Below are 72,089 nucleotides of genomic sequence, written 5' to 3'. Positions count from 1 at the left end.
ATCAGTCTCCTTTTGATGACTCAAACGCGTTATAAATCCGACTTGAAACTAATAATATGTTCTCTTTTCGTACGTTTATACATATATGTATGTTATAAGTTAAACATTTTTCAAAAGATTTCAAAATAACAAATTTTAGCTATTATTATGTTGATTTCGATTTCGATAACGGTTCCGGTCTCAATTTCGATTTCGGTTTTCAGTTCCCGATTCCCGATTCCTATTTCAGTTCCGATTCCAAATTCCTATTTCAGTTCCGATGCCCGATTCCAATTTCAATTCCGATTTAAGTTCCGATTACCGATTATTTATTTATCGAAAAAACAACAGGCCTCAGATGAAGAAATTCATAAAAATAAAGAATAAATATAACAAATTACATGTAAACCCAATTATAGATTTTTACAAAATATATCTAGTACATATAGACAAACAAATCAAAAAGAAAAGAATAAAAACTAAAATATGACTAAATAGGGCAATGCATAATTAAACATAAAGTGATATAATATAATTGGATAAACATGATTATGATTTTAGTACCGATTCCGACAATTATTACTGTTTGTTATAATTATTATACACATAATTTTATTTTAATGCATGTTTTAATTATTTTTCCGAAACCACCCGCTGAAATATCAACGGGCACTACACTAGTATCATAATAATTAGTCACCGGACCCAGAAGGTGCCGCGTATTGTTCAAAGGTTGTAAATGTATTGTTAAAGGTTTGCCGAACCTTTTTTACAAAGGATTTACAACAATGGAACAATGGATAGCACTGTGACTATTCTACCTCTAATAATAATATGTTACAGTGAAAGCATATTTCAAATGAAAATATATTTTCACTAGTGAAAATATATTTTCACCAATTCAAGCAGTGAAAATGTATCAAACAATGAATTTAGCTCTATAAATTTAACCCTAACAACCCAATCTTAAATGAACAGGGCGAACCCCATATTTAACCTAACCAATCCTAACCCTTAAATAATACAAACCCTAACAATCTAATCTCAAAATGAATAAAACCAACCCTGAAAATTTAACTGGTTATGATTTCAACGAAACGTCAGTGAAAATATATTTTCCCTTGAAATATAATTTCAGTGTGACATATACACAAATTGTATTTATGTAGGTCTACATCAAAACAGTCACAAAAAAAATATATCATTGAGTAAAATTACAACATGAAACACTATCAATACAAAAAGTTATGATCTATCACTAATTTAATACCGAGCTCCTACTAAATGACTTTGGTCACATTTCATTAACCCAAATGTGAAATTTATTGCCGTTTTTGGGTCGTTCGTTCTAGACGAGGTTCTTCCTCTTATCAAAGCCACCCGCTGACGAAAGCACAGACATACATATGTACGTACCGGCAAAACACAATTCAATTAAGAGAACGACTTCATTCTACGACCCATTGAACCAATTCTCAACGCCGCTGGACATCTCCGATCATCCCGATAAGCCCGAAGGGGTGCATCCTAATAATGATTATTATATTACCCACCGTCAATTACATACGTATATACTTTGGCAAAGTATAAAAAGTATGTGTGGGTGTATTTTTTATGTGATAGGTCACCCGTGACGTGGCGTGTTTGAACTGCATCGAGTAGTCGTTGTCGTCAACCCTCAAAGTGCCGGAAGCTCTATATGAGTTTGTTATGTGTGTGTCGTGTGCCAGGGAAATGGCTGGCATAAAAGTCAATATTATCGTGCTCGTAAACGTCTATTTAAGAGTTGTTTTAAATGGCTTTTAGACAAGCCTACCTGGCGTTTAAATTAGTTTACAAGTGTACTCCCCAGAATAGCTTTAGGAAAAATAATAAAAATTTCATCGCAATAGATTTTATTATCATATTATAGTAGTGACATACATATAATATCAACCAGTAGCGTGGTCTAGTGGTTAATGTTGAATTATCTCGTACTAGATGTTACGAGTTCGATTCCCGCTAAGTCTCGCTATTGGCCAGACCTTGGTTTGTCAAGGTCGATCGTTTCTTATCAGAATTTGCCAATTTTTTTGATTTTAATTGAAACTATTCCTGTAAAATTGGCGTTTCCTTTCCAATTTTCTGTTGCGAACCTTTAGTTATTGTTATATCTTAGGTTTCGCCATATTGCTCACCATAGATGTCTCTGTGTTTGTTTATCTAATATAAAATTCATATTGTTACATGAAAGTTATTCATCGTTATTTATCGTATAAATACGATAATTGTAATATCTGACGATAGAAGTCAGATATTGTTTAGATTTACATGTATCTATGTAATCATTATGTGGACCAGGAAGGCGCATTTGGGGTTTTCCTGTTAAGCCTTCCTGGTATATTTGTATATATGAATGTAAAAATATGTATGTAAAACAATAAAATAAAATAAAATATTGTAGCATCTTCAATTCGTTGCTATGACCAAAATATTAAAACATCAAGATAAATGGCAAACTCTGATTTTTATGACATATTTATTCAAATCTGACTGGCAGTGTTGCAGAAATACGAATCATAAATTAATTTAATAGTTGGCATCTCTTAGTAGTCACATATGTATGCTATCCATTGAATTATGCTGCTGTGTAATATATGTAATAAATAAAATAACGGTCCCAGGTTCGGCCAGGTTGACCTAAATGTCATTAGATGAAAATTCCGGACGATTTTGTTTTGTTTTTGTCACCCATTTTAATGAATTTTATTTAAATTTTTTGTCAAAAAGCGTAGGAGATTTCGTATCCTTGACACCAAAGGAAAAAGCAATCGTCATGATGTTGTACCAGTGTCTGTCACCTGTGTGACTACTGTATACATATGTGAACTTATTATATTCCAAAATACTGAAATACGTACATATATCAAAACTGGAACATTCAACGACATTTTTTTTGAGAAAATTTATAGGTACACGAGTTCAAGCTTAAGATTTGAAAATTTCTAACAAATAGCTTTATATTCAGCCGTTGTGTTATTTATGTGTATATGTCACAGTGAAATTATATTTCAACTGAATATATATTCACTGACGTTTCATATATGACGTTGATATATTTTCACTGACGTTTCATAACCATAAACAGTTACATTTTCAAGGTTGGTTTTATTCATTTAAGATTAGATTGTTACGGTTGGTATTTTTTAAGGGTTCGGATAGGTTTGGTTAAGTACGTGTTGGCCCTATTCATTTAAGATTGGGTTGTTAGGGTTAAATTTATAGAGCTAAATTCATTGTTTGATACATTTTCACTGCTTGAATTGAAATATATTTCAACTGAAAATACATACATATCAGCTATAAATTGGTAGCAGGTTAAATGGGGAGGTTAAGTTTTCCTGAAAACTTCACTCTACTAGTAAATTGAGTTGGAAAGTCACATTTTTGCTTTGAGCACATTCTTAGAGTTATCATGATACGAAGTGCGGTTGTTCTTGTGCGATATTCATGAACAACCGTCTCGTTCTCCGACGAAAGGGTCTCTTAGACTGTATTCGTTGGGGGGGTGGTGGCCTCATGTTGAGGGCTTTAAGGGTCAAATTCCGTGACCTTTAAAGCGGGATTAGTATCATGATACGATACTCATTACCAGAATTCGTAATACCTAGCAAATATTAATGCATTATTGAATTATAAAGCATTCGTGAATACATCAGAACTGTCAAAATACAAATATTGTATTACAACTGGCACACATTGTTGGAAGTGTATTTGCGATTGTAGAGTTATAATTTACTAGTTGAATTGTATTCGAATATGACTGACCTACATATAACGCCAGTTGGAATATATTACAACTGAAAATACACTTGACTGTAACATATAATATATACGTATTTCCTATGACAATAATTTTCTAAAATGATTGATTATCAATAGAGAGGTCTTTGGTTCAAATCTTAATATTATCCAAACTAAAATTGAATTACATTCATATTTTTTTCTCACAAATTCAACTTGTCTATATTTGTTGATTGTCAAATGCTAAAAACCACTATGGAATATTAGATAATTATATTTTTACACGATTTTATAATTGCATTCATAGGATGATCACTCTCAAAGATACATATATTTTATATATTATTTTACCGGTCGTATTTCTTCCTTTACACAAGGCATATTTTAATATTATTTATTTGTCTTCTTTTTAAGCAGATACATCCGTGATGCAAAAAATAAACTACAAGCACGCAATACTACCATAATTGAATTTGTGCGACGACACACTTTGATCTCGGCCATCTTGTTCCGTTCCGAATCGCATATAATAAATAATACATAAGGGAAATATACAAACAGACTATTTATATTATAATAAGGAACTACATGTACATATTTATATCGCGTCCAAACATGATATTTTGATTAAATAGTTAGTTAAATTTTGTTCCTATTGTCATTTTCAATCAGGGCACATCAGAAACTTTTCAAAACCACGTCCTATATATATATTTTTACTTTTACCAACCTTTTACCTTTTTTGAAATATCAAAACACTAGTAGAAAATGGACAGTTGAAAAATAGTTAGCTGGAATGATTTTTGTAAATGTGTCATTTTTATATTCAGCCACTTAAAATCAATCGAAATCAAGAAAATCTATTGGGAGAAAAATTCAAGCGACTTCCGTAATTGACTCATTAGATTGGATTAATGGGAGCGTGTCTATTTACTTTTTATGCTTCTATGCTCCAAATAAACTTCGCTTATTTTGAATTTCTTGATTCCGAACTTCTTGTTTACATATAAGACTCTTTTAAATCTCCCATTAACGATCAGTGATGATGACTCGCTTTGTATTATTATTATTATAGGCTATTAAGGTCTATTCATACTGGCACAGGACGGGGCGGCAATTGTGCGTAAACAGCAGTACGAAAAGTATTCTTCGGTTCATTATTTATTTATTTATTTATTTATTTTAAACAGACCATTGTGGCATAACAGGAATTCCTAAAGCGCCACAATGGTCAAAAAATATAACACAAAAAAGAAAAAAAACAAAATAACAATTAAACATAAACATAAATACATCTACATACATAAAAAATAGCATTTATAATAACAGATAAAGTAAAAATATCAAATAAAATATAGCATAAGGAATGCCTTGCACCTACAGCCAGTTTCAATAAATATGTAAGAAACAACTACAAATACAAAACATCCCTGTAAGGCCCAAATGGAAGAGAGTTAATCAAAATTTCACTCATAAATCACAATCAATCATGAAAACAATGATGAGCGCAGACTACCAGAAAAATGGGTTAGAGTAATTTCCGACAATTTACGCTCACTAAGGTGGAAAATATCACATTCAGTCTCGGCAGCAACGATTTCATTAAGAAGTCGGATAGCTCTTGGAATAGGAGCCATTCGAAAAAGGACTGTGCGGGCAGGAGGTACAGCCAGCAAATGATGATGTCTACCACGCACATAATAATATAATAATTATAATTATATATAATAATAATTATATAATATTATATATAATATGTACACATTCATATGTTCCATAATAGATGTAACAGGGTTAGCCAAAAAAATCTATTCATACAATACAGCAGTACATGTTTCTATACAGCAATACAGATATTAATAATGCATATATCAGATTCTTTATAAATAATCAATAATAAAAATTTAAAATATACAAAACTCCAAAATCAATTGTATTTTATTCTCTATTTCTTTTCCTTTTCTCGATTTTACAAATTCCATCATGGATAGTCTAAAAATATTTAAAATATAAAAATAATAATATAGTATATACTTCTATTAAAATTTACTTTCAATACCACAGAACGCAAACGCTAACTAGTGACTAAAAGTCGTTTAAATTGATATTTATTCTATTAACAACAATAAATTGAAATTAATTATAATAATATTGTATATAAATTTAAATTCAATATGCTCTACCACACTTAATTTATTCTTATTTATTACTTTACTTTATTATTAATTATTTATTACTATTTATAAACAATTTTTATCCACGGCGGAGGTTATTTGCACGGGGGATTAATGTCCATTGGGTACATGTTCGAATACCAATGTATATGTAAGCCGGTTTTGTCTAGCGCTCAGCCAAAACTTGTCTGAACGTGCGCTGCTGTATAGTATGGATAGAAGCAGTCTTTTATGTGCATTTCTGTGCTGTTGCCTTGCAGTACTGGTTGTTATAATTAGATCTTAAACCGAGTGTACGCATTTGTGCACTTAGCATTGAACAAAGTCGTTGTGACATCTGTACGAAAAATCAGTTGAAAGACTGCGCATGCACATTGTCATCTTTCTAAACATAACACTGTAGAGTTATCAAGTTTATGCTCTAAGGACGCGATATTATCAAACGCATTCATTTTTGTTTGAGAGTCGAAATGCCCCGCCGCATACAAGGGATCGTTTAGCGAGTGGTATCGAACCTTTTATCGGAGGAGTGCACTTTTAACGTCTCCGCCCGTACGTTTTTCGTTATGGCAATTTATGTATTATATATGTGGATAGTTCGTTTACAAAGTGGTGCTGTGCGGTTCGCCTCTTCTCGCTGCATTATTATTTATGCAATGTGCAAGTGGTGCACTCTGCATTTCATATCTTTTGATACGAACACAAGAGTGTCTTTTCTCTGATCCACGAGCTATTTCAGTGGCCGGTCGTACGTCAGACTGAAATTTATTACCGTGGCGTGTATTTCGAGACACGCTGTGTACTCTTGTGTAATACACATGAACGTCAGGTGAAAAATTGGCTACTTCGCGTTCTAAACAACGTTTATGTGAAACGAGGTCTTTGGGAGGACTAGAGAAAATTTTAAACTTTTTCGACAGTGCAGATCACCCTCAATCGAGACTACGGCTAACTGTGTTCATTTCCAAACACATTATTCAAGGTATACAGATATTAATTAAAAACTGCAATTATATGTATCCTTGCAACAATCAACAAAACTTACACAATATTTATAAAATGTAAATATAGAGTGAAAAAAGAAAAATTTATAGGCGTTTAAACAATTAAAATCAGAGAAAGCGAAATGGTGGCAAAAAGGAAAAAACGATCGGAACAATGTGGACAAATGCGTCAATGTGGACAATATACATCACCGAGAAAGATCATGGAGTGTTTTCAAACGTGTCTATTACGATTATTTTTCACCATCGTAATGTCGGACTTCATTTCCCCATATATTGATGACCAAACTGAGAAAAATGGCAAAGTTTGAAAACGATTGGATAAAAACCCAAATTTCGTTAGAGGAAAAAATCTAAAGTGAAGTAAGAAGAGGCTAGCAAAAAGAACATGCGAATACGATACGTGCGATGATTGATTTTCATTTCAATTATAAACTAATATCATATATATATATATATATATATATATATATATATATATATATATATATATATATATATATATATATATATATATATATATATATATATATATATATACATATATATATATATATATATATATATATATATATATATATATATATATATATATATATATATATATATATATATATATATATATATATATATATATATATATATATATATATAATATCATATTCAGTCAAGACAGCAACGATTTCATTGAGAAGTCGGATAGCTCTTGGAATAGGAGCCGTCCGATAAAAGACTGTGCGGGCAGAAGGTACAATCATTAAATGATGATGTCAACCCCTTGATTATATGATTATTGGGTACATAAAGTCTTAACTACGTATTAACGAATAAATAAGAATTTTCTCTTAAATTCAAGGTATTTATAACCAAGCATGCCCAAAAAGAAAGGAGTAGGGTAAAAATATACGTGATATCGATACTTTTTTCTATATAGGAAACGATGAAATGCAATCAGGACGTGAACCCACGACTCCTCTACTAGTATACATTGGCTACATGCATCTCATTCGGAAATGTATCTCATATTTTTAGCGTATTTTAGGCGCCGGTGTGCATCACACACATCGCACACGCCACGCGCCAGGCTTGTATTTTTCTTATTAGATGCAATAGTTTTTAATCCAAAATACATATCCTAATTCAGATATTTTCATATTCAGTAGGTAAAAACTTAGTATAAATACTATAATCGTTTGTCGAAAGTGTATAAGGCAATATAAGGCAAGTACATAATTCTTACCTACATACATATATATAATATAAGTTGTAAGTCTTGATTTTATTCAATCGAAAAATTCGGTCAATTTTGTGTAGCACCTGTATTCAGATACTGATCACAAAATTCAAGTCCAGACGGAGAAATTTATAGCGTGCACATTTTCCGACGGCTAAAACTGAAAGGCTATAACTCTAAAGAAGCATCAAAAACCCGGAGCGAAACGAATTTTATGCGTTTGACAAACAATTGCTTTTATGCGCAACTTCCGGTCGAAGAGTTTGGAACCATATTCCGGACTTAGAAGCGGAAAAGTGGCCGATAAAACGACCAAGGATGACGTGGAGTATACGTCCTGTACCTGCTAGGAAAACGTAAATGCACACAAGTGGTGCACTCTAGCGGGGAAATTCGAATTTTATGCACGAAACGGGAAACGGTCAGCTACTATGCAAAGTAAACGCGAATTTTACAAACAAGTTTACCTGCATAGGTTTAATATATTATACTTTCCTCATTAGTATGCATCTTTAAGATATGGTATCTCCTACATATTTTAATACATCTGGTGTAACTCAGGGGTCTACTTTAGGTCCATTAGTATTTACCATTCCAATATATAGCCTGCCTAGAGTACTATCTAAAGCATTACGTCTCTTATATGCTGATGACGTCAAATTATTATTTTCGGTCAAGGATGAGAGGCAAGTCTTTCTTCTTCAAGCTGATATTGACGCCATCCTGGAGTTCAGTTCTATTTTTAAGTCTAAAACTTAATAATAATTAATGTGTAATTATGAGATATGACCGTGCACATTTGCTCTATTGCCACGAATATTACAATGGATCCGTCATGTAAAAGAGTGTAGAATCTATGTTTGATTTGGGTATCACTTTTGATATTCAACTTACCTTTAATAACCACATCAAGGCAGTCGCTGACGTTTCCTTTCATCGACTCTGACTTATCTTGAGATAGTCCAGCAGCTTGGACTAGTAGTTAGCATATATGCTTTCAAACATAGTGGTCACGGATCGGTTCCCACTGATTGCTGCTCGACTACCCTATCAGAATTTTCAAATTTGTCTTATTTCCATGATGTTTGTAATTGGCCAGGAAGGCGCATTTGAGTTTACCTTTTAAGTTTTCTTGGTATACATATATGTATATAAAGGGTGAGATTTAATTGAAATATGTATAGATAAATAGTATCCATAAGATTTGGAGTTATCTTTCAAATGCGTTCCAATTTTTGAAGTCAAAAATATTTTATGAAATGAATATCTTTGCACATTACATACATGTTTGCGTGACCTTTGATCTTATTGTTTGTTGATTAATTTTTTTAACTAAAATTTTTGAAAATTCACATCCCACTCGAACATATTTAGGCTATTTCATGATTGCATTTCAGGCATTTTCACGAATCGGTTATTAATTGAGGAATTTAATATCGTACGTTTTTAATATTCGCTTTCGCTCGTCGTAAATCAATCAAAGGTACGGGTGCGAAAAACGCGAAACAAGACAACGAAACTGGGAAGCATGAAGGGGAAAATTCAGCGAGACATTTAGATGCAAAGGAGTAGGAGAATTCGCGGAAAAGTTTTAATTGAAAACCGGAAAAGTTTTGAACCCGATGCGACCGAATGTTTTTCCTCAAAAAGCACCTCGCCTCTTTCAGGTGAGTGTGCGAGTACCTTTCGCCGAGGAAAAATCCGCAAGTTTATTGGGTATTTATTGCCGTGAATTATGACCCAATCGACAATGGGACGCGCCCGACGACCATGCGTTTTCATATTAAAATTCCGTATGAAAGAATGCCTTTGAATTATGTATTATGAAAGTTTATGTATGGGCAGCGCTCGGTTTATATTTGCGTTCAAGTATTTCAGAGTGAGGCGGAAAAATCTGACGGTCTACGAAATTAAATTTTTAAATCAAAAGAGCAATATTTTTCATAAAAATGAACATAATCAATTATGAAATATAATGCAACAATAAATATCATTCAAAATATGCAACGAAACTTTTTAATTTTAATTTAAAAACATGTTTGAAAAAAATTGTCTCTTAAAAAATATATACTTTTACTATAACATATTCGTATATCAATTCAGTATTTTTAACATAATTAATAAAAAAGCTTTATGATAATGATATTTTTGGTTATTAGTAATCTTCAGCTAGTGATTAATATAAAAATTGGTTAGTAACTTTATACGAATTGGGTAAGTTAGTTAATATATCATTTCGTCTTCAAATAATAGAACTTTGTATATGATGAAAATAACAAGAAAAAATCATTATTGAATGGTCAATATTAAAATATTGACAGTAAAATATAAAATACTGACTAATCGATTTGCTATAATTGCTGCCCTGTCTACTAATTAAAATGTACTAACCGTTTGTATTATTTTATTGTTACTGACCATTATTGAATGGTCATTATTCAAATACTAACAAATAAATAAACATTTAATGTTAACTTATTGATACCAATTATAATTACTAACCATTTGACTACTTACTAAAATGTACTGACCGTTTGTCTACTAGCTCAAATATATTGACCGTTTTTAATATGTATCGTATTTGCTGTCCGTTAATAATAAAACATTTATCAAAATGACACCATTTATAATGAATATTAATTAATCATTGTATGGAGTTACAGACTATTTACTATAAATTATAATTACTGACCATTTATTATACTAACTGGCTGAAGGCATTTAGTATTAAGTATCATAATTCAATGTGGTTGAAATAATAAATATACATATTATATTATATTATTTAAATATATTACATATTATATATAGAGTATTTTTAAATTTGATTAAACAATACTCTTACCTAGTCGATGTATTATATTCTATATCTTGCATTTGCACACAATTTTTTATTATTGTTTATTTTTTTGGTCTCCGCTTTGAATTTCAGTTCGAGGTTTTAATTAACGAAAATTCGAATCGCAAACACAATTCATCGAAATTGAATTCTGTTTTTAAAATATTTCATTTTTACGACAATCCATTTTCGAATCAAAGACACGGCTATCTGTGCAATAACTTTCAGTAATACATAAATGAAAGAATCGTTCGAAAATGAAATATATCGGAAGTGTTATCGCAAAACACTGGCCATTCATTTGGGCAAGTCGCTTACGACCTTCCGACCACGACTCACGTTCTAGATCGATATGAGACAAGCGAGTTATTCCTGGAGATACCAGAGCCTGGAGTTTCTCTTTCGACTTTTAAACGGCGTCATAATTTTTCAAAAGAGTAAACACAACATAAACACGAAAGTCGAACGCCGACTCGAATGCAGCCAATTTCGGCAGTAAAAATTGCACTTATCGTATAAAAATTTCCAACCAGGGTTTCAAGAGGAGTTTAAACTAAAAATCACAATGAAATTGGTTTTGCTTTTGGAAAACTACCTTTTTGACTATTTAGTGAAATTTCAATAGTCTGAAAAATATGTAAGCTGTGTACTTTATTTACAGGATACTTTATAAGAGCCACGCTCACATTAACACAAAGTCAGATATTCAGATATGCGATAATTCCCGATAATTGCCAACCATTAAAGCAGCCCCATCGGTTTAACAAGCTAGTATATTTTTTGAAATGCAAACGTATATGCGGTTTGATGACAAATAAAACACTTTCGATATTATTTAAATATAAATAAATAATTTTATTTTTGATTGTGTCTCCCCTAGAGCTCGTTATGCCTCCCCAATAGTTGAATTTTGGTTTTTGCCTCCCTTGAGAGGGTATATATAGGATTCCCAAGGGAGCCATGTCGACTCAGGTTGAGAAACACTGGTCTAGACAAGTAGAGACAGGTCCGGACATGTCAAAAGCTATCCGAACGAGTAGATATAGTAACAGCGCAGTCAATTTTTTTTTGCTTTTTTATGTCGCAAATAAATCATCCTATGCTAAACGCGATCTTTCTAATATTAAATGGAAAAATACTTTATTTACTGAACATATGAGTCATAAATAGATTGGCAGTTTGTGGGTCATATTTAAATCGATTATATTAACTATTGAGCATATTTATCAAAGATTTAATTATCTGCAAACTCTATTGGAAAAGTTAGGGAGGGCCGTTTGGAGAGTTATTAAAAATAATTTAAAAAAATCATATATTTGTGGTACGACTTTCACAGAAGGTGGTCGAAAAGGTTGGTAACCGCTTTTTTGCTGTCGTTGCGGATTTTTCTCGTTTAACTTTCGCAACTATCGCAAAAAATCACTCGTTTAATTAATCAACTCTCGAATTCTCTCCTAATTATAACTGTTCGCGAGATACTTTCCAGTGAAATTATGGAAAGTTTTGGAAAATTATGCAGTTGCAACGTCGCTTCGAATCGAAAAAGTTTTTAAAAAGTCATTTAGACGCTGAATTTGCCTTTTTTAAGCTTCTTAAATTAATACAAAATCGAAGCTTCGTTCAAGTTTGAAATGAGTCGCAATTCTACAAAGACAAAAACTTCGTAGACATGATTAATTTACTATACTTTCAGGTATATTAATTTTGTTTAATAAAAACTAGCTTTAACATGGTAACAATTAAAGCTAGCAAATATCGGGAAGAATATGTACATCACCAGTAAGGCACATAAATTGCATCCTGCTCGCATATTATACGTGTGACTTTTATATTGTAGACATATTTTACAGGAATACAGGTTTCTAGATTAAAATTTACTGTAGTGTTGCTCAACATTTTGTCTGTCGAGTGCAGGATTGTATCGCATAAAATACCGCGAAGAGTCCGATGCTTTTCCGCAGTTTCGGTCGAGTTGAATTACACGATTGGGAAAGCTAGAGTGTGCAACAACTTTTCCGACTATCGAATTTATATGCAGGAAAACTGCATCTGGTAGTCCAGGTTATGGGCGACTTTAGTGCCCTTCGTGAATGCTCCCTTTTATTATGCTTTGCAGTAGCTCAGTTCGTACAATTGGAAAATTGAGATCAAATTCGTTTCATTTCAAATCAACATCGAGTGAATCTATGATTGCTTTAACGTTGATTAAGTATTTGAAGATTATTAGATTCACTATATTATGTTTAAAGAATAAAAAAAAAGGTTTAAGTTAAATTATTTTTTTGACTACTTAGTACATACATAGGTTGTGGCGCCGTCTTATAATAATTAGTGATGATTCACAACTATTTCATTGAATTTTTGCCTTAAAAATGTTAGTGAAATTAACGCTCGTTGACTACTGGTTTACTAGCGCTGATCACCTGATCTTGCGTTCGCGCCAAAAAGGTCTTGACGTATGAACAAGCTGTATACAACAGCCAATCAGATTTCGCGACTCATCGACCAATGATATCACTGTTGGGTGAGTATCCGATGGGTATAAATATTAGTCGGCTTTGATTCGTGTGACATTCGGAGCTCGCAAGTCGACAGATCAAGAACAATAAACTACCTCTACCACTAGTGATGCCTCTTTTACTCTGATTTCGGAAACCACTCTTCACGTCCATGCTACAATATTATATTCTAATAATATATATAATATCGATATTCTGTGTGTCTGTCTGTGTATCTGAGATAACGCTCGTCGTACAATAATAGTCTTTTCGTTCGACATACGTACATATGTACGTCACAGTTAAACCAATGATAACAAAACGTACGAATATAATAACAGAAGAAAAAACTTCTATATATACTGTGTGCTACCAATGTTTCTTCTAGGCAAATTAGTCTCTGCGTACTTAGCGCCATCTATTGAAAATTTATTTAATTTATTTATTTTTCTATTGGTATTTTATATTGTTTATATGTAGATAGGTAGGTATTTAGTTTTTACCATTTTTTTATATTAAACAATTAAATATATTTAAAAATTATTTGAAAAAAATTCGACCGCGTGCGGATTGAACACGGGACCGACACATTTCTTTAAATTTTTTCTATTGAATAACTTAATATGCCAACACCCATAAGATGATATTGTTACGTACGCCGCGGATTAAGCGAATAGAATCCCAGAGACTATGTGACCGTTCAAGGGTTATCTGTTAACGGATTAACTAAGTGCTTGCACTTACTTCCAGGATTATAACTGGACTCTAAGTGCATTTAGGCTAAACAATGACCGTTATTAGTCATTTCTCAGAATCGGTACGGGGATACCCAATGTCGTGGGAATACATATCCGAATACGTGACTATACAATAGGTAAACAGATTAGACGTCCTGAGAGATCTATCATTTATAAGGCGGTACGTAGGCTATATCAGGTCATTCTGGACTGAGCACTGCCAGTGCGTGTATCTCCTTAATCATCAGTAAACGCTGTGAAACGACTAAGGCCTTTTACTTGGATCCTCCGCCCACCCCTACGTAACAATATTTTATCGATTACAACACTAGTTATCGATAAATATGTTTTTATATTATATAAAAAAAACTTCTAAATATGACGGGCTGAAAACCAGACTGCATTTCATATATGCTAGTATTTTAGCACTTAGACCAGATTTTTTTAAAAATGTCACTTGTTTTTTGTCTGGTTTTCAGCCCTTCATATATGGTATTGTTATTTTCACATCTGTATAATGTGGTAAATTAGATTTGAAAATTCGTTTACATTAAATTTTAATTTCATTAATGAAGTAATATAGCAAACATCACGTATGATTACATTTCTAATTTAAACAAACTTTGCATTGAAATAAATTTCATTCTACAAAATATATTCTACATTCTATGAAATGTGTATTTACACCCGTCAAAATTCGATTCCGCATTGTATAATATTCTATTTCACGTTCGACAAATAATGTATATTTGCATTTGAATTGAAATTATGTGTTTGTTTTAGAAAATCGTACAATTTATACATAAATGTGTTATAAATAGATCTATCATATGCGGAATGATTGATTGCGATCTAATGCAGTTAGCTACAACTTTCGTATGGTCGAATTGCGGTATAAATTTATATTTTACGACTTATTGAAAGACTTGCTGCGTCTTTCAATGATATAAAAATATGTGTTGATCAAGTGAAAATTGTAATAAAATCGATTTATACCGAGGAGTAGGGCTAACATAATTTCCGGGACCAACATGCAACGTACGAATGGAAAATGTAGGAAAATTTTATGGACAAATTGTGTTGCCTAGACCGGATGTGAAACAAAACACTATAGTGCAATAGCGACACAATAGTGCAATAGTCTTTGACGTTCCAATTTGCAAGACTTTAATGTTGTTAAATAACACAGAGACGATGGGAAGGGTAAGGAGAGTCGTGGAGAGAGAAAGTATGCAATCTATTTTTCTTTCACTGTTATTTTATTGCATTTATTTTAACGAGTGACAAACACTGACAACTCAAAAGCTTACACTTTTATCATACGTGACTCACACATGCCATTATTTTCACTCATAGACTAGTAGTTAGTATATAATGCTTTGAACAAAGTAGTCACGGGTTCAATTCCCACTGGTTTCTGCTGGGCCAAACCTTGGATTTGTAACTTCAGATCGATCGTTTCCTATCAGAGTTTGCCAATGTATCTGATTTTCATTGAAACGGTTCCAAAAAATTGGCACCCTTATCCATTTTCTCGCAAAATTTCGATTATTTAGCAATCTCGAATTTTGCTGAATAGTATAAAATGCTGCAAATTTACAAAATTGACCATAGATGTCTTTGTGGATGTTAATTGATATTTATTTACGTTGTACAATACTAATAATACTTGTATTAAATGTAGCCAGAAGTATGTATGTTTAGCACCAAGAGATCAGTGGGTTCGATCCACTATACTGCTAGTTAGATTTGGGGGTATTTGTGACTCCAAATCGATCGTTTGTTATTAGAGTTTTTCCAATTTTATCTCATCATTGTTGAAACGGTTCCTCAAAATAGGCAAAAAATCATTTTTCCTATTAGCACAAATCTTCTGTATTTATTGTATGTACAATTTATAAAAAGTATGTACAAATATAAATCCATAGATGTCTCAATGGATTAATTCTGTAATTAATTAATTGTTATTTCGTGTTCTTCAGCTTCTCGAAATACAGTGATTTATTTAATAATAAAATACTGCATTGTTTGTAAATTATTGTCCAGGAAGGCGCATTGGGGTCTTCCTGTAAAGTCCTCCTGGTATATATCTATGTAAAATGTAAAACAAAGAATGTTTCTTGCCAGAAAGGCGCATTGTGGTCACGTGTTAGGCTTATCTGGTATAAATTTAAAAAATAATAATTTGAGGTTGAACACATCTACTATATTCCTGTAAAATTGGCTTTCTTATCCAATTTTCGATTGCGAAAACCTTGAATTATTATTATATCTTGGGTTCCGCCAGATTTTCTCTATGGATGATTATTGAAATATAAATATGTAATTATTCGTATTGTTTACGATGTTTATAATGTCTGAACATATGTAGATGGCAGGTGTTGTTTCGATATTTCTGTATGTTTAATTATGTATTTAATAATATATGTATTATATAATTTATCGATTCTTAATTTGTTTAGCACATTCGCCGCATTGGAGCAATCTTTTAGGCGAGTGTGCAAGATTAATTAAAAAAATAAAATAAAATAAAAAATATATATGTAGGTATATTTGTATATACACCTATATTTTGTCTGATAGGACAGGGTCTGTGCATTACTGGTCTGCTGCAAAAATCAGTGCACTTTTGTACGAAACATCACATCTCATATAACGCAGTAGCTTTGAAGATTACTTTTATGCTACCACGTTTTCAATTTTCGCGAAAATACCGGGCGAAAATAAATAGAGGACATGACCGGGAAAATCCAGACGTTTGGTGACCCTACACCAGGCGGGATGTGCAAAAAGGAGGAAAACTAGATGAATTGCTTCGGCGATACGCAGTTTACGAGAGCGGTTATCGTTTCTTTCGCAATGTGAATTTCAATAATAAAACCATTAAAAGTTCGTCGGCTCGGCCTTTATTCGAAAAGTGGAAAAAAGGGGAAAAAACGTAGACCGCCAAATAATTTACAGACGGACAAACGAAGCTAACGGGTGAAAGCTTTCCGAACGAACGTTATGCAAATGGCGCAGAACCCACTATGTTATTGTGGTGTGGTGAGCTTTCAATGCTGATTAAAAACTTCAATTTTTGCAATGTCTCAAATAGGCGATAAATCGCAGACAGGTCTGATTTAGACGTGGGACAGCTAACAGTTGAATTATTTGAAAGCTCTCCCTCTCTCTCTCTCTGTCTCTTTCTATTTCCCTGTATGTATGCAAGTTGTATTATAAAAGAATCTCGCTATCCATTATTCATATTGACATGTTTGTTTATACGTAGATGATTTATGTGTAGAGTAGTTCCAGCGAAAATGGTCAATTTTTCTCTTCAAAGCTTTTATAACATGTTTGTTACGATGAATTTACATATATTATATTATTTTGATTTTTAAATGCTTTTTATTATTACTAAATTAATACATCTTATATATATATTTTAATAGCCACTGATCTACTGATCATTTTCTATTTTAAAATTTTAATTTATTTTTGTTAGTAATCATAGTATTATATTATTCTAATGTTAATGTACAGCATAATAGGAAAAAGAGCTCAAAAACCTATTTACAATTCTTACAAATGCTCATAATACATCAAATAGATAATATTAAATAAAGACTCTCTAAAGTCGATGATCTAAAGCAGATTTTGTTTAGGTGATCTGTGTTTATACCTTTAGGTTATAGACATTTTGTTGTAATCACCGATACTCGTCACAAGTGTGTTAGTATGGTTATTAGTGATTCTGTCATAGAATCTACTGGTTAGTTTGTTAGTAATGTCTGTAACTAACGGAATATTATTTATGGCATGCAGTTTATTCAAGTTAGTATATATGGGTGTATTATAAATTATTTTTAGGGATGAATTCCTAGAGATAAATCGATTACCAAATGGAGTTTTTGAATTGTATTGATGATATAACTATAGGTAAGTTGTTTTGATGCATTCCGCCTCTCCCTCTGCAAAATTCTTCATCTGTTGCCCATCTCCGCGAAACATGAATATCGAATGCTCATTAAAATGTCAGAGGCAACCTGGCGATCTTTCAAAAAAAAAAAACTCATTAAACGTTTCATTTCACATCCAGTCTAGACCTATTGCAAAATACCCCCTGCAAACCTCTTGTAAAATAAAAATGTGTAATTATTCCGTTATTTAATAATAAATTGAATATTCAATAAAAGGCAATGACCACTCTACTAATTTTATTTTACTATAAACAGAAGCCTCATCTATGTAAGTGATTTGTATTTGAAATTGCGCTACGACAGGCAAACTGCTAGAGACTAGTTTGCCGATAGGCTACTTTAAAGTTAATTAGTTGTTTCTCAATCGATTCTTCTGCAGTTAAATATCTTAGATTTAATATCAGTGCATTAATATTATTCTAAAGCTAGTACAATAAGGTTATGTTTAAGGTTTTTATTTATGATTATTCGTGTTGTTTTATAAATATAATATTCTTTACATTCTGAGCGTAGTTGAGATGATGTTTTTATTTTATTATAAGAAGATATAACACTGTGAAATAAAATGAAATAATTTAATAAATTTTCCCGTCTATAAGTATGAAAAAGTGATTCGGGCCTATAAAAAGCTTTTTAACTTTTAGTTTAAAATCATAGCTTAGAACGTAAACTTTCATGTAAAGTTAGTTATAATATTTAGTGAGCTTGGTAAACAAACTCGGCAAAAGAGTTAAAGTTATCGTAGAACCCTTTGAACCCGGAACAACTCAAACTCAAGTCTAAAACATATATTTCGGAAGCTATTTGCAATTAATTTTGTTCGAAAAAAGAATGATTAAATTTTAAATTTGATTATATTGTGATTAATAAAAAAATGAAAGAATTTACAATTAAACAGTACTTTATGTAATTTGAAAGTTGTTGAAAGTATCTTTCGGGATGAGTGAGATATAAATTTAATTTGTTCCGCTTTCATTAAAGTTTGTTTGTTTACCGTCCATGGGTAAACTTACATTTCTTGAAGTTTAATTTCAATCACAAAAGAAGTTTAAAGTTTCGGCATAAATAAAGCTAAACAGTTTGCTTTAATCTTTTTTGGCGCACGGGATAATTTAGTCCGGAGAATCGTGTTGATGTTAATGCAGTTCTTTGAGCTGGATTGCAAAAGTTGTACTAGTTTAAAATGTAGCATATCTTGAAAATAATAGTTAATCAAAACGAATTAATTGATAAGAAACGGATGAATTAAGCTAAAGTCAATGCAGTTTGTCACCATGAACAATTCATTAATTATTATCATAACTTATCAAATGGCTTGATGCAACTTATTCAAAATTACTTTGAAAATCAGAGGCAATTTGTCTTTTATCATCCCAATTCCTCAAGAGAGTTTATTTCGCATTCTGGGGTACCTCAGGGGTCCAATCTAGGGACATTATTCTTTTTAACTTATATTAATGACATTTCCAAAATAATTAAGTATTCAGACTATCTTTTAATCGCCGATGACCTTAAACTTTTTAAGACAGTTAAGTCTCATAATGACAAAGCCCTTCTCCAGTTGAACTTAGATATGCTGTCAAGTTGATCTGTCGAAAATAAATATATTGATAATATATCTAGGACGATATATCTGCTCAACCGGATTGCTGGTGAAATTGACCTCTTCAATATAAACTATGCTGATCTGGTTGAGTGGTTGTTGAGGAATGCCAATAGTTGTTTGTAACAATTGTAGATGTGATGATATTGAAAGCACTTTTTTGAAGGTCTTTATTTTTTTTTTTTTGTATTTAATTAGACTTGTGTGAAAAAAATTCAATCTTAACAAAGTGGAAAAACAAAAGCATGTTTTGTATAAAAAAACGATTCTCATTTAGCGGTGAACGCTTAAAAAAATGTTCAAAATCGCTGCTCAAAGCCGAACTCTACATACGCTTGAACGGATCCTTTGAGAGATTTTTTTCAACATGGTATATTTTTCAATACAAAATTTAGAAGCGTACGTTTGACTTGAAAAAATATGTATTGTTTAATATTTCCACTAAGACTAATCCGAGTCCCTATCTATGATATCCAACTGAGCTTATGTGTATTAATATTGTCCAAAGAAACACAACTTTAGCATTTTAGACTCTTAGACTGTCTGACTTAAACATATATTTACAAATATAGTAGTGTAGTATCATATTTTTTGTTCACAATGGTTTTTGAAATATTTTATTAATATATGTATGAATATAAAAATATTCCAGTCAAAGCCCTTCTCAGATGGAGCCATGACCTTTTGTATTTAATTTTTTTATGCTTGTTACATCCTTAACCCTTTGAATGCCGACCAATGCCGATCGGCATATTGGCAACAAGTCTATGAGCCTGAAATACGCCAATGGGGGGGGTTGTTTTTTGAGTATGTAAAAAATAAACAAGAATACTACCCGCTAAGCCTTTCCAGGTAGCATTGAACATGGGTCGTGTAATCCATGTCAATGTTTATAAAGACTGGTTTATACCGTAATTCCTGAATTTATAACCATAGCAGAATTTCTCGATCGAAATCTCTAGCTTCTGAGTATTTTAGATTTTGGCTTGGCATTTAGATTGTGAGCATTACATTTTAACAACAATGAAGAAGATGCAACTAGTTTTGGAAAAATACATTCATTAATAGACTTATTTTGTTTATTTTATATTGTTGCAAGATACATTAGAGAGCCTAAACACATCTTTACAAAACTCTAAATCCTCGGCGGTAGCTATCTAGGGTTTGTTTGGAATAGCTACAATTTTTATACCTGCTTTCTATTGCATTTCTAAATAATTATAATTGGAAATGTTGGCGAAATTTTCAGGGTGGTGGGCTTTCAACAGAAAAGACGTCAGCACTCAAAGGGTTAAAAGAAAAACTAATCTATGTATGTGACATTACCAAAAGTTATTTTTTTAAATAAAAAGGTATGCTAAATAATTCATAAGCACTTCATCATCTAAAAGCCAACATACTATGATCAACTTTTATTACGAAAAGCTATAAAAAAAATGTTGATTTTCAAATGATTGCCTGTAAACGAAGTCATATAAATAATATCATGATCCATATACATACGTAGTTATCATAAATCAAAATTTAATATACAATAAAGATGTATATAAAATGTGTGTTTTATTTAAGGTAAACTTCCGGTCTAACTGTTGAAACGTTCGTCATGCATATACAATGTATTCTACATTGTACATATGTATGTATATACTAGGTATAAAGTAAATTTGATTGTGCTCAATATGAACTGGATGATATAAGCAAATTTATTGAACTGAATAGAAATTTATCATTCAATTTATTGTATTAGAAGTGCAGTGTGGCTTCGAATGCAGTAGTTTTTACGAGCACAGTTAAGTGCACCAAAACTCGTAAAAACATATCACATTCATATGTACATTTGTAATGGAAATATGTATATATGTACATATATGTATAAGTCGCTCATATAAAAGAAAGTCTGTTAAGCTTTGTTTAACTATATAGTCATATGGTAAACGACTGGAAAATTTAATTAAATGCAGTCTCAAATCACACAATTTGCATATATTGAAGGCATATGGAAAACTCGAAATTGTATCCGAGTGGAAAACAGGACTGTAGCATTCAGACTTTTTTTTTTTGAATATGTACAGCTAAAAAATGCAGAGCACTTTTGAAAATAAATTCGCAACAATCGAGAACCTTCTACAGCATTATTTTATGACTAGTGGCCGGAGCACGAAAACTCATGCTTGTAGAATGGAAACATTGAATTTTGAATAAAAACTAATTTTTTGTTTGTATGCAAAACACGGTCGACCACGCGCGCGCTTCGCGCTCATCTGTGGCTTATTTATATATAAACATAAGTTATATGTTATGTATATATAAATATAGTGTAAGTTAATTTACCTATATAGGCACGCGCGCGTATTACATTATGCGCCTTTTTCACCCGCATTGAATTGTTGAAAAATGTGTGTGTGTGTCTTTGTGGATGTGTGCATGTGTGTACGTTCCCGCGCAGCGCATCTGACGCTGACGCCCCCCGTTCCAACTCACTCAATATCAGGAGCACATGTCTGACGTTCCATACCCCCCCCCTACACTTCCCCGCTACCCCGCGTCTCCTTGATACGAATGTATCGGTCGTCACATACATAACATAAATATGTACATACAAACATCGCGTCCGTTTTTATATACAATATATTATTATTATTAATTTATCATAAGAGCCAAGTTAGGCAGTTGTAGAGATCATTTTTGTGATCCTTTTCAAAAGTGCTACAATCTATATCCGATGTCTAATCACAGTCATAACCATAACCAGCATAACCAGCAGCGTGGACTAGTGATTAGCATACAGTTGTCACGGGTTCGAACGCCACAGGTGTTTTGCATCCCTTTCCCAACTCTCTCGCAAAAATTCGAGTTAGCATCTCGATTTCTCGATAGTTTGTATAAATGCTGCAAATTTCTCCATAGATGTCTCTGTGGATGTTGATCGCAACTGCTTTGCATAATGCTTACAATGCTTCTGTACAATATTTAACGATAAATGTCGTGTTTAATGTATAAATACAAAATAATTATGTATTTATAAATTATATTTTTTGATCTGTATATATGCATTGAAGCGATCTGTAAGACGAGTGTTCATATTTGATTAAATAAAAAAAAACTATTTTTAATTTATCACACTGCCCTTAGGGCCGGGCCGCACCGCTCAACTCGCGAGCAACTCGCGGCGACCAGACTAATGCATGCAGGTAGATGGTACATGCTACACCCGTCAACTTGTTTGTCACACACATTTCCATACATTTTTTCGTGTCGCGCAACTAGTCGGCCGACAAAGTTGCACGGTGCGGCCCGGCCCTTACAGACGTTAAACCGTCGATGCGCATGCGCAGTCTGTTTTTCGTACAGTCGTTTTTAAAGTGGTTGTTCCGACTAAGGGCAAAATCACACAGGGAAGAACGGCACGTCGTGTGCTTGGCTCCCCGCTGTGGGTGGTCTCCTACTAAGGGATGAACCGTTATCACTCCAGGGGGTGATTTTAAAACTATCTAAAAAAAACAATGTACCACGTTCATCGCTGTGTTTTCGCCTTAATTGTCTGATGGTCGGCATTCGTGGTGTTAAGACCTTTCCTTGAGGACGTTTAGGGCATTATTATAACGAGTGCACGGATGCGTGCGTTTGGTCACTAGTTTATCGGTGGTTGAAGACGCGCTGCAGATATCTTCTGGTCGCTGTATAAATAGACCGTCAATTTATTTGATGAAAATTAAAAGCGCCAAGTACATAGAGCAATTGACGACGGTCGAAGGTCTCGGTCGGTTGAATTAAAACTGTCAAAATACAAAACGGAATAATGAATGAGCGATTAGCGCCGTTGGCAGTAAATCTCAACGATCGTCAAAGCGGAGTTAACGGGTTAAATATTTATTGCGAGGTGATTTTCGCCTTTTGGACGACCAATTTGCCGAGAGTGTAAAATAGACTGGGGTTGGGGTGTTGGGGGTGCGACGAGGCAGGACAGAGAGACGAGGATGAGGTGGGCAATTAATTAATTTACGCGAAGTTTAAACGTCTCTTCCAGATAATTACCGTTAAAATTGAATTAACGAGGCGGCCGATAATTCGTTATCGTCCGTGGAGGGAGGACATGGTCGTCAATGGACAATTTTGGGTGCGTAACGACTACAATTCAGCCGTTTATACTGTGTTGTAATAGGCACTAAAGGATCTGGTCGGACATGCGGGAAGGTGTTAATACTTCCATCTATTCTGCCTTGAAATTCCTTGTCAGGAATATTTTATAATACTAGAGGAAAATTCAGTCGAAATTCCGGAATTATATATATACTAGTGTTGTGCCCGAAGAAATATCATCGCATAGATCAGCGGTTCCAAACCTGTGGTACGCGTACCACTTGGTGGTACGCGAAATAAGCTAAATGTATGTAAGCTTATTGTAAATCATATTAACAATTAGATACAACATAACTTCTTATTGAATACTTATCTCGCTGATAAAACCGACTGAGGAGATATACAGTGAAATGTCAGATTTGACATATTTGGCCAAAAATCAATATATATCGTGTATTACATTACATGATGCTAGACGCCAAATTTGAAATTTATATATACATATAAGAGTTAAAACTATAAATATTTAAATATTAGAGATAACGAGAACCTATAGAGCAAATTTTATAAAATATAGAGTGAATTATAGGCGTTTAAACAATTAAAATCTTATATGGCCATATATCAAGGCGAACAGGTTGGAAGACATGGGATGAACGCTTATTAAACGTCAGGAAGGTTTACGGGCCCCGTTTTTAAAACGCGTTGTATACGATTTTTTATCTCCGACGTAATGGCAGACGATACATTAACGTGTATTGATGACCAAAATGAGCAATATGGCAAAGTATGAAAACGATCGGATAAGAGATAAAAATGACCACTAACACGAAAGCCATGTGAAACGTAAAGGAGGTATGTAAAAAATCAGTAATGGTGGACATGCAAGAATGAATGATTTACAATCATAATTAAAAAATACCATGTAAAAAAAAGTTTTTTAAAAACAAACCTCTTTTTTAGTTTTGTATATAATATTAAAATATATAAATTATTATTATGAATAAAAACACCAATAATTTTATTTTACTACCGCCATCTATGTATAAAACTAAAGACTAAATAGACGTCACCCAGATTTAAAATTTACAAACTTCAAACGCGTCTTAAACGATATGTTGTCTCTATCGTAATGGCGGAAGATTCACTTACTTATATTGATGACCAAAATGAGCAATATGGCAAAGTATGAAAACGATTGGATAAGAGGAAATCTTTTCCTGAATTGTAATCGTAAGTGAAACGCAAAGGAGGTTTGTAATAAAAATACAAATATTTTTTTATATAATTAATAAAAATTATCTTAATTAGTCATCGTTGACGTCAATATGCACAGTTGAAGATTGAAAATCTGGAAATCGATACATTTTCCTTAGATCCACAGCATGGATTTTCGAGTGCATTTTTAAATTTACTAAACTCGATAATGATCTTTAATGTTGCAGATAAAATTGAAATTATGATTAGAAAATTATATTTTAGAATCTACATACATACATATGTATTTGAAAATGATCAACTGAAGTATTTTAAACTTACATAATTTCTTATCTGAAAACAGATAAGAAATTATGATTTACGTGAAAAAATAATTGAACATTTAATAGGGATGAAATCGTCTTTTACGCAGTGCTTCCCCAAATCTTAAGAAGCAAACAATTGAATTTGAAACCCCTTTGATAATGAACATTTTCGGACAGCTACCAAGGAAAAGGAGAACTTGATTGAACTTTCAAATTATAACATTTAAAAACTGAATTCGAAATGCATAAATAAGGTTATTAATTTTTGGCTAGGTATTAGTGAAGAATATGAACCACTTTCTGACATAGAGCTTATTAGCGATAAACGATTTATTAAAACCATTTATTAATAATAGAAGTATGATAAAATAGTACATTAAAAATATTGTTGCGTAGGGGTGGGTGGAGGATCTAAGTAAAAGGCCAACAGTCGTTTCACAGCATTTATTGATGATTAAGGAGATACACGCACTGGCAGTGCTCAGTCCAGAATGACATGATATCGCCTACGTACCGCCTTATAAGGGGTAGATCTCTCAGGACGTCTAATCTGTTTACCTACTGTATAGTCACGTATTCGGATATGTATTCCCACGGTATGAGAAGTGCAACCATTGTTTATCTTACTTGCACTTAGCCTATCGCTAATCCTTGAAACCACTTATACCGATCGCACGGTATGCACTTAGTTAATCCTTGAACGGTCACACAGTTTCTGGGATTCTATTCGCTTAATCCGCGGCGTACGTAACAATATATTAAACTTTGAGCATATTATAATTGTGACTCCGTAAATAATTTTTTTTCCACAAAATTTCTTAGCAAAACAGATCTATATATTGGGTGTATTCTGTCTTCACATTCCTTGCCTTGCAAATAATAATTACACTTGCAAAAACAAATTTTATGAAATACAATAATTTTTATATGGCTATGTACTACCAAGTGGTACGTGAGTCAAAAAAGGTTGGGAACCGCTGGCATAGATCATGGCATATTAAGTTATTAAATAAAAAATAATTAAAAGAAATGTGTCGGTGCTGTGTTCGATCCGCACGCGATCATATTTTTTTCAAACACCTTTTTAATATATTTAATTTAATATTTATTATGAAAAAAAATTATTAATAACTAGTGTTGTCCCGATGATATATCATCGCATGGGTGTTGGCATATTAAGTTATTAAATAAATAAAAAATTAAAAGAAATGTGTCGGTCCTGTGTTCGGTCCGCATGTGGTCGAAGTTTTTTAAAATACCTTTTAAATATATTTATATTAAATTGTTTAATATGAAAAAAATGGTAAAAACTACCTACCTACATATGTATATATAAACAATAGAAAAATTAATTAATTAAATAAATTTTCAATAGATGATGCCAAATGCTCAGAGACTTATACATATATAGAAACAGTATATATAGAAGTTTTTTCTTTTGTTATTATATTCGTACATTTTGTTGGCAGTGTTTTAGCTGTGACGTACATACAGTGGTGTAGTCGGGCCAGGTCGCCACCCTGGTACTTCTTTTTGAGCCAGGTCGCCGCTCTGGTACTTCGATATAAAAATTGTTTTTCGACTACAATTAAAAATATTTTTGCTTATATTTCATATAAAATTTTGTATACCAAATATTATGAACAGGCTCTCGTTTTAACATTTGGTGACTACAACCGTATCCTCACTCAAATGCCCATTTGAATGTAGAAAAAAAATTAAAAACAGCCCAACAACAACCCATTGAAAAAGCTATAGACACTTTGAATGATGCCTAAATCGAATCAGCTAACAAAAATTTCAGAACTGTATATTATATTGCAAAAAATAATAAGCCTTACCATTTTGATTGACATTTCAAATTAATTAGCATTTGATTTTTTTATAAATATTTGTACTACCAAAATTAGAATACATATTTTTGAAGTAACGAAAAAAGCGGGGGGGGGGAGTCGTAAAAATTAAACACCGCCCTGGTACTTTTTTATTTAGCACTACACCACTGCGTACATATGTATATAATATAATATTATGTTGAATCGAAACGACTATTATATAATAGTACGGCGAGCGTTATCTAACACAGACACACACACACACAGAATAGTGATATTATATATTGCACATATGTAGGTATATGATAAGAATTAGCGAAACATCTATGTTATAGATAATAAATTTTTGAAACCATATACAAATAGTGGTGACATAGTGGGTAGGATGATTTTTGCCAATTTAATGGAGGAACCACTTCAACAATGAAATCAAATAAATTGACAAACTCTGGAAACGATCGATTTGGAGTCACAAATATCCAAGTCTGACCAGCAGCACTTAAGATTATACTCGGATTAAATTCTTTTCAGTCAAGGTCAGCTTATGAGATTGAACCCGGTGACCTCTCGGTGCTTAGTATCAACGCAACCACCGAGCCACCTTCTATAAACTTCATTTGAAATATAAAATTTGATTTGACTTCTGATTTGGGTTTAGTTATTATACAATACCAAAACGGAATTTAAAAATGATTGAATGAAAATAATGTAATTGTGGAATATTATATAATATTTAGCTTTAATAGGTGCATAAACAATGACGTTGTTGCACTTATACATTCATCTGTATGTTTATGAGACCGAATCTAATTCCGTCCGGTGACTTATCGCCACTTTGTTCCACTTTCAATAATTGTTACAATTCCGGATCGTATCTACATTATGTCAACAACAACACATTTTCTCTGCAAATTCCATTATACCATTTTGTAAGCAAAGCGCATAATTTCTTGGAAATTCAAAAATAAAAAAGCTTAATGCATTGGGAGTGGCTTGATGGCCACTTTCTATAAAACAAATTTAATTTTCGATATCGGGCGTTGCTTACTTTTTTATTCTTATTTGGTAAGAGAAAATAATCATTTACATATGTACATATTCCCCAAAGAAATAATGAAGATCCTCTTCTTAAATGTATATTGACAATATACTTAAATTCAACTCGGCTAAATATTGCAGCCGAGTACAAAATTTTATTTGGCTTGAAGTTTTTGAAGAAAAACTTCTATACGAACGGTATAATGAATCGCTTTAGCGGTGACGTCAGCGTCATTTTATGAACTAATTGTTTAAGTTCATTCTAAATTTCACACCATTTCACAGAAGATGGTTTAAAAATCGCATGTTTATTTAAAACAGGCAGCACACTTAACGTTTTCAGAACTCTTGACGACGATTGATTTACGATTCACGCACAAACTTAACTATAAACCGTCGAGTGATATACGACCTTCTGATCCGTTTTATGGACCACTCTCCATAGATATCCAACAATTTGTTACCACTATCTGAGAGGTCTTGGGTTCAAACCCCGATTACTGCTAGATTTTGATAGTAAGTCTTTAGGACGCGGCTAGATGTGTTGACAAGTATCCTGGCCTATGGAAACTCGGTTGAGTTTTTAAGAGGATCGTTTATTATTGTACAGTATATAAGTTTATTACAAGTATGGTATATTCACGGGAATTGGGCTAGCTCCCCACTTTAGTGGAAGGGCTGGCTCAAATGGCATCTGAGTCTGTTGCTCTGGATTATATGCTGGTTGAGTGATATCATCCTGCTTTCGGGAGCTCGAGGTTATCCTTTGTCTCCAGGTGACGAGATTATACTTCTAGAAGCTTCCATGTTTGTATGGGAGTGCGATGATGCCATCGTATGACTTGTGTATTATTGTGAAACTAGTGTTGTACCTGATGAAATATCATCGCATGGATGTTGGCATATTAAGTCGTTAAATAAAAAAAAATGTGTCGCTCCTGTTTTCGATCCACAAGCGTTCGAATTTTTTACAAATACCTTTTAAATATATTTAATTGTTTCATATGAAAAAAAAATGGTAAAAACTACCTACCTACATATAAACAATATAAAACAACAATAGAAAAAAATATTTAATTAAATAAATTTTCAATAGATGGCGCTAAATTCCCAGAGACTTGCCTAAAGGAAACATTGGTAGCAAACAGTATATATAGAAGTTTTCTTTCGTTATTATATTCGTACATTTTGTTGGCAGTGTTTTAGCTGTGCATATGTATGAAACGACTATTAAAGTACGGCGAACGTTATCGTAGATAAACACACAGAAAGAATAGCGATATTATATATTGTGAAACAGATGAGATCACTGATTTTGATTCGGGATAGCACAAGTTGTGCTATATTTCTACAAATTGATTGTCTCCTACAATACAAGCACTTATTTTAGCATGTTCTGATATGTTTAGTGAAAGTCGAACTTAAATTCAATACGAAATACAAAACTGTCGTTAGGTATTACATATTGAATTTACCGTCCATATACAAGTTTGCACTTCAATAAATAAATAGATATTACATTTCAGAGAGCCGTTTATGAATTCAGGCGTTTCCTCAGACTCCAAAAGAAAACGTCACTTCTCCAGACAAGATCATCCGAGCGAACTTTGAGTATAAATTTTCAATTTCATTATCTAATGCTGCCGTAATGTCGAACATTTGCCATCTTATACGACCCACCGCCATGACGCATGAAAAGCCGTTTAATTTTGACTCTTAAGCAAAGTGAGCCGTAAAAATAAATATACGACCTCTGCTAAAATGTTGAAACGTTTCAATATATCCGATCAATGTGTGGGTAGATAGATGGATGTGTTCTTTTTGCGGTTGTTTTTTTTTTTTTTTTGAAGGGGAAGGGGGGGTTTATCAACCCTCGCGAGCGTCTTTTATCCCAAAAAAGGTTTCCCGTGTCACGTAGGAGTTCTGATATTTACTTATCCCCAAAATTATGTTGTTTAATCTAAGTGGTTTCTTGGGTTAGGCGAAATTTTAAATTATTATTCATTGGTTGTGTGCGAGTGTTTGTCCTTTTCGATAGGAACTGTTACGGTGAATATTCCCTTTAAAATCGGTAAGGTTGAAGTAAAAGTACCACATCGACTACTTTCACAGAATGAAGAAGTAGTCGATGTGTGCAAGGGTTTGGTGAAGATGAAAGATTATGGTCCGGAATAGAAACAACTGTACAAAATCAAAATTCTCTTTAAAATTAAAAAAAAAGGATATCTTGTGTCAGAAACGAGTAAACCTGTTTGACGATTTGTGATAAAAAATGAAATAAAAGCAGCCCTTATTAATTGGAGCAAATATAATGCTACTCAAATGATAAGTTTAGTAAACGTATGTATACTGTGGAGGGGTCTACGTGACGAGCCAGAATGTTAAATTACAGAAAATACAAATATCGGAAGGCAAAGATCGAAAATCAAAAGATCTACCATGCACCCTTTTTTGATCTTTCGACTTAAGATCTTTCGATTTTCGATCTTTGCCTTCCGATATTTGCGTTTTCTGTAATTTAACATTCTGGCTCGTCACGGAGACCGACTGTGGGTACGTATGTATACAGTGTATACAGTGCGAGTTGGCACTGGTTCGGGTATGTCGATGAATCCCACTTTACTTCCTTCCCGCCCGTCATATTAAATTGTCGTGTTTACAACAATACCGTGTTTAGAGCACTCCAACCACCTACCACAATACTAAACGGTTGGTTTAATAAATGTGTACTGTTCTAAATTATGTTGAAACGTCATTTACCTCATGTTCATTAATTTAGTATTGCAAGTTATGCTATTTCATTTTTTTTTATAGTGAACAAACAAACATGTAAGAGGAAGGCCACAAGGAGTATGAGTAGATGAAATTAGGAAAGTGTGTGATCAGAGGAGAGGCCTTCATCCAGCAGCGGATGATGAGTGACTGTAAATAATGATGATGTATGTATGTACATCATAATCATTAACCAGAAGCGTGGATTAACGGTTAGCATATTATGCTTTCTAGCACAGTGCTCAAGGTTCGGTTCTCACTAGTAGCTGCTGGCCATACCTTAGTTTATGACTCCAAATCGATCGTTTCCCACCAGAGTTTGCCAATTTTTCTGATTTTCATTGAAATGGTTCCTGTAAATTGGCATCTCCTTCACATCGTATAAATGCTTTTACTAATTGTAGTGATCGTAATGCATATTTATTAGTACACTCGTCGTTTTGGAGCGATCTGTAAAGGCGAGTGTATATGTTCGATTTAAATTTAAAAAAAAACTATGTACATACATACGTACATAGAACGTATTCAAAACACTGCCTATGGATATTTGATAATATTATAACGTGGACGTAAAGAGAGGTTTCCAAGATCGGAGTGAAACATGCAGCGATGTGGTAGAGGTAGTTTATTGTTCTTGATCCGTCGACGAGCCAGCTCCGAATTGAAGCACGGAACAAATCCGCCGATTATTTATACACAGCGTGTACTCTCAGCACAAAGAGATCATTGGTCGATGAGTCGCGAGACCTTATTAGTTGTTGAATGCGGTTTTTGGAGCGAACGTAAAATCAGGGCACCAGCGCTAGTAAATCAGTGGTCGACGAGCACCAATCACCTAATATCTACGATACAATCTTATATATGTACATGCATGAATACAGTTTGTCCCAAGTCACTGACGGATTAAAAATTTGAGCTGGCACCTAGGGTGAAGATCCAGATGCCAAAAAAAAAATAGGCGACTGAATGTCAGTCTTCCCACATAAACACATTGGTGTGCCAATGCATAAATGCGGGAGAACAGAAATTCAGTCACCTATTAAATTATGAAAGTTTCAGAGCCTTTTATTTGAATTCATTTACCAACCTCTCGAGTTGAATTATCGCTTCCAACGCCATCTATTTAACTTATTCGACACAGTAAATATGAAATAAGTAAATATGAATTAAATAAAATTCCACTTAGAAAAATCATATTTCGACTATTCTTGTGGATTAATAACAAAAATTCGTTTATTTTATCGAGATAAGCCAGTTATCAATAAAAAATTTGTTATTAATCCACAAGAATAGTCCAAATATGATTTTTCTAAGTGGAATTTTATTTAATTCTCATATAAAGACAATATAATACATTATCTCTATTAATTCAATTCAGATTCGTGTAAATACGAGTAAATACTAGTACGAGCTGTTAGGTGGCAATTTTACCGATTTAAATTCAGCACACTTCCAATTAACCCTTTTAAACGAAAACAAAAAATAGTGTCGCCAGAACACTATCCCAATAAACATGTTTAAAAAAAAAACGTATTTTTGACTTTTGATTTGAACTGGACGACTACTTAGAGAGATTTGAAAGCTGAAAAGTATTACAAATGAAAGATAAAATACCCGACTATAGATTCCAATATTCATTTTGAACAGGAAATTGACAGATTTTGGGACATCGACCGAACACCAAGATATAGAAAAATCGCGCGATTTAAAAAAACACACATCCGAATCTCGAGCCAATCAACATTTTTTTACCAGATTCGTGTTCACTGGGCATAGATCTATAAGAAACATTGAAGTATAATGTATATAATAGTCATTCCTAACAAAAGTATCGCTTAAAAGCGAGCCATCGAAGAGAGAGATGGAAAGTCAGAAGAGAGACAAAAGAGTGAGGAAAAAAAATTCGTGGAAGTGATCGTCCCTTACAACAACTGGACAAAACAGCTGACATCTCCGGGCACACGGATTTTTTGTGGCAACATTTTTAGGGGCTGAGAGCAATTCTATGCATACTACTTCAATGTAGATAAAGTAATAATAACTGTTTTTCAATGAGTGAGGCTGGTCCGAACATCTATCACGTGCACATACAGATGTTTGGACTTTGTCGAACTAATACTACCACACAATTTCACTAGTAGAGCCTATTTCAAAGAGATCCTACTGCTACAGATATCCTACTGCAACTGAGAAAAACAGCCGAAATCTCCGTCTGCACGGAGTTTTAGTAGCAACATTTTTGGAAGCTGAGAGCGATTCTACCCATTCTACTTCAATGATAAGCAAAGTCATATCTCATCTCTGAACCATTTTTCGTGTCGTACAGTGTTATTTATACACAGCGTGTACTCTCAGCACAGAGAGATCATTGGTCGATGAGTGGCGAGACCTTATTGGTTGTTGAATGCGGTTTTTGGCGCGAACGTGAGATCAGGTCATCAGCGCTAGTAAATCAGTGGACGACGAGCACCAATCATATAATATGTATCTACGATAGAATATTATATATGTACATGCATGAATACAGTTCGTCCCAAGTCACTGACGGATTAAAAATTCTTATTTCTACATTTTTTAATTATTTACTGATACATATTCCTAAAAACTGGCACCTAGGGGGTGAAGATCCCAGATGCCAAAAAAAAAAAAAAAAAAGGCGACTAAACGTCAGTCCTCCCACATGAACACATTGGTGTGCCAATGCATAAATGCGGGATAACGGAAATTCAGTCACCTATTAAATTCTGAAAGTTCCAAATAGCCCTTTATTTGAATTCATTAACCAACCTCTTGGGTTGAATTAACGCTTCCAACACCACCTATTTAAGTTATTCAACACAGTAAATATGATTTTAAATATATTTTTAAATATGTATATTTGTAACGACAATAACATTTATATGATGAACATCAATGACTCAAAAATAAGGTAAACAATATAAATTTAACATATCTATATAACCACATATGTATAAAAAAAATTTAAATAATTGAACATGACAAAGTCAATTATGAATATCACAGAAATAATATTAGGTAATCATTAGAATGGATAACTACTCGTTCACAGTGGCGTCGCTAGGGGTGGTGTCATCTGGTGCGGTAAAATAATTGTATCCCCTCCCTATCAACTTCCCCATGGACTTTCTTTGAGTCCTTTCGTTTTAGACCATACAGGTTTTTTTATATTTTTCTTAGTAAATTACATTCGTCGTTTTTAAGCTCTTAAGGCGGTTTCAGACTATCGTTTTATACGCGCGTATAATCTCGTTTTTTGAAGTGCATGTAGGCGCGTATAGGCGCTTGGTTTTCCATACGCGCAACTCGTACGAGCGTAGACGCGCTTATAAGCTCGTATTATCCATGTTGATACTAAATCACCACTACCGGTTCGAGCGAAAACGCCGGAATAAGCCCGTGTACGCGCGTTCGGTTTTTTGAAGCGCGAAAAGTAGCGCGCGTGTAAGCGCGTATGCCGAAACGACCGTATACGCGCAGAAAAAAAAGCTAGTCTGAAACCGCCCTTAACACGTGTTTTATATGTACATATATTTAGAACGTCTTTCGCCATCAGAAAATCATTTTCTGCAACGATGGGAAAATTTCCAATTTACTTCCCGGAAAAACGTTTTAGTGGATGAATTTTTCCACGTTCTTCTCTATTGAAATATGTGAAGGGAACCTGATATTCAGTCGATAGATCGAGGAATTTGAAAAGCCAATTATGGCTCATATTTGCACCAGACGGATTTTGCGGTAGCTGTATAAATACAGAAAGCTGTATATATACAGAAATTATAATGAGATATGTAGCCGTTCCAGGATCAAATTAGCAAAATTAAATATGTCAAATTAGCGTCATGCAATTGGAACAATTTGGTGTCACCCGGACCGTACTCCCCGCATGGGCCTAGCAACGCTACTGCTCATTCATCAGTCTGCTTCCAAATTCGATTCGACTTTTTTACCAGATTAGGTTATGTTTGGGTAGAAAATTATAGACGCGTCAACACTCTACATATCGGCAAATCAAATTTGAAGCCGTTGAAAACTCTTCCATTTCAAATATGCATAAAAATATTTGGCCCTAAACATACAAATTAAACGTACAGACATCGTCCAAAAATTAACACATTCATAATTGAAAAATCCTCTTTGGTATAACAACCAGCAGAATAGACTAGTGGTTAGCATATAATGCTTTGAACAGAATGGTCACGGGTTCAAATCCCACTGGTTTCAGCTGGCCAGACCTTGGATTTGTGACTACAGGTCAATCATTTCCTATCAGAGTTTTCCAATTTATCTGATTTTCATTTGAAACGGTTCCAACAAATTGGCAACCTTACCCATTTTCTCGCAAAATCTCGAGTTTTCAGCAATCTCAAATTTCGCTGAATTATATAAAATGCTGTCAATTTACAAATTTGACCATAGATGTCTCTGTGGATATTAATTAATATGTACTTTGTATAATACTAATAATATTTGTATCAAATGTACAATGTTTCTGGCCAGGAAGGCGCATTGGGGTTACCTGTTAGGCCTTCCTGGGATAAATTAAATATGATGCAGTTTGTACTTAAAGTTGAGTTCAGAGAATACATAACCAATATCTGGCGCTTTGCTGAGTAGTCCAAGTTTTCATTGCTTCACTGGTTTTTGGAATTCAATTAGAGCTTACATATATAATTTAGCTATATAAAATCAATCCATGAGACTGTTCTGACAGCGAGGACTCCTCGCAATGTGTCTAGCCAGACTGCCTTGATTCCGATAAGACCTGGTGCAGACTTCGCACGATATGGCGGCACCTTCAAAGTGGACTGTGTCGATGTGCCTATTCAAAAGATTCAGCTCGGTGAAGGTTGTCGAACATCTGTCGCACTTGAACGGTCTCCATTGGGTGTGCGCGCGGATGATGTGCCTCCGGAGCTGATACTTGGCCGGGAAGCACTTCTCGCAATAGTCGCAAACGAACGGCTTCTCCAGGGTGTGCACGGCGAGGTGCGATTGCAGACCACTCTTCATGGTGAATGCCCGCTCGCAGTAGTTGCACACGTACGGCCGTACGCCGGTGTGAACTCGGCTGTGGATCTCCAGACTCTTGGGATACGTGAAAGACTTGTCACACCTCGGACAAACGTACGGTTTGATGCCGTAATGCGTCTTGACGTGTTGGTTCAGACTCTTGCTCATTTTGAATATTTTAGGACACAATTTGCAACGTAGCATCTTGTCACCATGGCGCAGCATATGCTGGTTGAGGTACCTGAAAGTTAAATTGCACGTTTTTTATTCATTACAATCGGAAGAGTATATGATTGTATAGTGTGCTGGAATAGTTTCCCGAGAGGATACAGAAATTGACTGACCCTCATATCATATTTACCTTTCTTGATTGAACGACATATTGCACACTCGGCAAATGTGCGGTCTTTCAACGTTATGTATGCCCATATGAGTCTTCAGCTTCGACTGGAACTTGAATGCTTTCGAACAAACGGGACATTTGTGCGGCTTTTCAATCTCGTCTATAAACTGTACGATATCCAACTGACTGACCTTCGACTCCTTATTCGATTCCGAGTCGGGCAAATCAGACTCTACCTTAACATCGTACATATATTTATTTTTTTCTATTGGATCGTCGACTTTAGACTCGTCGTCGTCTGTTTCAAAGTAGTCTTTGGGTTCAATTTTTATTTCCACTTTAGTAATTGAGTCATCCACGTAATCGATTGGCTCCAGAGCTTCTTCGGTTTTGATTTCTTTTTTAATAACAAAACTGTCATCGGTTTGAAATGTTGAATCGAAATTATTCACAGCAATAGAATCGCTTTCATCGTATGCCGGAATTTCATTGACGTATGCAAAATCTTCCAATCCTTGCTCCGTTACGTGTTTCTTCTTCATATGTTTCAAAAGTTGATGCCGATTTTTATGCCACGTGCTGCAAACTTTACATTGCATTCCGGTGTTAGCATCAGGCTTTTCTCCGTGTATTACATAGTGCCGTTGAAGATTGCTCCTCGTGCTGAAGAATCGTTCGCAGACGTCACACTGTAAGCCGCCTTTCTTAAAGTGAGCCCGCAAGTGTGTCTGCAAGTGAAATTCGAAATAGTACATCTTCCGACATAGATGGCATTTAAACGGTCTCTCTTTGTTGTGATTTCGAACGTGACACTCTAAAAGGAATTTGTTCTTGAACTTCAACTCGCACTCTGGGCATTTGTACTCTTTGGGACCGTTGTGCCGTCTCATGTGCCGGACCAGGTGGGACTTTTGGCCGAAGTATCGATTGCACGGTTCGCAATAATAGGAAGTTGCTGCCGAGTGCAGGCTGACCATGTGTCTTCGGACCATGTATTTGAATTCGAAAGATCGGCCGCACAGATCGCAAATGAACATCTTTTGGTTTGAGGGATCCGTGTGGGCTACTCGGTGCGATATGTACGGACCGTGTTTGAAGAACATCTTCTCACAATCCGGACACCTGAAATGTGAATTTTCGTTTGAAATATATACTGTTAATGATCCGAGCTGGAAATTTTGGTATACCTGAATGCGACGTGATCGCCGCGTGGAACTTCTATGCCTTCGTGCTTCTTGTGTATGTGCTGCATGAGCGTGCTCAGACGAGGAAAGCTGTCGTTGCAATTCCGACAGCAGAATGGTTTACCATCTCTCGAATAGTCTACAAAGTATGGCAAGTCTTTGTCTTCTAAAATTAAAAGTTTATCTTCCGGTATAACTTTTTTGAGCCTGGTATTTGCTTTTCGTTTGCTTTGAGTCCACGCTGGTGATTCAGTTCTGTCATCCGAATTGTGTTTTTTCTTTGGTTTTTTAGGTGAGACCTATGTTTTATTTAAAATACATACATATCAATTTTTTAATTTATGTATACAGATATATATGAACGTTCAAACTTGCTTATTATGAATACAGCTGTAATGAGAAAAAATTTAATTGTTTTTTCATACAATCGCTTAGTTATAGTATAAATAGCTAGCTAGTTGTTCAAATTCTGGGAACAGCTGTGAAACATCATTGATGGCAAAAGCAACAACTATCATTCAACTAAGCCATACTTAATTTAATTAATCAGCAGCCATTTTGACGTAAGAAACGAATTTTCTCATAACTATCAAATATTATGATGTTTAGTATTAAAGACATTGTTTATTATACAATAATATAACTGCTAATGAAATATGAGTCGATAAAATAAAAAAAAACACAGGCAAATTCCCGTGTTTTGAGTCTCATAATAACCAAGTCCGACTGTAATTTACTAATAAATAAAATAACCTTGCGACTAGATTTTGGAGGATCCTTATCATCATACTTTTCATATTGCCAAGAATAATCAAGATCTACTTCAGTCTTTATATGCACTGTTTCGATCTCAAATTTGCCCTCCATTTCAATATTCTGAAACGTTTACAAACATCGTTCGTTAAAATGTCATAGGGAAATAAAAGAATTTGCAAATAAATAAACAAATTGTTTACCGATTATAAATATTATGATTATAGGTTATGTTTGATAACAAATATATTTTATAAAATTGTAAGTATGGTGTAATAAATAAATTAATTAAAAAAAAATGATATCAGATTTGGTAATTGTTTAAAATTTAAAACTACAGCGCCCTATGGGGGCCCCGGGGGGCGGAGGCCCTCAATATATGCGGCACCCCCTCTCATCGATCCGCTGACAGCCACTGCTGCCAACTTTTATTATTGTTTCATACAAGTTCACAAACTGTAATGTTTTATCAATTCGTTTGAAGCTTTTGAGCATTTGTAAGCTCATAGTTTAACCATTATATTTAAATAATCATCGAAATTAATTTATCAATACGAAACTTTACACGAGACTATGTACTATGAGAAAGTGATTTTTTTTCGCTTATATTTTATTTTTTACATCCATACATATATACAAATATACCAGGAAGGCCGAACAGGTAAACCTTAATGCGCCTTCCTGGTCAATTACAAACAATGCAGCATTTTTATTACATAAGTCGATGAATTACGAGACACTGAAAACTTGAAATTTTATTTTATTTTATTTTATTGTTACAAATCAATATACACTCGTCATTACAGATTGCTTCAATGCGACGGGTGTACGTTAACGAAATACAGAATATATAAACAATCAGAAATACAGTAATACATATACAGTCAGAATATATAGCATATAACAATTAATCAGAAATAATAATCATAGAGACATCTATGGATTATTTTTAGATTTTTTTTTGTGTACAACTTTTTATACATATAATAAATATGAAATTATAGAGATATGGAGGATGAACGAATGAGACGACTGGCATGTTAATGCATGTGTTTATTATATGACAGCTGAAGACAGAGTGAGTAGTGGCTCTCCGAACCCAGCCGGGTTGGTCCCCACTCGCAGGAAGGCAACCAAACTCGACCATGTCGTATAAGCGAGCCGCCAGAGATATCTATAGATTTCAGATAACTGTGCATATTTATTAGTTTACTGTGCATAATAGATCTAAAACCAATTTTCAGGAACCGTTTCAGCAATGATCAGATAAAATTGGCAAACTCTGATAGAGAAACGATCGATTTGGAGTCACAAAACCCCCAAATCTAACCAGCAGATGGCGAGGACTCGAACCTTTGACCTCAGTGGTGCTAAATATATACCAAATTTCTGGCTTAAATAAACGAGACATCTATTAATTTGAACATACATTTTTATTGTATATGTACATCAATCATAGTGTATATACTCATATAGTGGTGACATAGTAGATAGGAAGGTTTTTAGCCAATATTATCAGCAGCCGTTTCATCAATGAAATCAGAAAAATTGGCAAACTCTGATAGGAAACGATCGACCTGGAGTCACAAATATCCAAGTCTGACCAGCAGCATTATAGAAAATACTCGGAATAAATTCTTTTCAATCGAGGTCGATCAGGATCGAACCCGGCGTCCTCTCGGTGCTAAGCCAAAGCCTAACGACCGACCCATACTGTTGGCTTATATACCGCTCTTGACGTTGGGAAAACTCCGAAAAAATAAATTGAATACAAAAAGCTGCGTGTGCGCAATATACGACCATCTGTTGATCAAAATGGGGGCATTAGACTTACATATTTGTCAGTATGTTAATTAGGGTAATTGGATTACTACGCACATTGTGATCCCCCAATAGACAATTTTTGCGATGAAAATCGCGAATACGGAATATTTGGCACTCGAGTTCTTATTAGTATAATAGTTATCGTTATTATGATGGAAATTTCAGCTGCCAGATGTTGTTATAGAGATTTTAGTGACTTTTGTCACTAAAATATAATCACCGAACCGTTAATTAGACATAATCGATCGATCAAACAATAGGCAAAGATTAGAATTTACTGTGACTATGTAGAGTGACACTAACAAAATTATAAACAGGATATGAACTTGTGCATAATATTGTGGCGGCTCGCTATACGACATGGTCGAGTTTGGTTACCTTCCTGCGAGTGGGGACCAACTCGGCTGGGTTCGGAGAGCGGCTACTCACTCTGCCTTCAGCTGTCATAAATAAAACACGTGCATTAACATGCCAGTCATCTCATTCGTTCATCCCCCATAATATATTCTCCAGTCAAGGCATGCCTAATAGAAAATAAATCACATGATTGTACGATTTAGTTTAGTTTAGTTAAGTCCGTTTACCGTAATATCATACTAACGAGAACTCGAGTGCCAGATAATACGTATTGGAGATTTTCGTGGCAAAGATTGTCGTTTGCACGATAGCTATGCGCGAAATAGTCCATTTACCTGATATATTTTTTTATTGAAGTGGGGGCCTCAAATTTTAAATGAGCCTGGGGGCCCCCCATTTACTTGATCCGCCACTGTGTACACCTATAAGATAAATAAATAAATGTGGTAAGCGGCACGTATTCCTTAATTGGTAAACGGATTATTCCGCAAAAAGCGATCTCGCGCACGTCACTAAAATCTCGATCACGGAATATCTGGCACTCGAGTTCTCGTTAGTACAATATTTCGCGTGGGGAAGCTTTCGATTGATGGAGTTTTTGGGTACCAGATGTTCCGTGATCGAGATTTTGGTGACGTGCGCGAGATCGCTTTTTGCGGAATAATCACCGAACCCCCTTAAACATGTGAGGTAGAAGTGATTGAAAGGAACGATGGTAAGATTTTGATGTACATATGTAGTTATATATTTAGACACGTTTCTAAAATAACAATTTAAAGGTAATAAAAAAAATAATTAACTTCAAAATTTATTTGATAACAATATAAATTCTTTAATAGGTTGCATTTTTTTATGTACATAAAAAAAATTGTGAATGTATGGTATGAATGAATAAAAACTATAGAATATCGACATTGATAAAAATTGACATAGTAATCGTAACAAAAATACGATATGCAAATGCGATCATTAGATGTCATAAGAACTACAAAAATAAATATTAATACAAAAACAATTGACCAGGGGGGCTATTCCATAGGAACTGCAACACTGCATCACTTCAACCAAACTGATTGTTGCATGAAGAAACTATAGACAGATACATACATGCAGTACCCCAAAAAAGATTAACCTATGCAATAACGTTAGCCGTAAATTCTCTCTTTACTTTCTTCGGATCTTTAGAATGCACCAGCATATGCTTGTTGAGATCACTGCGTAAGTAAAACTTAGACGGACACAGCGTGCAATGTTCCGTTCTCTCTCCGTGTTTGCTCTTGAAGTGAGCCAACCTCCGACTACTGGACAGAAACTTCTCCTCGCACATATTACAAGGATATGGCCTTTCGCCCGTGTGCAACCTATTGTGTAAGATCAGAGCCTTCCTATTGACGAGGATCCGACTGCATATATTACAAGTTTCGCTCTTCTTCCTCGTATGGACTACCTCGTGCTCGCTCAAACTCCCCCTACTATAAAACGCCTTGCTGCACAATTTGCAAGAGTACCGTCTCTCGTTGAGATGCTTGCTGAGAATGTGCAACTCCAGAAGAGTTTTCAACGTTCTCTTTTCGCCACAATAGTCACAGACGTACGACTTCTTTGGCGTCGGCATACCATTGTGCGTCTTTAGATGCTGCTTGTAATACCGTAAGTTTCTGTAACTCTTGCCACAGATAGGGCAGTATATGGTGTTGTGGCTCTCTTTGTGGATGCCGAATCTCCGACTAGAGCTGCACAGCTTGCCGCATATTTCGCACATGTAGTTGTATCGGTTGTTCGAGTGAGACATGCGGATGTGCTCTTGGAGCATGTGCCGCATGTGAAACGTCTTCTCGCACAGATGACACTTGTGCTTCTTCTCGCTGTGGTAGATCATGTGGGATTTGAGGACGTTCCTGTAGAAGAAGGATTTGCCGCAGACGGGACAGAGGTAAGTCTTTTTACCCGTGTGGACTACCAAGTGTCGTCTCAAAGTGCTCACTTCCAAGTAAGTCTTTCCGCAAATTTTACACACATGCCTCGTTCCCTCGGGATGGGACTTCTTATGCTCCTTCAGATCGTCGGCATTCTCAAACGTCTCGGTGCACATTGTGCAGTCAAAGTCTACACGTTTGAACGGCTCTTTCCTATCAGGACAGTGCAGAAGTTTATTCAGACTATCGTCGTCGATTTCGTGCACAGCATGTTCGACTTTCATATGATCGAACAACAAGTGTTTAAAGTGGAATTTGCTATCGCACAGTGAACAACAGTGCTTCTTCTCCTCGTGGAAGATCATGTGAGCGTTCAGCGAATTCTCGTGGAAGAAAGTACGTCCACAATGCGAACAGCAGTATTTCTTTTGGTCCGAGTGCGTCACATAGTGCCTCTTTAGTATGCTCACTTTCCGATATGACCGTGAGCATATTCGGCATACATGTTTGGTGCCCTTCGGATGCTTACTCGCGTGCAGTCTCAATTCACCCTTGGTGACAAAGCTCTCATTGCACATGGTACAGTCGAATACCGGCACTCGTCTATTTACGGTTTTCGGTACGGGATCTAAAAAAAAATCCGTAGAATCTTCGGTTATCGAACTTTCAGACTGCTCGTCATACTTTAAAGCTTCCTCATCCTCTGTTACAATATTGACAAAATAATCGTAATCTACACTCTTAACTTCAAGCGCGTCCGGCTTTAACACATCATTCATCGATTCCTCGTCGAACCGTTCCTGCTTCACATCCAATGAATACAAGTCTTCCTTACATGTACTATCTAATGGTTCATATTTTACATCAAGCGTTTTGAAGCTTACGATTTGCTCATTTTTAATTTTCATCAATTCGTGGCTTAAATTCAAAGCGTTAAAATCTTTTATTTGGCCGTTGTCGAAATCTTCCTTTTTTAAAGAAAATACGAACAGATTATCGTTGACGTCGTCTGTTTTGTGCGATTTTTCTTTTGATACTTCATTTTCAGAATTGTCGATTATTTCAGACTCTGGCAGCACGATAAGTATGGTGTCGTTGTCTTGTACCGACGCCGAAGATACAACACTCACGAATCTTTGATATAGACAATCCATAGATTTCTTCAATAACTGTTCTGATTTCTCGCATTGTAAAATCAATTCATAGGCTATCTTTATTTTTTCTAAGCAAGATGAGCATACGCTCTCCGAAAGACCGTTGCTGGGTTCCATCTGAAATTAAAAACATTACTTATTAGGACTAGACTAAGATAAAATGAAACATGACACTGAAATGATTCACTCCGATAAACGATAACGCATATTCAAGCTTGAAATGTATATTATACTCAAACTACGATACATATGTTCATTTATTTATATAATAAAAAGTTGTTTATTATGATAGAGATGAAGATAAATGTATGTAGGGAACGTTTAAACATGAAATCCATTAAAGGAGTCACATTATGAGTAATACAAGATACAAAGATAAACAAATTTCAATCTAAAAATAAAGATGAGTATACGAGTGGTCTTCATATTTGTCAAAACAAAAACTCTTATGTGAAGTTTTTCAATGAGTAAAAATCTCTCGGTAAAACTCTTGGTCTGAATTTTTCTTTTAAAGTAACAATGAAAGTTCCTTTTCCATTATACATATGTATATGTAGTCCTCAACACTCAACCAGTCCAGCGCAGCTTACATTAAACAGGTCAATATCACCAGCAATCCGGTTGAGTAGATATATCTCTCTAGATATTGGAGACGTTGCCAACATATTTGTGTGAGCCACAGGAGGAGAAAACAAACGAAGATTCCTCAGGTCCCTGAACTTACTAGGTGTATAAAACTTAAATTCAATAACAACCTAAGAATTGTGTACTAACCCATTTAATAGCTTAAAAAGTGCTTTTCCAGAAACATAACACGACGAAACTCCAATGAGTCGAAGCCTAGCATGCCTAATAGGAATGCACCAGGATATAGCCAAGGATAAGAACCATACAATTTTATATAAAGATATCTGAGAAACCGTTTTTGGATTCTCTCAATCTTCAATGAATGAATCATATGAGTAGGACTCCATATAATGGAAGAAAATTCTAGAATGCTACGTACTAGAGATTCATAAAGAATTTTAAGCATCAACGCACTCTAGAAAGGTTTACTAACTCGTAGTAAAAATCCTAGCATTTTTGTGGCCCGCAAACAAATATTGTCTGTGCCATTTCAAATAAAAATTATTTGAGAACAAGACCCCAAATCATCCACTAACTTTAATTCAACAACACTTATATGGGTGATAGGGATAAATCAAGCGATCTGAAGATCTTGTCACATTGAGGACAAGGCATTTTGGAATGCTAAAATATAATATAAAGTTGTTGAGAACTACCTTAGATTAGGGTTGTCAGATTTCATGCAAGTCAAACCGGGAAACACCCCGCCCCTAAAAAAAATCAGATCTTTGACGTTTCTATAGATATATTATCAATCGAAGTAATAATATTTAGAATATCTATAGTTGATTTTTGTTCCCTTCTATTTTTAATATATGTAAATAAAAAGTGCTACAATTACAATGAAGAAACCAAATATAGACTTCACTGAGAGGATTAGTGAAAAAATCTAATAAGGTTTTTAGTGCTTTTTCTTCAGCTAAAAAAATAGCTTTTAAAGCTTCAAATAGCTTTAAAGTGCGTTCTATTGCAGGTAATAGTGAAGCCACCTAGTTTTTGAATGTGAGAGTAGATTTTTATATTCAATATTAGCAAAATCACAGAAATCTTTTAGGCTTTCTGTTCTGATGTTGTCTATTCCGCGTCCGCTTGTAATGAATCATTGTGAGAAAATTATCGATTCAAGATAAATTCATTGATGCCTGATACACATTTTTTGTCTCCCTTCCACATATAGTTCTTCAGAAAGCATAAGACAGAGACAAATACTTCATTGTTGAATATTGCTGCAGTGTTTACCTGGTCTGCTTGGTCAAGACATCGAATTTTTGTTTATAGTTTAGGTTAATTCTGAGTTAAAAACTCCTGTAGGAATTTAAAAAGTAGTAAACCGGGTCATTTGGGCGTCCCGAGAGGTTTGTTCGGGCCACCGGGACACGAGACTTAAAACTGGTGACAATCCTGATTAATCGAGACGCCTGACAACCCTACTTACATACATAGGTGATAGGAATAAATCAAGCGATCTGAAGATCTTGTCACATTGAGGACACAGCATTTTTGAATGCTGAAATCTAATACATATATAATTTGGAAAGAGACTTCGTCATCGAACAAATAATTCGCTTTTTTCCAATTCAAAGGATTCGAAAGTATACTTGCCGGGTACGTACATCAACATCACGCGGGACGTACATCAACCCTTTACTTACTAAAGTTTTGTAAGCGTCGAAGGGTGGCTACCCGTCGAGAAGAAACTACTGCATTGTTATCATTATACAAGTTATATATTATTTTTACAAGATGCATGGGGACTCCCATGTCCAGTAGAACTTTCCACAGATAGTCCCAGTTCACAAAGTCAAAAGCTTTTTTATAGTCTATAAAACAAAGAACGGCTGGAGTTTGAAACTCCCGACATTTTTCAATAAGCTGATTGTTTCTGTCATCAAGCGGAGAAAGATGGAGTACCTCGGACACATGATACGGGGTCCAAAATACGAATTTCTCCGTTTGATAACCATGGGGAAAATAGAAGGAAAAAAATGGATTGGCAGGAAAAAGTTATCTTGGCTTCGAAACATGCGCATGTGGACCGATATGAGCGCCGAAGATCTGTTCCGAGCCGCTGAAGACCGATGCAGATATATTCAAATAATCGACGAGGTGGTCGCCAACGTCCGGATGCGGAAAAGGCATTAACAAGAAGAAGAAGCCTTAATATCGCATTCTAGTAAAGTATTGCTGTATATAAGTAAAGATCGTTTGAGCAGTTACCTTGGATGGCAAATGTAAAGAGTAAAAAGACTCAAATACCTAGGTACCTGGCTGAATGAAGAGATGGACCCAGATGAAGATCTAAGAATCCACATTGAGATGGCTAGAACAGCATTTGTAAAAATGAAGGCGCTTACAAACAAGCATCTGAATCTTCATACGCGGTTGAGATTCGCGAAGAGCTACGTCTGGACAGTATTACTACACGGATGTGAGACGTGGACTCTGAAAACCAAGATGATCAGCCGCATTGAAGCTTTTGAGATGTGGGTCTATAGGCGTATGCTGAAGATTCCGTGGACCAAAAAGATATCAAACGAAGCTGTCCTCGGCATGATGGGGAGAGGCAGGGAACTTGTTTCTGTCATCAAGCGGAGAAAGATGGAGTACCTCGGACACATGATACGGGGTCCAAAATACGAATTTCTCCATTTGATAACCACGGGGAAAATAGAAGGAAAAAAATGGATTGGCAGGAAAAAGTTATCTTGGCTTCGAGACATGCGCATGTGGACCGATATGAGCGCCGAAGATCTGTTCCGAGCCGCTGAAGACCGATGCGGATATATTCAAATAATCGACGAGGTGGTCGCCAACGTCCGGATGCGGACAAGGCATTAACAAGAAGAAGAAGCGGTTTATATTACAAATACCGGGCGAAGCTGGGTAATACAGCTAGTATAATAATATAAAAGTTGTTGAGAACTACCTTAGATATGTATGTATCTTGATTTTGAAAGCAAAATGTGTCGAAAACAAATATAAGAATTTTGTGAAACATAACATACGAAAACAGTATACACGTACGCATATACAATACAATATATATATATTTAAATTGAATATTGACATATCCAGTGTTCCGATTTGAAATGAAGTAGTCAACATAACCTATTACCTGTTGTCTAGTAACGAAGGTCAGCATTTCTCTGACAGTGAGGGTAGAGGGGGTAGGGGTGGGGGGGCGCGCGCTCAAGGGGGTGAGGTGCTCCGCCCCCGTGACCGAGAGACAGGCGCGACACATCCCCCCCTGCCCCCGCCCTCCCCCCGCCCCCTCGCAGTCGCCCCCGCCGCCACTCATGACGCTTCGCAACTGCAACGACGAGCGTCCTCAACAAACGTCAAATCGTTCGACGACGCGAAAACCCGATTCGCCAATTTTCGTTGCGCATAATTCGAAATTCACTATATAAATTTTTAATTCCATCGCTAAGATTGCTTGCAATCTTCCATAACCATGCGGAATTCTTTCGATTCAAGTCGACATCATTTTAAAAGCATATTGTTTTCTCTTATTAGCTCGTAGAAAATGTGACGCCGCATAGGGATGATCGTGTAATTCGAAATTTATTTTGGTTATTTTTATCCAGAGAAATGTTATAATAATAGAAGCGCCTTTACGAATGTGGGAGTCCCAATAACAATCGAAAAATTACATATTAAAACAAATATTAATATAAAACTCTTTTCACTTGATCCTTTCAATACTAATTACCAAAAATATTTTTATCTGCAGCGCGTTTATCGTATGTTTAACGGAGAGCTGAATGAGGTTGATCTATTTGGTATTTCCCTACATCAATTCAGGTCTAACATCAAGAGAATCTTGACCGATTGATTCATTTCTTCTCCTATTCTATTTTTCCAATATTTCCTATATTTTTATACTTTAGTTTAGTTATGTAATGTGCTATTTAATCATATTATAGCTTTCATTCTTTTCCTTTTCATTTGTTTATTTTGTATTTACCTTTTTCATTTGTTTTATATTTGTAAATTTCAATTTCTTCTTATATTCTATTTTATAACCTTTTCCAAATATTTTAATACTATAGTTTAATTATGCAATGTTCTACATATTTTGTCATGCCTTTATTCTTTACTTTTTAATTTGTTTTCCTTATATTTATCTTTTTCATTTTTGTAAAAATCTATTATTGGACTCGGATGTTACATATATTATTTATATACTTTTTGTTTTTTTTATACATATCTATGTACATCCTGTCTGTTGATTTTTCAATTTATAAAAAAATAAAAATAAAACAGCGTAAGCATCACGCAAGCAAACCGCCATCTTCATCCTTGAAATCAACCTCCAGACACCCTTACTAGAAACGTAAACAACGCGTGTGCATCAACCTTGCGTCAACAACTCACACATGCAAGTGCAGGTTCAACGTCTGCCGGAAATCGCATATAAAATGAAGTCCAACTCGGATAACTTTAGTCAAACTCAAGCAACCGCCACGATAACAGTAAAACATGCGGTAATTGGACTATCCGTCACATTGGGGTGGTCACAAAGACAATTTTTGCCATGAAAATCGCGAATACACAATATTTGGCACTCAAGTTCTCGTTACTATGATAGTTATTGTTAGTATGATGGACTTTTCGGCTGCCAGATGTTCTGTTATAGAGATTTTAGTAACTTTGTGACCAGTAATCACCAAACCAAAACATGCAGCCTCATCTATCGCATTAAATTGTTTCATGTGTGAACATAGATCTAGAATAACCTAGATATGGCATTACATACAAATTTCGTTGGAGATCTTGTCGCCACTAACTGAGGGGTGCGGGGGGTTTAACTAGCGGGGGGAAGTTGGGGAAAAAAAAGGTTTTTTTCCCTACGACGCAGCGGTCGGCGTTCTTTTCACTTCCCCGCTAGTTAAATCCTCCGCACACCTCAGTTAGTGACGAAAAGGTGAAAAGATCTCCGCATGTCTATCGACAAGATGTCCGCAATCGACCTTTCCTACTTAGAAGCTACTAACCTACTGAGAGAAAAGTGTGCATGCGCCAAAAGGGAGACCAGTATAAACCGTGAGGGCGGATCTATGTATTATACATTTATGTGTGTGAATAGTTTTTATTTAAAAAAAAATGTTTTTAAGCATATAAAGTATACCAGCATGAAATAGTCCACTCTTCACTGGTTAATACTATATTTTGTGAATCTAGAAAAGGTTCAGAATCACTAATCTAACTGGCAAAGTTAGAAACGGTGTAATTTAAGAACAAAGGAAAATAAATGGATTTTTTTTAATATTTTAAGTATTTATTATGCACGAAGAAAGCAAATACACGTACGACATCACAAAATATCAAATTTAATTAAAAATATTTATCTGATAGTAATATTCAATTGAATTTTCATACCTGGAACTCATTATAACGGTTTAACCCATAAAACTGGAATAATTAAATTCATTTTCACTTTTGAAAGACAATGTGTTATATTTTTTGACCATTGTGGCGCTTTAGGAATTCCTGTTATGCCACAATGGTCTGTTTAGAATAAAATAAATAAATAAATAGTGTTATATTTTTTGACCATTGTGGCGCTTTAGGAATTCCTGTTATGCCACAATGGTCTGTTTAGAATAAAATAAATAAATAAATAATGTTATATAATTTGTATGTTAAGCACAATCAACATCTCAAATAAAATATGGAGGATGAACGAATGAGACGACTGGCATGTTAATGCACGTGTTTATTATATGACAGCTGAAGACAGAGTGAGTAGCAGCTCTCCGAACCCAGCCGGGTTGGTCCCCACTCGCAGGAAGGCAACCAAACTCGACCATGTCGTATAAGCGAGCCGCCACATCACTCCCCCCCCAGCATCAGCGATACCAAAATTACAAAGAAACAAATTTTACAAAAGAAAAAAATTATTGTTACACAAAGAGAAAAAATTATTACGTGGGGAGAAAAAAAATTGTTGACGTGGGTCATCCGCTGTGTACATAGGTGTACCGCCCTGAATGGTCGGTAGATTCGAGGGCGGTGACGTCGCGAGCAGGACGGTGGGTGGTCCGATGGTCGCGCGATGCGATGCTGCGGCGGCGCCGCTCTTCCGAGGCTGATGTCGGTTGGTGGGGCGGCGGGGGCGGCAGGGGCATCGATGTGGTTGATGATACTCCGAGCTGGACTGTGAGTCGTTGTGGCTCGTGGAGGTGTTGTAGCGCTGCCGCCCGTCTCGGCGTGACGACGCTCGTGGGGACGGACGGGGCCTTGATGATGATGATGATGATGATGGTGCTGAGGTGGTGTATGTCTTGTGGTGCTGGATGACCGTTCTATGTGTAGTGGATCGCGCATGACTCCACATCCAGCTGTCAAGATCGTCGTCTCATTCGCTCCCCCATTTTTTTAAGCACCTGTCATCGACGTTGTGGCTGGACGTCGGTAGGTAGGTAGGTAGGTAGCCGTGTCTGCTCGTTTATTGTCACCCGTGGGCCGCGACGCGCTCTGTTGATGGCGATGGGGGCGCAACGGGTAGCTTCCCCGCCTGGCTCGGCGAGGCAGGGATGAGCGGCATGTTGAAATTGATCGAGGCTGCGTGGCTCGATGTCGGGGGTCACCAGTATGGAGGATGATCGAATGAGACGACTGGCATGTTAATGCACGTGTTTATTATATGACAGCTGAAGACAGAGTGAGTAGCAGCTCTCCGAACCCAGCCGGGTTGGTCCCCACTCGCAGGAAGGCAACCAAACTCGACCATGTCGTATAAGCGAGCCGCCACAAAAACATGAAATTTGTACAAGATAAATGTATATACATAACATTTAGATAGAATTTATTTTGCTGTCTTTAAGATCCTCGTCTTCCAGTATCAATGTAATTACGTACAAATCTTTATTCGATAGGTGAAACATTTTTGATAACTAACTGTTACTAAAGTGTCATATGTTCACGCGTGGTTATGCAAGCGCAATTGAATATTTTCGGAAACGTCATATTGTGGCAACTACGCAAGCAAATTTGGGCCTTATCGTCGCTCTCTGTAATGTATACGTAAGCCGATTTTGACTTGCACTCGGCCAAAGTGCCGTAAACGTGGCGTAACCATGCCGTGTCGGTAGATATGAATATTAATGACATATTTGAAACGGAGTCGTGTAGTGCTGTGATGTATGAACAGACCTGAACTCTGTCGAGAGGACTGTTGGACTTTTTAAACGCTCATATCTCGTAAACGATCACTAACCAACTAAGATTATTATCATATTCGAATTCAGTGGGTCAAACTTAGTAAAGATTGGTTAGTCTCCAATCTGGTAACTCCAAAACGAGATTTTTTGTTGCTCAGTGTAATAGTGGCAACCCTAAACTAGTAACAAATTTAGACCAGGCGAAGCGAGTCGATTTGGTTGTTGTCAGAGCTAAATACAGGGACGATGGAGTGCAGGCTTTGTCTCGGATCAGCTCCGGCCGAATCTTCCGTCTCCATCTTTCAGAGACCAGATCCTCATCCAGAGCGTCTGGAGCAACGCATTCGGACCTGCTGTCAAATTCAGGTCGGTTGCTGGTTACAGGTTACAATATTATTGTGGACCCAATTAATTGGACCAAAGGCTTCTACTTTTTTCATTTGATTTGATCCGCAGGTTAAAAGAGGCGATGGGTTGCCGGACGCGGTGTGTCTTTCGTGTAACACCAATCTGGAATTGTTGATCGGCTTTCGAAACGCTTGTCTTCGAAGCTACGAAACGTCTCAACTCAACACACCATTGCTAGACGATTGCTCGAAGATCAAGACTGAAGAAGTTTTGTTGGAAGATTTAATATGGGACGACGAGCCTTCACTACCGACAATTCACCCGAAATAGCGAAATTTGTTTAAAGCCATTTTCCAATAATCCCGAACTTGTGTTACACAAAACATCACATACTGGAGTGAAGCTGTTCAATTGTGATATTTGTTTAAAATCATTTATTCGAAAAAATCATCTTGTGTTACATTTGAGATGTCACACAGGGGAAAAGCCATACAATTGTGAAATTTGTTTAAAATCATTTGCTCGCAAAACTACACTTGTGTCACATTTAAGAACTCACACGGGGGAAAAGCCTTACAAGTGTGAAATTTGTTTAAAATCATTTTCTCACAAAACTACACTTGTGTCACATTTGAGATGTCACACAGGGGAAAAGACATACAATTGTGAAATTTGTTTAAAATCATTTACTCACAAAACTACACTTGTGTCACATTTGAGATGTCACACAGGGGAAAAGCCATACAATTGTGAAATTTGTTTAAAATCATTTACTCACAAAACTACACTTGTGTCACATTTGAGATGTCACACAGGGGAAAAGCCATACAATTGTGAAATTTGTTTAAAATCATTTACTCGAAATTCTAGCCTCGAGAGACATGAAAAATTGCATACTGGGATAAAATTACACAAATGTGACATTTGTTTGAAATCATATGTTCATAAAAATGAACTTGTGTTACATTTGAGATCTCACACCGGCGAAATGCCATACATTTGTGAAATTTGTCTAAAATCATTTACTCAAAAATCTACCCTCGAGACACATAAAAAATATCATGCTGGGATAAAACCACACAAATGTGACATTTGTTTAAAATCATTTATTCAAAAATATAAACTTGTGAGACATTTAAGAACTCACACCGGAAAAAGCCTTAAAAGTGTGAAATTTTTCTAAAATCATTTACTCAAAAATCTAGCCTCGAAAAACATAAAAAAATTGCATACTGGGATAAAACTATACAAATGTGACATTTGTGTAAAATCATTTATTCAAAAAGATGCACTTGTTTTACATTTAAGATCTCGCACGGGGGAAAAGCCTTACAAGTGTGATATTTGTCTAAAATCATTTATTCGAAAAAGTCATCTTATGTTACATTTGAGATGTCACACAGGGGAAAAGCCATACAAGTGTGAAATTTGTCTAAAATCGTTTACTCAAAAATCTAGCCCCGAAAAACATAAAAAATTGCATACTGGGATTAAACTACACAAATGTGACATTTGTTTAAAATCATTTGCTCATAAAAATGAACTTGTGAGATATTTAAGAACTCACACGGGGGAAAAGCCTTACAAGTGTGAAATTTGTCTAAAATCATTTACTCAAAAATCTAGCCCCGAAAAACATAAAAAATTGCATACTGGGATTAAACTACACAAATGTGATATTTGTTTAAAATCATTTGCTCATAAAAATGAACTTGTGAGACATTTAAGAACTCACACGGGGGAAAAGCCTTACATGTGTGAAATTTGTCTAAAATCATTTACTCAAAAATCTAGCCTCGAAAAACAATGAATTGCATACTGGGATAAAACCACACAAATGTGACATTTGTTTAAAATCATTTATTCAAAAATATAAACTTGTGAGACATTTAAGAACTCACATCGGAAAAAGCCTTAAAAGTGTGAAATTTGTCTAAAATCATTTACTCAAAAATCTAACCTCGAGACATAGTAAATTGCATACTGGGATAAATATATAAAAAAATGTTATTACATAAATACTATTAATATTCTTACATTTTGGCTGCATGCGTGCTATGATGTTTCTGGCGCCCCCCCCCCTCACGTGACATTTATTCTCATTGCAGTTTATTTAAATAATTTTAAGAGAAATGATAATTGAAAATCAAATACACAAATCTATTATTTGGATTTCTTGTTTTATTTATTTTAAATGTAATAATTTTTATTTATTGAAATTGAGATAATTTTGGTAAACATACTTCATCATCCTTAGTCAAAGTGGTCTAAAATTGTGATAAATTTCAACAGACGGGGCGAAAAGTATGACCAAAGTATAGGCCATGACGAAAAGTATACATAATTTTTCGTTCGATAAACGCCGAAACATTTTTGCTAACTTGAATTCTGACGCGTAGCTACGAATGCACGTGTATGCATTCATATTGTAAGTACTCGACAATACGACGTAAGCAATATTGCGCCGTATCGTCATGGCCTGTAATGTATAAGTAAGCCGATTTTGCCTTGCACTCGGCCAAATTGCTGTAAACGTGACGTGACCGCGACGTGTAGGTAGATATGGATAGAAATGTAATAAAATGACATATTTGAAACGGAGTCGTGCAGTGCTGTTAAGTATGAACAGACCTTAATACGGATCGATGATTATTCCACAAAAAGCGATCTCCCGCACGTTACTAAAACTTCGACCACGGTCCATCTGGTACCCAAAAAACTCCATTAATAGAAAGCTTCGCACGCGAAATATTATACTAACGAGAACTCGAGTGCCAGATATTCCGTATTTGCGATTTTTGTGACAACGATTGTCTTGCGCGTGAACGCAATTTGCGAAATAATCCGTTCACCTTTTAATTGATATAAAAAATTGCAATGGAACCGATACTTGCGTATATAATTTTTTAAAAACACCGAAACGCAGAGGAGCATTTAAGTTAAATTTCAAATGCACTCATATTTTATTTGACATATTTTTTGCTATGGCAACATTATTACTTTGACAGTTTTCGTCTGGAGGCGTGACTTTCACATCAATATGGAAACCACAGAGGATATTTCTGAAAAGAATAATAAAAAGCTTTTAAAAAAGAGACATGGTTTGTTATTACAATAAATTTTAATCGTTAATTATACATACATATATATATTTTAAACTATTTTTTCATTATATCGTATAGAATTACGTAAGGAGTTGAAGCTACTAAAATTATCTAATATGAAAATGAAAAAGCAACTCAGACTAGCAATGAGAGTACGATTTCTAAATCGTATGAGACTAGAAGGCGAAATCAACCAATTAAACGGAATTTTATTCAAAATCACCAACTCAATATCGACACAAGTAAGGCAACAAAATTTCCATACATATTATTGCAAAAATTGAACCAAAAAAATTCAACAACACAATTTCAGGATGTGGCTGAAAACAACGAAGACTACACGAACCCAGAATCGCTGAAATTTCACGGCGAGTCTTTAAACGACGACGATTCAACACACAATAATATCACCGATACGAAAGACTCTGCCATATATACATTACCTGTGAAAAATAAATCCGAGTACAGATTTTTCTGCGATCGGTGCAATTTCAAGTGCCGGAAGAAGGGAGCGTTTGACATACATCAGAGACGACACACCGGAGAAAAGCCGTATTCCTGCAAAATATGCGATAAGAGTTTCGTTGCAAAATATGAACTGAAACTCCACCAGGGAAAGCATACGAATGAAAGAATTTACCAATGCAACGAATGCGACTATTCGTCAGTATTCTTCTTGATGAAATTACATACATACTTATATACGATGTATAATATCTAATTGTATTTTATTTAACAGAACCTACCGACCGGATATGTTGGTAAACCACATTGCAAAACATTCCAGCATCAAAGTATTTGATTGCGAATTGTGTGAATACAAAACTGATGAAAGGTACTGTATTGGATCCATGTTTTATTTAACTATGAAGCATACTGACAACTAAATTGGATATGTTTTTTATAGATGCAAACTGATCGATCATCGGAAAGAGTCTCATTCAGTATTTACAGAATGCGGAGCTTGCGAAAAAGTAAAGAAAATGATTAGCGATAAGAATGCCGCTATCGAACAAGCATCCGAATATCAAAATGATTGCGAAGACATCAGAAATGGTACGATTACACTGAGCAACAAAAAAATAATTAACCGGAGCAGAGACTAATGAATCTTAACTAAGATCAATCCACTGAATTCGAACATGACAATGATTTTTGTTGGTTTTCTCTCGTTTATGAGATATGAGCGTTTGAAAAACGAGCGCAATTTTTACAGATTTATGGCTTTTGCAGTTTTGAACTCAAAATCTATTATTGCTTTGCCAAAAGTTAGTATTGGAATCAATAGTCGTATATTTTTTTTATTGATTGTCATCTTTTATTCTTTAAAATACATATAATTAATTATCTGGCGAATTTTTAAAGTCAAAAATATATATGTATATATTTTGTCTCAATTATGCATTTATTGGGCCAGTTTTATATTTCATTAGGTTTATAAAGGTTGGTTTTCAATCTCAATATTTTTTTTATTTTATCTGAATGTACTAATTCGAGCAGAAAATGATTTTAAATTGAGTTAAAAATGCTGTTGATGACTGTATGCATGATGAAAGACCGAAATGCATAATAGAGATTCCTACTTAAGCGCATCATTAAATACAAAACTGGCCAATAAATTCATGTTAGCTCGAGAAAATAAATATATTTTTGACTTTTAAAATTGCCTAAATAATTAATTAAACTTATTTTAAAGCAATAAAAATAACAGTAATACAACTAACTACTGATTTCAATATTCACTTTAGGCACAGCAATATTAGATTTTGAGTTAAAAATTGTAAAAGTCCAAAATCTATAAAAGTTGCGCATTTTTTTATACGCTCATATCTCATAAACGGGAGGAAACCAAAAAAAAAATTATAACAATATTCAAATTAAGTGGGTTAAACTTAGTTAAGATTGATCAGTCTCCGCTTCTGTAAGTAAAAGCGTGATTTTTCGTTGCGCGGTGATATCAATGCTCCAATGAAAAATGTTTATATTGGTAATGTGAAGCACTTCAAACGATTAACGGGGAAAACACACTGAATAGTACGGAACGTCACGTCCTTGGCTCCACACTGTGACAGTGGGTGTTCCCCAAACCGAATTCAGGTGTAAATTTCTTCATAGATGGGATTCATCGTTATTTTTATTTTATTTTTACATAGATATATACCAGGAAGGTAAACCCCAATGCGCTTTCCTAGCCAATTACAAACATTGCAGAATTTTTTATTACATACACGCAATTACCAATTAATTAATCCATAGAGACATCTATAGACTTAGACTTGTACATAAATTTTTACATATTGTACATAAATCACATTCAGATATTTGTGACATAGCGGGTAAGATGGTTTTTGCCAATTTGATGGATGAACCGTTCAACAATGAAAAAAGATAGATTAGCAAACTCTGATAGGAAACAATCGACTTGGAGTAACAATCCAAGTCTGACCAGCAGTATTAAAGATTAGCACGGGATCGAACCCGGTAACCTCTCGGTGCTAAACATCAACGCAACCACCGAGCCATACTGCTGGCTATCTGGTTATCGATCACTATCGATCAAGGATAAAATATCACCGAAAACACTCTAGGGGGTGACTGTGTAGCATGTTTATGGATTTTTGGTACATATCCATATGCAACCGACAAGTTTCTCCTACATTTCTTCAAAGATGGGATTCACCGTTATCGATCACTGTCGAGCAAGGATAAAATATCACCGAAAACACTCCAGGGGGTGATTTTTGGGACTGTGCAGCATGTTTGGGCTAGAGGTGCTGCGTTTTTTTCGCATGTTTAAAAGTATCTCAAAAAAACCCGTACCACTCGCCTTAAGTATGTGAATCAGTGCGAAAAGTATTTGAATTCTGTTAACCCTTTGAATGCTGACCAACGCCTATCGGCGTTTTGCCAACAAGTCCATGAGTCTGAAATACGCCGATTGGCGTTATCTTTTGAGTAGGTTAAAGAATACTACCCGCTAAGCCTTTCCAGGTGGAAAAAAATGCATTGAACATGGGTCGTGTAATCCGTGTCAATGTGTATAAAGACTGGTTTACACCGGAATTTTTGAATTTATAACCATAGCAGAATTCCTGGATGGAAATTCCTAACTGCTGAGTATTTTCGATCGTGGCTTGGAATTAAGATTGTGAGCATTACATTTTAACAGCAATGAAGAAGATGGAACTAGTTTTGGAAAAATACCTTCATTAATAGACTTCTTTGGTTATTTTATATTGTTGCAAGATATATTAGGGAGTTTAAACACACCTTTACAAAACTCGAAATCCTTGGCGGTAGTGATCTAGGGTTTTTTTGGATTAGCTTCAATTTTTATACCTGCTTTCTATTGGATTTCTAAATAATTCTAGTTGGAAATTTTCAGCGTGGCGGGATTTCAACAGAAAAGACGTCAGCACTCAAAGGGTTAAGCAGAAGATCGTGGGTTCAAATTGCAGATTTCAATTTGAGCATTACCATAAACAACCCGTCATACTAATTTTGTTGATTTATTGCGTACAGTTTAGTTATTCATCATTTCAATTCCAGATATTGATTCTGAACTGACTGCATTGACTGGAGGACTACAACATACATGCGGTAAACCGTGGGCTTGTACCAGCTGTGGAATATCGTACGTAGTAATAAATAATTATTTATTGTCTAATTGTACATCGTTTTATTAAAATTTTATATATTATTTAGATTTAAAAAGAGGGAATCGTTAACGAAACATATGAGGACACATACCGGAGAAAGGCCGTTCAAATGCGACAGATGCAACTATGCAGCGGCAATAAAAAACACTTTAATAATCCACAAAAGGACACATTCAGGTTGTTTAAATCATTTTGTATTATATATAATGTGTATTCATTGAGATTTAAATGACGTATGTTTATTCGTAGGTGATAAACCATATGCGTGCGATCAATGCTCGTTCAGGTGCACGACTAAAAGCTATTTAAAAATCCATCTAAACAAACACAACGGAATCAAACCTTTCGCTTGCGATCGCTGCGATTATACGTAACGGCATTGCAATAAAATAAATTCGATTTATGTGATACGTTTTGATTATTTTATTATTGTTTGCAGATCTGTGGACTCGTGCAAGCTGTCGGCTCATCGTCAGGTACGTCACAGCGAAGACAAACCGTACGCTTGTGACGTTTGTCCCTTCAGGGCCAAGTTGAAGTGTCGTATTCGACAGCACATCCGCATCCACGGTCCACGTTCGTACGTGTGTCCGCATTGTGCAAAAGGCTTCACGTGCCAGCGTTCATTGAAAGAGCACGAAGGAACTCATACTGGTATATTCACCTAACGAATGATTTCAACGTGTAATAAATAAATAAATAGTATGTGTTTAATAGGTTCGTTTTTAATTTCAGGTGTTCAACCGTTCAGGTGTGAGATTTGTAAAGAAGAGAGGCGGTTCACTTTGGAGTCGACGTACAAACGGCACGTGGCGAGGCACCGACTCAAATTCGGCTGCCATCTGTGCAGTTATATGACTAGTCTCAATAAGGACTTGCAGCGCCATTTGAAAGTGCATGATAATGCGTCATATAGACCGAGGAGAAAGTTGGAGAAGACTATTCATTGCCTGTTTTGCAAATATACGTATGTATTCGTGTTTACTTGCGGCATGTTTCTAGACACATATAAGCATGGCGTCATGAAACATTTCTAGTTGGTTTAGTGAACAATCCTCTTAAATTCTTAATGAATTTTAATGTTTCCAGCCGATTAAGATATGTATATTACGTAGGTGTGGCAGTTTGTTCTCTCCTCTTTTTGCACGTACCAACTCGTCTCAGGTCTCGTATTATTGTCCATCTGTTGTAGAATGACACTTAGGCCCGGGCCACACTGTACGACTTTGTCGGCCGACTAGTTGCGCGACCAGAAAAAATGTATGGAAATGTGAGTGACAAAGAAGTTGACGGGTGTGGCATGCCCCATCTAACTGCATACACTGGTCTGGTCCCCCTCAACCAAGTCGCACGGTGTGGCCCGGCTCTTAGGTAAAACGCATATGCTGTCCTTTTCACCCCATTTCGACCAATGGTATTTCGCGCGTAGTTTTTTACTATCTGCACGAAATGCTATTGGTCGATAGGCGGGGAGGGAGATAGCATGTAGGTTTGTCCTAAGTTTCTTCCTAGAGCGAAGCAATTATAATACTAAGCCCACTTTAAAGGTCAAGGAATTTGACCCTTAAAGCCCTCAACATGAGGCCACCACCCCCCCAACGAATACAGTCTAAGAGACCCTTTCGTCGGAGAACGAGACGGTTGTTCATGAATATCGCACAAGAACAACCGCACACAGTGCCGGCCTTACACCCAAAGGCGCCCTGGGGCAATTTTTTCTAAACACCCTTGGAAAAAAATTTCGCCTTTGACGCTCTAATCTAAAATTTTGTATGGCTTTTGGCGCTCTAATTTTAAATTTTAGAGCGCCTTTCGTGCATCGTGTGGCGCCCTAACTTATTTGGCGCCCTCGACCGCCACCCGACCCAGCCCCCCCCTAAAACCGGCACTGACCGCACATCACTGTTCTAATAAAAAAAACCACACTGTAAATAACCAAGTACAAAATAAACAACAACGCATGAACACATAAAGCGCGCATGCGTTAGGAAATAATACCTGAAATGTGCCGTGCGAAAGCACGCGCACACACACACACACACACACACACACACACACACACACACACACAAACACACACACAATCACACACACACACACACACACACACACACACACACACACACACAAACCACAAATACATACACACACCTAAACAGCAAACGCACACTCGCACACACACACACACACACATAAAACACACGTCACAGAATAAAAAAAAAAAATATATATATAATAAGATTTTATTTGGCCACTGTGGAAATATTCACGCATGACGTGACGTCATAGTAGCGAGTGCACGCGTATTAACGAAAGTGCCCATGCGCATATGAATATTTTGAGATTATATTGTCATATATTTTTTTTATTTTTTACATAGATATATGTATACCAGGAAGGCCTGACAGGTATATTTATTTATTTATTTAATTTATTATTTATAATAATAATAATAACAATAAAATGACCAGACCAAATGAATATATATATATATATATGTAAAAATGCGCCATCCTAGACAATTAATTACAACCATTGCAACATTTTTACTAAATAAATCACTGTATTTCGAGAGGCTGAAGAACACGAAATTAACAATTAATTAATACATTGAGACATCTATGGATTTAGACTTGCACATAAATTTTTACATATTGTACATAAATCAAATTCAGATATTTGTGACAGCGGGTAGGATGATTTTTGCCAATTTGAGGAACCGTTTCAGCAATGAAAGTCAGATAAATTGGCATACTCTGATAAGAAACGATCGACTTGGAGTCACAAATATCCAAGTCTAACCAGCAGTATTAAAGATTAGCACGGGATCGAAACCCAGTAATCTCTTAGTGCTTAACATAAACGCAACCACCGAGCCATAGTGCTGGCTCGGTGGTTGTGACAATATTGACTCGACGATACGATGCAAGCAATATTGCGCCGTATTGTCGCGCTTTGTAATGTATATGTAAGCCGATTTTGCCTCGTACTCAGCCAAAACTTGTCTGAACGTACGCTGCTGTATAGTATGAATATAAGTAGTCTTTTCCGTGCACTGCTGTTCCGGGCTGTTGCCTTACAGTGCTCGATAGTATGTATAGACCTTAATTTGTGTAAATAAATAGGGTCGGTATTTATTCATGACAGTGAGACTGAACTAGGGCTGAAAACGGAGAGGTGGGAGATTATTAAAAGGATGTTGCTAAGTGGCAAAATTCATCAGGACTTTTTATACTAGGAGCTATAATGCGATATGGCAACACTGACGATTTTCTTTCTGTCAAAATTAAATTATCATTTTAAATGATATTACTGATCATCTTATGATAATCTTCGACCGTTTCATTTTATCATCTCATAATTTTGTTTTAATAACTGATCACTTAGTTTAATAACTAAGTATATGACAACTGATCACAGCGTACTGAAAATTTAGTTATTTTAGTTGATCAAGAGCTGAATAAATTACTGATCAATTAAATACACGCCATAAATAAATATAATGGTATGTACATATATTATAAATGTAGTAGATTGATATAAATTGATTGTTTTCGCCTTCAGATGTGTTCAGACGGCGTATCTCCACAAGCATATGGTATCCAAGCATCCAAATCAGAGCTACGACTCGGCATCAGACCAAGAAACGGAACAATGTATTGAACCCGTCTGCGAAAACTTCTCCCAAGTTATCGTCCCGACAACTCAAACAGTCTTATATCCGTTGAATCCGCTCATCTTGAACATCCCTAACTCTCAACTAGTTCAAATGGAGTCGAGCACTCAAAACTTAGCGCAGTTCCCTCAAGCTAGAGACTATTCTAGTGCTGCACCAGCGGTTGACTTCACTCTATCTGCTTTTCACCGAGCTGGCTTGATCGATCATATGTCTCCGTTGCCGAGCGTGATCTTCACTTGCGACCAGTGCGAATTCAGCATAGCCGATCCTCACGAGCTTTCGATACATAGGATGTCGCATATGAAAGGGAGCAGTGCTGCTTATTCCGACGGGTATATGAGGAGTAGTAATATGTAATTGTACTTTTGACCTTTTAATGTTATTTTAATTCTGTAATCTATGTATGTATGTATGTGTGTCACACCCACTCTTTGTACATGTAATTTTGATGTAATAAAGGATAGACCACTAGGTCGCTTATTCATATTTAATGTTGTTTTAATCTCGCTTTGCTTGTATTTATGTAGCTCCGAGCGTTTGCAAGAGTGTTTTCTGTATTACATACATGTGGTAGAGAATCCTGACAGATGACGCTATTCAGGACCACGGTTGGTATGTGGCGGTTGAGGTGAAGACCAAACACGTGCGTTTTCAGTCATGTTGTTTATTACGATGATACGTGCGGTGGTTTGCGAACCAACCGCTCGGAGCACAGGTCCAACTGCGACTAACCATTACATCTCCAACCCCATGTCTTCTCGCTTGCTTTTCAACTCGCTTGTTAGAAGTAAGCTAGAGTATAATGCGATTGTGTGGAATCCGCGTGAAGCAAACTACTCTCTTATTATCGAAAAAGTGCAAAAAGCATTTCTTCGTTTTCTATATAAGAAAGAGTTTGGTTATTACCCATATCTCTATCCTACTCCTTTCCTTTTGGGCATGCTTGGGTATAATTCCCTTGAACTTCGGAGGAACTTCTCGTTAATTTGTATCGTTCTCCAGCTACTGCGTGGTAATACGTCATGCCCGTTGTTGCTGGAACAGTTAGGACTTTATGTACCTAATAATTATGTGCGTGGTAGATATCATAATTTAATGGTTGTACCTCCTGCTCGCACAGTTCTTTTTCGAATGGCTCCTATACCAAGAGCTATTTGACTTCTCAATGAAATCGCTGCTGCCGTCCCTGAATGCGATATTTCCCTCCTCGGTGAGCGTAGATTATCGGATATTATTTTAACATATTTATCTGGTAACCTGCACTCATCATTACTTTCTTAATTTGAATGTGATGTATGAATGGGATCTTAATCTACTCTATTCCATTTGGGCCTCGCTGTGATTTTATTTTTTATTCATATTTTGTTTTGTTTATTTTACTTTTTCTTTCTCCTTTGTACATTTTTATGTACTATTTTAATTTTGTTCAATGTAAACAAAGAATGGGGATTTATGGATTTTTATTTGATTTTTACACTTTGTTCATTTTTTTTTCTTCTGATGTATTATTTTCCTTTTGTTTTACCATGTTTTCTGCTTTTTAATTTTTCTGTTTTTTACTAATTTTACTTGTATTTATATCTTTATTATGTAGGCCATTGTGGCGCATTAGGTTCTTCCTGTAATGCCACAATGGTCCAAAACTATTAATAAATAAATAATAAATAAATCTCTGCCTCGTTCATCCCCTTCCCATAACATACTCTTTCTCAGCCATAGCCCATGCATCAGCCTTTCGTTCAATTCCAACCCTACATACATATTCATATTACTGAAACCTGTCATTCTGGGTTATTGTTTTTAGATTTGCTGTATTTAGAGCAGAGCATCGTAACCTCTGGAAATTCGCGGCACACATTGTTTACGATTCGCAGAGTTTGTCAGCTACGTACATACATATGTACTTCATCGGCAGTCGCTAGTTATTCCGTATATGCATAGGTGACAAAACGCTAACTAACATCGGTTTTCTCCCTCACACGCGATCTCACTCGCGCGCATTAGGCCGAAGTGATAATTCAGGGAACAAATTAAGGGGGGAAAAAGAATGAGACGACTGGCATGTTGAATGCACGTGTTTTATTTATGACAGCTGAAGGCAGAGTGAGTAGCCGCTCTCCGAACCCAGCCGAGTTGGTCCCCACTCGCAGGAAGGTAACCAAACTCGACCATGTCGTATAGCGAGCCGCCACAAAATATTACCGCGGCACACAGGTTAAGATGCTCTGATTTAGAGGACTGTTCATTTTTTTTAAAGATTTTTTGCAAGGAATAAAATAAGAAGAAGTTTACCTGCTACTCTAGCACTTGTGAATGGTACTGTGTGTGGAGTGTAGACAGTCATTTGAAGCAGAGAAAAATTATTACCTTATACAGAAGGTCGCTTTTAGTTGGCTGCGTAAAGGTCTCTTTGGGGCAGAATTAGCCAGTCCCGGTCATCTACATATATTCTCTATACGATTCGAAAAATACATGACATCGTCGTCTTTTTTTGACATTTCAGTTATATTTTGCAAGGTATGCTTAAATTGTCAATCACGATATCACAATTTTATGATTAAATATTTTTTATAAATCACATTCTGCTTTTTCAGAACACACAATGAACGAAGTCGATAATTTGTTAAAAAAAGTCATTTTCCTAGCATAAAATGTTACTAAAAATATATTAAGTTCATTTTTTGTAGAAAAATATGTAGGAGGGGCCTTATCCTGCTCGTGCCCCACTTGATTTTAAAGTCACGAACCGCCCATGATCATATATACATACATATGTATAAGAGAAACATTATAATTAGCAAGGAATGCACTTCTTGGTCCGTCGATTTTCAAGTAAAATAATTAAAAGTGTGTAAAAATAAGAACGAAGGGGAACTTGAATTGATAAGTTATGTTCTTCATGGTGCTTTTGTATACCATGTAGTACATAACTGATAGCTAATAACTGGCCAATAGCTAATATTTTCTCGTCAACTGTTGGGTTTCTTCTATTCTATGTCTCATTTTAAGTCCAATGTGATATATACAGTTAAAATTATTATTCGATAATGGACGCTATTTAATTGGTTATGTGTGTAATTATTTTAATATTTGGCCTTAGCAACGTGTTATTACGCACTCGGGGGAGATCTGTCGGTTTTTAAATATTCCACCAGTATGATTTTTGAAATGTAATAACCATATACATACATGTATGTATATTTCAGTTTTACTTTTAGGAATTGAGCGAGTATTCGCAATATTTCTTTGTTAGAATCAAATATGCAAAGCGGGATATACAATTCGAAAATGGAGAATCAGGGTGTAGTAAGGTACCGAGGGGAGTCAGGTTGTGTATTAGACCATTAAAAAGCTTTATTGTTTAAAAATTCAGCATTGGATTTGCTTTAACTTCGTACTTCAAAGAGGGAATCGCGAATTGAAAACGTCTATGAATTATTAATGGGGCCATTTTTACGAGCGCACCCACGCGCGAATGAAATCTCTTTTCAGCCAGTCCATAATTAAAAAATAATTACACCCCCTTTTATATCTCCAACATTGTACATACATATGTATATATCATATATAATAATTCACATATGCTCTAATTTTTTATAGCGTGTGCGTTTTACGACCTACAAAATTATCATTTCATTATTTATAATTTTTTCCATCCCCCCTTCCCTTTCTAAGTTCCGGGCTGAAAAAATTTACTGCTTCCGCATTTTTGTTGTTGGCTCCACTGTTAAGTAATTGTATGATAATGTGATTTATTTTTATGATGCTCCTTTTTATTGATGCCCCCAGGGTGAATGGGGGTGGGCCGCTAAGGGTATCGCCGAGTTCTTTTTCGCTCCCCCCCTCTTCGGTCTATTATCTTAATTAGGAATTCTTTTTGAAGATTGAATTTTACGATTTCGCTCGTCAAGTGGACTTATCGCGGCAGCGAAATAAATATCTCGCCGATTTTTGCGGAAAAGGGGGATACGCCTTTTATTATCGTTATTATTCTTACTCGAAGGGGAATGGTCGCCTATTGAGCGTTTTGAGCAAATCTCGCTAATTGAATTTATTCTCTTTCGTGAAGTGGACACGTACAAAAAGTAAATCAATATCAACTCACATTAAAAAGTACCCTAAGACTATATTATATGTATAAATACATAATAATTTTTTTAATGATAAAAATCGTAATTGAAAATGAACAGATTATTCGGATTATCCGTACCTGCCTTCCCCATCATTATCCCGGATAATTCCTTACTAACAAATATTTTGTTTTGAATCAAGCACGCTTCATAAGATTAAATAAGAAAAAAGGCCGAGCTCTATTTGATACGGTCCAGAGTAAATTTTTGAAAGCGTGCAAAACAAATATTTCGCAGACAGTACACCTACATATACAGGCCAGTTACGAATTGTACCCTTGGGCTTAAAAATACAACATGATAAATTGCCAGACCGCACACCGGAAGCGTTCGAAACGAAACAAAATCAATCGATGTACAATAATTGAACAACGCGTGTACGTGCCCCCATTATAACTGTAAGTGCACGGCGATTCCCAGGCGCAAGTCGCCATTTTTATGGCTTTTCAGCAAAATTAAATATAAATCACCGCCACTCACAGTAAATTATTCAAACAACACGACTGTGTCTCACCTGGTGGTATCGATTATAATCGAAAATAGCTGGTTATTCGGTCAAATAGCACTGATTCATATATATACATAATATTATGTAATGCTATTCTTGTAAGCACCGTGTATTTACTGCTAAATATGTATTAGGTATTGAAATAACAAAGTGGTCTTTCCATGCACTTTGCATTCGATTGATTTTATACAGTTGAGTATATTATGAACTAAATCTCATATAATGGAACATCTTATATTATGTATTAGAAGAGCTAATATTCTGTATATTATCATATACTAGTGGTTTTACCCGGCTTCGCTCGGTATTTGTAATATAAACCGCTTAAACATGACTTATCTTATAGTAAACATTTTATATAAATTTATTTGAATATTCATTTGTTTTTTTTATTAAATTGACTGTCACGAAAAAACAAACATATATACTAAGTCTCTTTCGAAATTATATTTATACCAGAATCCGGCGCCTGCGCCCTGGGGGCGAAGGCCCGTCCCCCGTCCCCATGTCGTTATGGAAATTTTGATTTGTTTAAAAAGTTACGAAAGAACAATACATACATATATGTATATATAAATATATACAAAGTCTCTTTCGAAATTATATATATTAGATACCTATATAATAGCGCTATTCTGTGTGTCTGTGTGCGATAACGCTCGCCGTACTATAATAGTCGTTTCAATTCGACAGATGTACGTCAAAGTTAAAACACTGCCAACAAAACCTACGAATATAATACGAACGTAATAACAGATCAACAAAAAACTTCTATATATACTGTTTGCTGCCAATATTTCCTCTAGGGCAATAAGTCTCTGAGCATTTAGCGCCATCTATTTTGAAAATTTAATTAATTCATTAGCTTTTCTAGTGTTTTATATTGTTTATATGTCGGTAGGTAGATAGTTTTTTTTCATATTAAACAATTAAATATAAATATTAAATTACATACATTTAAAAGGTATTTGAAACACAGGACCGACACATTTCTCTTAATTTTTTTAAATTAATAGCTTAATATGCCGTAACCCATGCGATGATATTTCATCGGGCACAACACTAGAATTATACATATATATTTGTAATTTTTTTCTCTCGAAAACTAGAATAAGGATGTTGACGAAAATTTTCATCCTCCCCTAACTCTGACCTAAAAATTCCAATGACATGGGTCTCAACTGTGGGATTATTTATTTGAGGGGTACAATTATCCAAATCCATCCCCAACATAAGTTGTCAAATTACTCATCAGCATATTACTACCAACCTAATATAAATATAACTACATATTTTACAATTTGAATAAAAATTATTCTATTATTTAAAATTTTGTATGGACACAGTTCACTCTAGTAATATTATTTATTAAAATGTTTAAGTAATAGTACCGTTCACTGTCACGACCTCGTCATTTCTACAAGGCTTTACATAGTTTTACTTCGCTAATCGGTCAGGCAATATTTTCTACATTGTTCCGATCGCTTTATTTTCTTCTTACTATTTATTGCCATAATAACTAGTTAAGAAATAAATACCAAAAGATAAAGCTTTGAAATTTGATGTTAATTTTAAATAAAATTTAAAAACATAATACTTTTACTCGCACTTTACATAGTTATTCGGTAACCAAGGCAAAGTTACTGGCTACTTTATTTCATAAATAATATAAAAAAAGTTAAAAATAAGAACTCTGTGTGTCATTTCATGCCCCATATGGTCCTCTCGGTCGAAAGTAATTTGCGATAGTGTGTTATTAAAATTTCGGTGGCCAATAACTATACCATAACAAAAATTAACCTAAATAATGAGACCCCATAAATGGCCTCGAATGGCAATAGTGTGCTATGTATTAATCGGTAATTGGATTATTACTCACATTGCGATCGCCCAAAAGACAATTTTTGGCATGAAAATCGCGAATATGGAATATTTGGCACTCGAGTTCTCGTTAGTATGACAGTGTAGCATATGCTAAAAGGAGCCGCCGTTATAATTGGTTTTCGAGGATTATCTCCAGGCTTAAGTGCTGTCGGCTAACAAAGGAGACCCCCGAATGAACTTAATGGTCGGTAACGGCATTCGGTCACTTTCCGCTAGAGTTCTCAGACTCTAACAATAGGTAAACAAACGTGTCGAGGAACTGAGCGACCTGCCCTTTATAAGCAGGTACTTAGTCCATACCAAGGCATTCTGGACGGAGCACTGGCAGTGCGTGGATCTCCTTAATCATCCAATAAATGCTGTGAAGCGACTTTGGCCTTATATTTCGATCCTCCACCTACCCCTACGCAACAATATTATTAAAATTAACAATATTTCGGTAATTTTAGCACTTAATATTTGTATGTGGGATCTAATCGGATGCGACACGTGGAAACTCATTTCAGCTTAAGTGGTCATTTTTTTGGCAGGATTTCAATACAAATGGTTATAGTCAGTGGCGGCTCGTGCATATGGGCTGTGGGGCTGCAGTCCTCCAAATACAGTACAAATGCATGCTATTTTTGTCGTCCACATGGGCTGCGGGGCTGCAGACCTCCCAGTATAGTACATATTCAAGCTATTTTTGTTTTCATTCGATCAACGGTTTGGTTAACGAGCTACTACAGCCTGAATAATCTCTGCAGCCCCCACACTATGAAATCTCACGAGCCGCTACTTGTTATAGTACACATAACATGGCAGTGCGTGGATCTCTTTAATCACCCAATGAATGCTGTGAAGCGACTTTGGCCTTTTATTTGGATCCTCCACCCACCCCTACGCAACAATAGTTATTGTTAGTGTGATGGACTTTTCAGCTGCCAGATGTTCCATTATAGAGATTTTGGTGACTTTTGGGGCGAGCGCTTTGTGACCAATAATCACCGAACCGTATTAATCAGTCAGTCAATAAGTCAATAATTAAAAAATCGTTTTGATTTTTATAATATGTTGTTTAGAAAGCGCTGTTTACACTTACGCTGTAATTTAGATTCAATTTGTTATCAGGGGGTCTTTTTGTCAGGATTTGCCGCCATTAACGTCGCGTTGTGGCAGCCCTGGTCAGCGCGTCCTGCCGTCGCAGTGCAGCATTTCCGGTCGCATATCAGTCTCGATGCACGTACATAAACACACCCACACACACAAGCACACCCACGAACAAACAAAAATGCATTTAAAGCAGCGCCGCGTGATTTATGGCCGAATTCATTTTGCATTAATCACCGTCGATTTTTCAGTGCACTCCATTGAAGCGCGCGTCGGTCGGCCATTTTGACGCGTTCGCCAACTTAACGACATGCAATCAGCGCTGAAAACATTCGTACAGTTTTATTTCGAATTTTACGGCGTCACAGCGAATTCGCATCGTCAGGTGGGCGATAAATTAAGCGAGTGTACGAATGTAATCTATCTAAAACTGTTGGGTGAATGTTTGCTTTTACTAGTCGAAAGAGGAAAATATAAGCAAGTTGTAATAGCAACTAGGTGCATACATTGGTGCATTTTATTAAATGTGAGCATCGTTCAAAAAACTACGCGTCGTCTTTGTGACACGACATAGAACATTTCAATCGAATTAGAATAGAATCCCAGAGACTATGTGACCGTTCAAGGGTTATCTGTTAACGGATTAACTAAGTGCTTGCGCTTACTTCCAGGATTATATCTGGACTCTAAGTTCATTTAGGCTAAACAATGACCGTTATTAGTCCTTTCTCAGAATCGGTACGGGGAGACCCAATGTCGTGGAAATATATATTCGAATACGTGACTATATAACAGGTAAACAGATTAGACGTCCTGAGAGATCTACCCTTTATAAGGCGGCACGTAGGCGATATCAGGTCATTCTGGACTGAGCACTGCCAGTACGTGTATCTCCTTAATCATCAATAAATGCTGTGAAACGACTGTTGGCCTTTTACTTGGATCCTCCACCCACCCCTATGCAACAATATATACACGAAAGGCCTTACAGGTAGCCCCAATGCGCCTTCCTGGCCAATTACAAACATTGCAGCATTTTTTTTTATTTAGTATACAAGTCGCTGAATTACGAGACACTGAAAAACTCGCAAATTAACGAGACATCTATGAATTGTACATACATTTTATTGTACATAAATCAATCTCAAATGTGACATAGTAGGTAGGAAGGATATTTAGCCAATTTTACCGGGAACCGTTTCAACAATGAAATCAGAGAAAATTGGCAAACTCTGATAGGAAATGATCAACCTGGAGCACAAATATCCAGGTCTAACCAGCAGCACTACAGATATACTCAATTTCAATTGAGGTCAGCGCATGGGATCGAACCCGGCGCCTCTCGACGCTAAGCAGAAGCTTAACGACCGAGCTATGAATCTTCACGAGCGGATCTCGTGAAAAATATAAAAAGGGATTCGACTAAAATTCCGAATCTGAATCTTAAAGTCCAGACGTGTCGAAACCTGACCGAACGTGTCGAAATAATACTAGTGTAATTAAATTGTTAAAATTTAACCACCTCTGTACTGACTAAGCTCGGTCTTTCTGATATTGTTCATTTATCAAACACTAGGGTTGTGCCCGTTGATATTTCAACGGTTGGTTTCGGAAAGAGAATTAAAATATAGTTAATAATAACAAACAACTATAATTGCCGTCGTAATAGTAAATGAAGTCGCAGCCGTACTCCATACTTGTCGATGCACTTACCACATACCCCACATACAAACATACTCACATACATACATCTCGTCCGATTTTATATATTCTATATTGTTGTGCCCGCTGATTTTGATTGATGATTTTTTTATTATTCTAATATATAATTTCGAAAGAGATTTTGTACGTATGTTTATTTGTTTGGGTCGTAGAATCCGTGACGTTCAATTAAATAAAAAAAAAATAAAACTATTCAAATAACTTAAATAAAATGTTTACTATTAGATTGGCCAAGTTTAAGCGGTTTACATATATTACAAAAAGAACACTGCTATAGTTTATTTTTAAGTTCGAATTTTGATGTATTTCGCCCCGGGCGTCTTAAACTTTAGACACGGTATACATATATACATAATTATAATATAGCTTGATACTGAACTTCAATGAGTCGTAAAATTATAAAGCTTGGATTTTTGACGTTAATTTTGCCGACTTACTTTCATAGACGGAAACTCTCATCCTAAAAGTTCTGCTAGAGAAGTTTCAATGTATAATTTTGAAATCAGACCTTTTGAAACCAAGCCACATTTACATAAACTTATATCTACAC

The 72,089-nt window shown here is 35.4% G+C and overlaps 4 protein-coding genes across 4 annotated transcripts; 2 read left to right on the top strand and 2 right to left on the bottom strand.

Moving 5' to 3' along the window:
• Positions 1–33,807: 33,807 nt before the first annotated feature.
• LOC143920855 (uncharacterized) lies at positions 33,808–38,807 on the bottom strand. The gene is made up of 5 exons (XM_077443846.1): positions 38,576–38,807; positions 38,373–38,495; positions 37,623–37,918; positions 36,454–37,557; positions 33,808–36,333 (listed from the first exon to the last, which is right to left on the bottom strand). Exons 2-5 carry the CDS (start codon positions 38,484–38,486, stop codon positions 35,769–35,771), a joined length of 2,079 nt encoding a protein of 692 aa, XP_077299972.1. The 5' UTR covers positions 38,487–38,495; positions 38,576–38,807; the 3' UTR covers positions 33,808–35,768.
• Positions 38,808–41,328: 2,521 nt separating this feature from the next.
• On the bottom strand, positions 41,329–47,590 carry LOC143920814 (uncharacterized). Its single transcript, XM_077443794.1, has 2 exons — positions 47,366–47,590; positions 41,329–43,740 (listed from the first exon to the last, which is right to left on the bottom strand). Exons 1-2 carry the CDS (start codon positions 47,546–47,548, stop codon positions 41,686–41,688), a joined length of 2,238 nt encoding a protein of 745 aa, XP_077299920.1. The 5' UTR covers positions 47,549–47,590; the 3' UTR covers positions 41,329–41,685.
• A 3,982-nt stretch (positions 47,591–51,572) lies between these two features.
• On the top strand, positions 51,573–53,935 carry LOC143920822 (uncharacterized). The gene is made up of 3 exons (XM_077443803.1): positions 51,573–51,782; positions 51,873–53,101; positions 53,185–53,935. The coding sequence occupies exons 1-2, from the start codon at positions 51,663–51,665 to the stop codon at positions 52,092–52,094; spliced, it is 342 nt and encodes a 113-aa protein (XP_077299929.1). The 5' UTR covers positions 51,573–51,662; the 3' UTR covers positions 52,095–53,101; positions 53,185–53,935.
• Positions 53,936–54,147: 212 nt separating this feature from the next.
• On the top strand, positions 54,148–64,691 carry LOC143920815 (uncharacterized). Its single transcript, XM_077443795.1, has 11 exons — positions 54,148–54,865; positions 54,947–55,110; positions 55,182–55,531; positions 55,608–55,703; positions 55,776–55,924; positions 58,418–58,502; positions 58,574–58,704; positions 58,777–58,897; positions 58,967–59,181; positions 59,263–59,494; positions 62,092–64,691. Exons 1-11 carry the CDS (start codon positions 54,805–54,807, stop codon positions 62,561–62,563), a joined length of 2,076 nt encoding a protein of 691 aa, XP_077299921.1. The 5' UTR covers positions 54,148–54,804; the 3' UTR covers positions 62,564–64,691.
• The last annotated feature ends 7,398 nt before the right edge of the window (positions 64,692–72,089 follow it).

The sequence above is a fragment of the Arctopsyche grandis genome, chromosome 13 (genome assembly GCF_051622035.1).
Source record: "Arctopsyche grandis isolate Sample6627 chromosome 13, ASM5162203v2, whole genome shotgun sequence".
In the NCBI taxonomy this organism is placed as follows: Eukaryota; Metazoa; Arthropoda; class Insecta; order Trichoptera; family Hydropsychidae; genus Arctopsyche; species Arctopsyche grandis.
This window is presented reverse-complemented; position numbering and strand designations above follow the sequence as displayed.

Bases quoted from the DNA above. Each gene is read 5' to 3' on its own strand.
- LOC143920815 (XM_077443795.1), top strand. From the start codon at position 54,805: ATGGAAACCACAGAGGATATTTCTGAAAAGAATAATAAAAAGCTTTTA. The intron at 55,704-55,775 runs GTACTGTATTGG...TGTTTTTTATAG, and splicing joins GAATACAAAACTGATGAAAG to ATGCAAACTGATCGATCATC. The intron at 59,182-59,262 runs GTATATTCACCT...TTTTAATTTCAG, and splicing joins GCACGAAGGAACTCATACTG to GTGTTCAACCGTTCAGGTGT.
- LOC143920855 (XM_077443846.1), bottom strand. From the start codon at position 38,486: ATGGAGGGCAAATTTGAGATCGAAACAGTGCATATAAAGACTGAAGTA. The intron at 37,919-38,372 runs GTTATTTTATTT...AATAAAACATAG, and splicing joins CTCCAAAATCTAGTCGCAAG to GTCTCACCTAAAAAACCAAA. The intron at 36,334-36,453 runs GTAAATATGATA...TTTAACTTTCAG, and splicing joins ATGTCGTTCAATCAAGAAAG to GTACCTCAACCAGCATATGC.
- LOC143920822 (XM_077443803.1), top strand. From the start codon at position 51,663: ATGGAGTGCAGGCTTTGTCTCGGATCAGCTCCGGCCGAATCTTCCGTC. The intron at 51,783-51,872 runs GTCGGTTGCTGG...TTTGATCCGCAG, and splicing joins GGACCTGCTGTCAAATTCAG to GTTAAAAGAGGCGATGGGTT.
- LOC143920814 (XM_077443794.1), bottom strand. From the start codon at position 47,548: ATGAGTGGCGGCGGGGGCGACTGCGAGGGGGCGGGGGGAGGGCGGGGG. The intron at 43,741-47,365 runs GTAATAGGTTAT...TTTTAATTTCAG, and splicing joins CCTTCGTTACTAGACAACAG to ATGGAACCCAGCAACGGTCT.